The 71,573-nt window shown below is 49.4% G+C and overlaps 2 protein-coding genes across 6 annotated transcripts; one reads left to right on the top strand and one right to left on the bottom strand.

Annotated features, from left to right (window-relative positions):
* Window positions 1–33,465: 33,465 nt before the first annotated feature.
* On the bottom strand, window positions 33,466–36,202 carry LOC123062946 (amino acid permease 3). Of its 2 annotated transcripts, none has more exons than XM_044486648.1 (4): window positions 36,086–36,202; window positions 35,216–35,355; window positions 34,587–35,129; window positions 33,466–34,492 (listed from the first exon to the last, which is right to left on the bottom strand). In XM_044486648.1, exons 2-4 carry the CDS (start codon window positions 35,328–35,330, stop codon window positions 33,708–33,710), a joined length of 1,443 nt encoding a protein of 480 aa, XP_044342583.1. In that variant the 5' UTR covers window positions 35,331–35,355; window positions 36,086–36,202; the 3' UTR covers window positions 33,466–33,707. The 2 variants fall into 2 exon arrangements, with proteins under 2 accessions (XP_044342583.1, XP_044342584.1); XM_044486649.1 differs by having other exon boundaries at window positions 35,216–35,358; window positions 36,086–36,188.
* Window positions 36,203–39,753: 3,551 nt separating this feature from the next.
* On the top strand, window positions 39,754–43,776 carry LOC123062945 (26S proteasome non-ATPase regulatory subunit 8 homolog A). 4 transcript variants are annotated; one of them, XM_044486644.1, is made up of 6 exons: window positions 39,754–39,955; window positions 40,091–41,048; window positions 41,631–41,678; window positions 43,061–43,278; window positions 43,370–43,481; window positions 43,569–43,776. In XM_044486644.1, exons 3-6 carry the CDS (start codon window positions 41,667–41,669, stop codon window positions 43,707–43,709), a joined length of 483 nt encoding a protein of 160 aa, XP_044342579.1. In that variant the 5' UTR covers window positions 39,754–39,955; window positions 40,091–41,048; window positions 41,631–41,666; the 3' UTR covers window positions 43,710–43,776. The 4 variants fall into 4 exon arrangements, with proteins under 4 accessions (XP_044342579.1, XP_044342580.1, XP_044342582.1 ...); XM_044486645.1 differs by having other exon boundaries at window positions 40,056–41,048; XM_044486647.1 differs by lacking the exon at window positions 40,091–41,048.
* Window positions 43,777–71,573: the final 27,797 nt, after the last annotated feature.

Raw genomic sequence — 71,573 nt, 5'->3', positions numbered from 1 at the left:
CTCCACCGGCAAGTGTAAGAAGGCAATGGCAGCTCCACCTGAGACCAAGAAGGTGTTCGCCAAGGAGGACGGCACTGGTGGTACCTTCACCATCAGCGCCACTCTTGACCCCAAATAGGAAAGCGCGCTCGTTGCTTTCCTGCAGTGAATGTCGACGTGTTTGCGTGGCAACCGTCTGATATCCCCGATGTTCCCAGGAAAGTAATTGAGCACCACCTAGCCGTCTGTCCTCATGCGCAGCCCGTCAAGCAAAAAGTCAGGAAACAGGCAGTGGAGCGCCAAGAATTCATCGCAGAAGAAATCAAGAAGTTGGAAGCAGCAGGCCTTGTCAGAGGAGTGCTCCATCCCACATGGTTGGCCAATCCTGTTGTCGTGCGCAAGGCTAACGGGAAATGGAGGCTTTGTATTGACTTCACTAATGTTAATAAAGCTTGTCCCAAAGACCCATTTCCCTTGCCGCGCATTGACCAGATTGTTGACTCCACAGCCGGATGTGATTTGCTTTCATTTCTTGATGCATATTTAGGATACCATCAGATCTTCATGGCAGAAGAGGATGAAGAGAAAACCGCATTTATCACCCCGTGTGGCACGTACTACTTCGTACGGATGTCTTTCGGTTTGAAGAATGCTGGTTCAACATTCGCAAGGGTAGTCCACCATGCTTTTGAGCCGCAGATGCACAAAAATGTGGAAGCCTACATGGATGACATAGTGGTCAAGAGCAAGAACAGGGCGACCCTGATTCAAGATTTAGACGAGACATTTGCAAATCTGCGCAAGATCAACCTCAAGCTTAACCCCGAGAAGTGCCTGTTTGGAGTCCCTTCCGGCAAGCTTCTCGGGTTCTTCGTGTCTCAGCGGGGAATTGAAGCCAATCCCGACAAGATCAAGGCCATTGAGTAGATCGAAGCACCAAAGCGCGTCAAGGATGTACGAAGGCATGCCGGTTGCGTGGCTGCTCTCAGCAGGTTTATCTCTAGATCTGCTGAGCGCGCCCTGCCATTTTTCAAAATTTTGAAAAAGGCAGGTCCAATAAAATGGACTCCGGAGGCGGAGGCTGCGCTGCAGGACTTGAAGAGATACCTGTCCTCCACTCCAACACTTGTCGCACCTAAGCCGCAAGAGAAGTTGCTGTTGTATATAGCGGCAACCAATCAAGTGGTTAGTGCTGCGTTAGTGCTGGAGAGGGAGGCAGATGATGAGCCAGCAACCACGGCAGATGCATCCAGCGACAAGCAGGGGGCTTCGCCGACAAACTCTGGTCCTGATAGAGATGGATCTGCGCAGGAGCATGATAAGATGCAGAAGAGAATGGTGCAGCGTCCAGTTTACTTTGTCAGTTCCCTTCTACAAGGGGCTAGATCAAGGTACTCTGGTGTGCAGAAGTTGCTTTTCGGCCTCCTCATGGCCTCGAGAAAGCTGCGCCATTACTTCCAAGCACATGAGATCACAGTCGTCACTCGCTTTCCGCTGAAGAGGATACTGCAAAATCCAGAAGCGACAGGCAGGATTGTCGAGTGGGCGCTGGAACTGTCAAGCTTTGGCCTCAAGTTTGAGAGCACTTCAACTATCCAAAGCAGAGCATTGGCAGAGTTCATAGCAGAATGGACGCCAACACCAGATGAAGAAATTCCAGAGACGAGCATCCCCGTCAAAGAGGCAAGCAAAGAGTGGCTGATGTACTTTGATGGTGCTTTCTCGCTGCAAGGCGCCGGTGCAGGCGTGCTGCTTGTCGCGCCCACCGGAGAGCACCTCAAGTACGTAGTCCAGATGCACTTTCCCAAGGAGCAAGCAACCAACAATACTGCAGAGTATGAAGGATTGCTTGCCGGTCTCAGAATCGCAGCAGACCTTGGGATCAAGAAGCTCATTGTCAGGGGTGACTCACAGCTTGTCGTCTGCCAAGTGAACAAGAACTACCAAAGTCCATTGATGGAAGCATATGTTGATGAAGTGAGGAAGCTAGAAGAGCACTTTGACGGCCTACAGATGGAGCATATCCCAAGAGCTCAGAATGACATTGCTAATGGCCTGTCAAAGTGCGCCGCACTAAAGTTACCAGTGGAACCAGGGATCTTTGTGCTCAAGTTGACTCAACCATCCGTAACACCATCAACTGGACAAAGCAAGAAGAGGAAGTTGGTTTCTGGTGACTACTTTCCGGCAGAGCTCCCCGAAGCCGCCGCCAAGAAAGTCCCCAAGATCAACACCAACGATGCTGAGGGGCAGTCTGCTCCGGCAAGCCTTATGGTTTGTTCCGTTGAAGCAGACGCTCCCGACAAGTTTTGCTCCGGCAAGCTTGCCGGGGAACATCAAGCTCCGACAGGGCCGCAAGTCCTTGCCGTAGAAGTGGATGTTCCCGCAGCAGCAGATGTGCCTTTAGTCCTTGTTGTCGAGCCACAAGCTCCAGCATCGGCATAGCAGATTGTCCATTTCCTTCAGACATGAGAACTTCCCGAAGAGCAAGAAGAAGCGGAAAAAGTAGCCCGGCAGTCAAGTATGTACCAGTTTGTCGATAGCATATTGTACAGAAGAAGACTCAACGGTGTGAAATTGAAGTGTATTTGCCGGGAAGATGGACAAAAGCTGTTGGCAGAGATACATGGAGGCATATGTGGCCACCACATTGGCGCAAGAGCACTTGCCGGCAAAGCTTTCCGGCAAGGTTTCTTTTGGCCGACAGCCCTCCAGGATGCAACTGCACAAGTAACCAAGTGTGAAGCGTGCTAGTTCCACTCCAAACAGATACACCAGCCAGCTCAAGCTCTCCAGACGATCCCTTTATCCTGGCCATTTTCGGTCTGGGGGCTCGATATCCTCGGCCCTTTCCCCCGAGCTATCGGGGGCTTTGAGTAATTGTACGTCGCAATCGACAAGTTCACAAAGTGGCCGGAAGTGCAGCCAGTGAGGAAGGTGACAGCACAGTCAGCAGTCAAGTTCTTCAGGTCAATTGTTTGCCGTTTCGGGATCCCTAACAGGATCATCACCGACAACGGCACGCAATTCACGAGCCGCACCTTCATGCAGTACGTCCAAGACCTTGGCGCCTAGGTCTGCTTCGCTTCTGTTGCTCATCCGAGAAGCAACGGTCAAGCAGAGAGGGCAAATGCTAAAGTGTTGCGCGGGCTCAAGACCAGAACTTTCGACAGGCTGCGCAAGTGCGAAAGAAACTATATCGAGGAGCTGCCGGTGGTTCTTTGGTCAATCAGAATGACGCCAAATTGAGCCACTGGCCAGACACCTTTCGCTCTAGTCTATGGAGCAGAGGCAGTTCTCCCCACGGAACTCGTATACGGATCGCCTCGAGTGCTCGCTTATGATGAGCTTGAGCAAGAACAGCTGCGACAAGACGACGCGCTGCTCCTTGACGAAGATCGTCTTCAGGCTGCTGTACGAGCTGCTCGATACCAGCAAGCTTTGCGCCGCTACCATAGCTGCAAAGTTAAGGCCAGAAGCTTCGAGGAAGGCGACCTTGTTCTTCGGCGCGTTCAGTCCGCCAAGAATTCCAACAAGTTGACACCGAAGTGGGAAGGCCCTTATCGGGTGAAACGAGTCACAAGGCCCGGCGCTGTCCGCCTTGAGACCGAAGATGGCATTCTAGTGAGCAACTCCTGGAACATAGAACATCTTCGTAAGTTTTTCCCGTAGGGCGCGGTTGCCGGAACCCGTTCCGGCAACCACCTTTTGTACAAGTCTTGCCGCTGTTGCATGTAATCCTTTGTACAAAGACGGGCGCAGATCCCGTGCATAAGTAAAACCCCATGTGCTCCGCACAACTTGTCCATTTCATGCATTAGTTTCTTTCTTGCATGTGTTATCTGACACTTTGTGCAGCACCTACATCCGGTAAGCAATAACGAGCCGAAGGGCTCCATATCATTATTTTCTATTCTTTCTTCTTTTTCAACAAAGGAAAAGAAGGTTCCCTCGCACACAAGTTTGTCGGGGGGGAGGAGAAGATTGTGGTATGGACCAGGCGTCGTTCAAGCAAAGTTTGCCTTGCCGGGAAGCAAACAACAGAAAAGATAAGTTGCCAAAGTTTGAGCAATCAGTTTTTAAATTTTTGAGTTATCTTCCTCGAACGACCCTGCTTTGTATGGAAAACCTGTGCGCGGAGGAACCAACTCGTGGCTAGTTGCGCCCTTACTTTGTTTCGAGTCTGCTCAACAACTTAAGTGTGCTGCATCTAGTCACGACAAGGTTTCTTGTCGGAAGCAGCGCCGCCAGCAGGCTGCTGACGTTCCGCACTCAGCGCTCGTGGCTCGGGTGCCTGCGCCGACAAGTTCCCTAGAAGCGTAGGGTAAAAACATACAAAGGAAGGAATCTAGTAGAGGAAATAACATAGAAATTGATAATAGAAATAAAGTTATATTACAAGATAACTTGTTGCAGCTCTAACAGACTGTTTTCATAACATGAATAGCAGCGACAAGGGAAAAGAAGAAATGGGCGGCCTAGTCTACGCGGTCGCCCTCAACCCTCTTGATCTCGCTCACCTTGTCCACAATGGGTGCGACAAGGGCCTTGAGTGCGTCCCGATCGGCGTCTGGCGGCAAGGACTTGAGGACGTTGGTGAAGCTGAGGCCTGGATTGCGAAAGGCCACCTTCATCAGCACCTTCTGGAGAACCCCGGCACAGATTTTGCGCGACTCGTCGGCCAGCTGCTTTGGGATCCTCTCCCGGAGCCGCTGGAGTGCCGTCGCCACGCCCTTGAAGAACAGGCTGAGTTTGGCACTGGGTTGGAGATTCTCGTCAGAGGGATACCCAAAGTCCTCCATCCCCAGCTGCGCCAGCTCCTCGTCGATGACTGCGGCAATATTCACCAGACCCTCGGTCCAGTGCTCCACAGTATCTCTGAATGAGTTATGGGTAACTGCGATGCTCTCCAGCAGCGCCGTGTCAGCCTTGACCTTCTCCGACAAGGTCTTCTCCCGCTCATTGGCGGCCTCCAGCGTCTGCGTCAGCGTGGACAGCTTCAACTCCAGGTCAGCATTGGAATTCTTAGCGGCGCTGAGCTCCTTGCCCCTCTCAGCGACAAGACCTTGCAGCTCACCGTGGGCGGCAGCATCCTTCTCACGCTCACGCTTGAGCGCGGCAAGCTCCTCGCCGCTCTTCCCAATGTTGGCCTCCAGCTGCGCCACCTTCTCCTCCAGCTCTTTCTTGGCGGCCTCTGCGGTTGCGGCAGCGTCTTTTGCTTCCTTGAGCACCCCGCCAAGTGCTTGCTCGCGCTCGCCGAGCTCCTCCTCGTAGCTGTCGAGGTTGGCCTTCCGCTGTACCAATTCGCCTTCTCGCGCGGACTGCTTCTCGGCGGCCAGCCTTTGTTCCTCCTCAGCTTCGGCCTTCTCGGGAAGGAAGGCCGTGCGCTCCTCGGCGAGTCGCTCCCGCTCCTGTGCCAGGGACCGGAGAGCTTCTTGATTGTGGCCCCGGAGCTCCTCCGCGCGCTTCTCCATATCAACTCCCGCCTTCGCGACAAGCGCTTCCCGGGAAGCCAGCTTGGCTTGCCGTGCGCGGTAGAGTGACAGCAGCTTCCGCAGCAGCTGCTCCTCCTCAGGCTCGCCACTGCTGCTGCTGGGCGCGTCGACCAACGACAGTCCAGCGGAGGCGAGCACCTCATCATCGAAAGTTTCCCCCTCGACCGGCGCCCTGGAGCTCGACGCCCAGGGTAGCTTGATGAAGATATCGTCGCCGGCCTTCAAGTAGGCGCAAGGCTGGGGCTCCTCGGAGCCCGGCTCCGCAGCAGCGGCAGAGGGATCGGCGGTCGGCGCAGCGCCTGGCGCTCCTGCGGCCTCAGGGTCGTCAGTGCGATCGCCCGACCCCTCGCCGGCTTCTGCGGCGGCAGCCTTGGCGGCCTCCTCGCCGGCGGTCTCATCAGCACCGGCCCCTTCCTCGCCGGCGCCCTCTGTCTCCATTGGCTCAGCAGCAGATGGGTCTGAAGAACGAAGAAGGGAGAAAAATCAATCAAAAATCAGAAGAAGAAGACCCCAAGGGAAAGTTTTTGGACAAGTGAATTACCTGTGCCAAGATCTGCAGTTGCGGTCTCGGCCGCCGCAGGATCGACGGTGCTGCCCCTTGCCGGAGAGCGCTCCCTTACCGGGAACTCCTCCCTTGGCGGCATAGTCGAAGCAGATGGCACTTCGGGACCAGCTTCCGAGCACTCCTGATATGGCTGCTCTGCTCCTACACAAATCAACAAGCAAGATATCAACAAAGGAAAAAGCACTCATGCGTGCCTGACAGCAGAAAGCTAACTATGAACTTACGCTGGGGGCTGTGCTGGGGGCTGCTTTAAGGAGTGGTTGCCGGGTCCGTCAAGGTGGTCTTGGACCCACCCCCTGCTGACACGGTGGGGTCATCTTCGATGACAATCACCACGGCCTTGGCCCTCTTCACCGCTCTCTGGGCCAGTGTCCTGAAAAGAAAGGAGTCCAGATTGAAGCAAGTCAGATACAAGATAAAAACAACAAGATTGAAGAACTACAAAGAGAACCAAAGAAACTTACTCTTCTTCCTCCTCGTCGGAGCTGAGCGCGGAAAGATCGAAGTCCGGCTCCCCTCTGGTGCGGCGAGGTGGAGGAGTAGGATCCCTTGCCCGCTTGGCGGGGGCGATGGCGGTGGCCCGGGAAGATCCCGCTCCAGTTGCCGCTGCTTCGTGAGGCGCTCCCGCGGCAGCATTGCTTGCCGCGGTAGAGCGTGTCGCACGGCTCGGCGGCTGTTGACGCAGCTGCCGCCCCGCTACGTCCTCGGCCCTGCGAAGACGCCTTCTTGGCGGGGCCGGGGGCTCCGCCTGCGGCAAGCTTTCTGAAGGCTCGGGCTCTTCCTCGCCGGCCTCACTCGGCTCAGCTTCAGAACCGGCAGGCTCTTCCTCGCCAATGAACTCCGCGCGCTCGGCGAGGTTTGCCGCCTCTACCGCTTCCGCCTCCTCCACAGTGAACCCGAACACGCCCGCGGCAGCTGCGGCCGCAACCTCTTCCGCCCTAGTGGCGATGCGCTGCAGCTCCTCGTCGGTGGTGTCACGGGTGAGGCTCTTCTGCTCGTCAGCATGGACCGGCACTTCTTCCAAGTTGTCGAAAAACGCTTGCACGACGTCATCCGCAGGCTCTTGCCAAGTTGGAACGATTCCGTGTGAATCGCACAACGGCATCATGGCGCGGATCCGGTCAAGCGAAGAATTATTGCACAATGGAACGACGCCCCTCGGCAGCGTGAATGGGTGCTGGGGATCGCGTTTGAACAACTCCAGGAGCATTGCATCCAGCTCCAAGACGGTGAAGTTGTAGTTGAGGCCCGGCCGCAGCCTCATGATGTCCGCCGAGTTCTTGAATTCCCAGGCGGGCCTCCCCCTCTCCTGCAGGGGGGCGATGCGGCGGCGGAGGAAATCTGTGCCTACAGCACCTATAGTGAGCCCGGCAAGCCTGAGGCGAAGGATCCTAGTAATGGCGATCTTCAGCCTCTCGTCTTCCAGGGCCACGTTGCTCCAGTCATTGCCGCGCACTATTGGAGCTTAGCGCACGGCGGTGAAGGGCTGCGGATTCTCCTCGACGATCCAACACCACTCCGCTCTCCACTCCTCCCACTTGCTGCGGAGCTCACCCTCCAAGTACGCCTCCTTCTTGCCGACTCTCGAGATCCAGGCGATCCCTCTGGCAAGCGGCTCTCCTCTCTCTACCCGAGGCATGAAGAAATGGCGGAAAAGGGCAACATTGGGGTGGATTCCGACAAAGTTTTCACACAAATGTGCGAAAACTGCCATGGTCAGAACGGCGTTGGGGGTGAAATCAAGGAGGCGGAGGCCGTAGGTGTTCATGATATCGCAGAAGAACTCCGAGAAGGGCGGGAAGAGCCCGCAATAGAAGAATAGCGCGAAGAATGGGTACATGTTTGGAGCCAGTCCCGAAGCAGCGGCCGGGAGTACCCTTGTGCGCGGATGCGCCCGCGTCTCCGTCGCCCAAAAGAGGTAGAAGTACTCCCTCAGCTCCTTCGCGCCGAGCTGGGGGGAGAAGATCGCCCGCTCCTTCCGCAACACCGCGAGCCGCTGCGCCTCGACCGACTTCACGCCCTTTCCCTTGTCGGCTTTTGGAGCCATGGCGGAGGTGGTGGGGGAGGTCGACGGCGTTGGTGATGCTGGTGGCAATGGGGGGCGGAGCGCTGCTCTCTCGGCTTCGAGAAGAAGGGGGGGCGGCGGAGGTTCGTGAAGATGGAGTAGTAGCAACCAATAAGGGGGAACGAACTGCCCCTGTTTCCTCTGCTTATAAAGAGGGACGGGGCGGACGTTTCGCCCTTCCGAATAAAGAACCACCCATGATCTCTCCCACGATGCCGCATTCAACGCGTGCCGTTAGGGGAGAGCGCGGTGGATACGGAGCGAGATTTGGCGTGGCCCAGTCCGCGTGTGCCCGTGCCCTGTCTTGGGCCTAGCCCAATAGTGCTCGGCACCGTGTCTGACCCAGGCCCGAGGGCTCCTGTCGGTGTACTAGAATAGGGGTACCCTAGTACCCCGAACTTGTGCACGGGCAGTTGCAGCACTCCGCGGCAAGGCTTGCCGGGAGAACGCCAAGATCCTCCGTGGTTCCCTTGGAGCCATTCAAGAACAAAGTATTTAAGCTCAGGAGACAAGGCCCCGGCAAGAGGAGCTTGCCAGGAAGGCCAACCAAGGCACTCCAAGGAACTTGCCGCGACGCGCCACGCGCTCCGGCAAGGCAACAAGGCCCCGGCAAGAGGAGCTTGCCGGGAAGACCAACCAAGGTACCTCGAGGCCCGGTGAGCGACAAGCTTCCGGACCCGACAAGATAACAGCAGCGGCAAGGCGCTTGCCGCGGCAGGCGGCCACTCTGTGCCCACGCTCCAGCGCATCCACCAACGTGTCGCTCTGGGGGCCTCTCCAGGCACGCGTGGCGGGAGGCTATGCAGCCAGCGGTGCGCAGTGGCATGCAAAGCTGACAAGATCGCCATCGTGGCGAATGGTGGCGCCCCTAACGGTCCTTTTCTGCACTGTTTGGGCGACTCAAACGGGCATTTAATTCCCTTGTCCCCTGCCGTCAGGGTTAGGTAGGGTGCGTAGTACAAGTAACTGTACCAACCACCTCGCTTTTTACATTTGTACCCTTCTCTGCGTTGCCACCTGTCGGTGACCCCTTTAGCGTATAAAAGGAGGCCCATGCGCAACGTAGAGGGGGTTCGGAGGTTCGACGGGTTCGCGAGATTCGACTGGTTGAGAACCCAGAAAAACACTACGCTCTCTCTCTCTGGAGCAAGAACACTAGATAATCAAACAAGCAGCAGTAGGAGTGTTATCTCTCCGGAGAGCTCCGAAGCTGGGTAAACTGCTCGTGTGCTTCGCCTCGATCTGCTCTTCATGTGATCTCCGCCCCCCGCCAAGCCGAAAGGGGCTCGGTCTGCCGGCCCCATAGGTGTTCGTGGATCAGTTTCCCCGACACACAGAATTCAAGAACACTAGCCTTGACACTTATCTTGATACATTGGGCATCACTCATGAGTTCTCAGCTCCATACACGCCGCAGCAGAATGGCATCGTGGAGCACAAGAATAGAACACTCATTGAGATGGCTCGGACGATGCTTGATGAGTACAAGACTCCAAGAAAGTTCTAGCCTGAAGCTATTGATACTGCATGCCATGTAATCAACCGTGTTTATCTTCACAAGCTTCTAAAGAAGACATCATATGAGCTACTGACTGGTAAGAAGCCAAACGTAAGTTACTTCGGAGTATTTGGTGCCAGATGTTGGATCAAGGATCCACATCACACTTCAAAATTTGCACCGAAAGCACATGAAGGTTTTATGCTTGGTTACGGAAAGGATTCGCACTCCTACAGAGTCTTCAACCTCTTTCACTATAAAGTGGTTGAAACTGTGGATGTGCGGTTCGATGAGACTAACGGCTCGCAAAGAGAGCACCTGCCAAATGTGCTAGATGAAGTTCCACCTAGTGAATCCATCAAGCTTATGGGAACTGGAGAAATCATATCGTCTGAATCTCAGGCTGAAGAGGAACTTATCATTTCTGCACCAAATCAACCTGAAGACTCTGCTCAACCTGAAGCCAATGCTGAGGATGAAGACATTGATCAGCAAGAGCAAAGTCTTCGTCCAGTTCATCCTCGTGTTGCAAATGAAGTACAGATTGAGAAGATAATTGGTAGCATCAATGCACCTGGTCCACTCACTCGTTCAAGAGCAACACAGCTAGCAAATTCCTGTGGGCACTTTGCATTTGTCTCAATATCTGAACCCAAGAAAGTTGCTGAAGCCTTCATGGAACCTGAGTGGATTCAAGATATGCAAGAAGAGCTTCAATAGTTTGAGTTGAACAATGTGTGGGAACTGGTCAAGCATCCTGATCCTCGTAAACACAATATCATAGGCACTAAATGGATATATAACAACAAGAAAGACGAGCATGGTCAAGTTGTCAAAAACAAGGCTTGTCCCGTTGCTCAAGGATACACTCAAGTTGAAGGGATTGACTTCGATGAAACATTTGCTCCCGTGGCTAGGCTTGAAGCCATTCGCATACTGCTAGCCTATGCAAATCATCATAACATCCTTTTGTATCAAATGGATGTGAAGAGTGCCTTTCTCAATGGCAAGATTGAAGAAGAAGTGTATGTTGCACAACCACCTGGCTTTGAAGATCCAAAACATCTTGACATGGTTTACAAGCTCAACAAGGCACTGTATGGCCTCAAAAAAGCCCCTCGTGCTTGGTATGACACACTCAAAGACTTCCTGAAGAGCAAAGGCTTCAAACCTGGTTCCCTGGATCCCACACTCTTCACGAAGACATATGATGGTGAACTGTTTGTGTGCCAAATATATGTGGGTGACATTATCTTCGTCTGCACTAATCAAAAATACAGTGATGAGTTTGGACACATGATGCAAGAGCAATATCAAATGTCCATGATGGGTGAGCTAAAGTTCTTCCTTGGTCTTAAAATACGTCAACAAAGCAATGGCATCTTCATATCTCAAGAGAAATACCTCAAAGACTGCTTGAAGAAGTTTGGAATGCAAGACTGCAAAGGTTACACGATGCCAATGCCAACCAAGAGTCATCTGGGTCCTGACGCTAATGGTAAAGAGTTTGATCAAAAGGTATACCGCTCCATGATTGGTTCTTTACTTTATTTATGTGCATCTAGGCCAGATATAATGCTTAGTGTTTGCATGTGTGCCTGATTCCAAGCGGCACCAAAGGAATCGCATCACTTAGCTGTGAAGCGAATTCTTCGATATTTGGCTTACACCCAAACACTAGGATTATGGTATCCAAAGGGCTCAGAGTTTGATCTAGTTGGATTCTCGGATGCTGATTATGCTGGTGACAAGGTGGATCGCAAGTCTACATCAGGCACATGTCACTTTCTGGGACGATCACTTGTTTGTTGGTCTTCAAAGAAGCAGAACTGTGTATCTCTCTCCACTGCTGAATCTGAATACATTGCTGCTGGATCTTGCTGCACTTAGCTTCTATGGATGAAGCAAACACTCAAAGACTATGGCATCCATCTGAAGCAAGTACCACTCTGCTGCGACAATGAAAGCGCCATCAAGATTGCCAACAACCCAGTTCAGCACTCGAAGACAAAGCACATTGAAATTCGTCATCACTTTCTCAGAAATCATGTCATGAAGGAAGATATTGATATCATTCACGTCAACACTGAAGAGCAACTGGCAGATATCTTCACAAAGCCCTTGGATGAGAAAAGGTTTTGCAAGTTGCGGTGTGAGCTAAATATCTTGGAATCCTCAAATGTCCTATGATTAGGCACACATCCTAACACTTATACATGTTGATGACTTAGGTGTGCAACACACGAAGTAACGTATATCTTCAATTAATGAAGACTTACACTCTAAGTGTGAATACATTAATGTGGAATTTGACTTTGGAGCGTCGGATAATTGTGTGCCGTGTCTGGGTCTTATACTTCCTATACGGTGGGTAACGCCACCACCAAACTTTTGTTTGGAGTGTTTTCTGTTGGCGTTACATTTGCAAAGTATTCGCATTTGGTTTGTCTTAAATATTGACATGACTTCATGTTTATCTTCACAATATTAATTTGGTCTTATTCTGATATTAGCGTTCTGTCCTCTACTGCATTCACTTATAGCTATGTCTTCTCGTTTGAATCTTTTGAACTAAGTGAATGTGATCGGACCCTAACCTCTCTATGCTCCCTTCTCAAATCTATCTATCCAAATCATATGCATTCTATTGAAACCATCGAATGTCTTCTCTGCATCCTTGTCGGCAGAAGATACAGAGACAAACATTAAATTTGTCTTAAATGCTCAATCCTTTGTGCCTGAAACCCGGAGAAGCGGGAACGACCACCTGACAATCCAGGCGTGCGTGGGAACATGGAACAACTTCCAAGGTGTTGCATGCATGCCACGTGTACCTCAGATGTGAACCGCCAGGGGCACCTGCGTAGTAACGTTGTGTCGTCCCTGTCCTTATAAATACACACCACACCCTAGTTATTATCTCTTCTTCCACCTCTCCTTCTCGAACAAACCCTAGCGCCACCGCTAGCTCTCAACGACGCTGGCGACGAAGCGCTTAGCTGCCGCGACCTCACCAACGTCGTCCTCACGCCGGCCGCGGACATCGTCTTCTCCGTCGTCATCGTAGGTGTCCTCCATCGCCAAGTTAGGGCACGGAAGATCGAACTGCTCGGCCTCATCTTCTACTCCATCTAGCAGTTCTTCGTGTGGTAAATAAAACCTCCTTTTTACTGTACTTTTGATCCGATAGATTCATCATTTTCAACCACAAGTGGTTTCTGTCCCTACAAATTTGGATATATCCTGTTCTACATCTCATAACATGCCTAATATATTCACTTATGCTTCACACACAGTTAGATTCCTCACTTGTACTTATTCTTGGATTCGTACAAATCTGGAACCAACTCTCATCATATAAGTGAATGTCTTCGCGCTATGAGGTCAATGTCTTCTAAACTGATTTATCTTCAAAATCTTCTAAGAATGCATATGACCTCTTCCCCTTCCCTCGCATCTCTAATGCTGTCACAGGTACATGTCCGTGGGAGAATCCCTTGGTTCTCATGGTCTGCATTCATTTGCAGAATTCTTACAGCGTCACATCAATTCTCCCAAAGCCAGTTCCTATCTGACCAGCAGACATAAGCCTTTGCAAGTTCTGAAGTCATTCAGTCTGAACTTCATGGCAACAGAGAAATCAGTCAGGAAGGGCGGCAGACAGCGCCATGGGAACACATCTAAGGACCTGCCACTAGATCTCTATGAGTTGTACAAGTCAGATTCTGAAGAGACCTATGGGGAACGCAGGAACCGAATCCAATGGATTCAAAGACATTGGGGCAGAGGAATGGTTCGGGTACAAATTTGTCACTGACGAATATGCTGAAAAGAATGCCATCAAGGGCCCCTAGGGAGATATTATATACAAAGGTCTTCAGCCCAAGTCCAAGTCCGAAGCCATTGCTCAAGGCTTCTACCCTTGCATGGTCCGTGGACCTCAGCCTGCTAATGCCGACCCATCCTCTCTGCTATGATGTCGTGAAGACAATCTCTTTAACCGCAACTTCCAGTTTTCCAAAGAGTCTACAAAGAAGAACAAGAAGGACCTTGGTCTAGACTTCAACCCGGGTCCATCAGCTCCTCGTGCTGATGGCACCCGTGATGCCAAACCCAATATCATCAGGCCCTTCTACAACCTTGAAGGTCTCATCTCACACATTGTTGTTCAGGGGGCAGCCGTGGAGCACTCTGCAGATGACGCTGATTCTGATGAAGCGCCTGCTCCTCCCAAGCAACAGGAGCAGAAGAAACCAAAGGCTTCAAAGCCCTCCTCTGCACCAAAAGCTTCGCATGCAAAGCCTCTGGCCACTGCACCTCCTGAAGCCAGTGTGCAGTCTGAAGATCTCTCTCGCATCTCCAAGACTGAGAAGAAGAAGAAGCCCATTCAAATTTCTGGTCAAGCACTGACCCCAGCTACCATTCTGAGGAACGAGAATGAAGCCATTGATCAGTCAAGTGATGACAATCTTGGCGATGACACTCTTGAGCTGCTGATAAAGAGCAAGGAAGAGGCGGAGATCTTTAATGATCTACCCCTGTTTGATGTGGATATCCTGAATAACTTCATTGATGAATGGTTTGAAAACCCCAGCATCAACCTCGATGACCTTGAGCTTCCAATTGGCATCAGTGTCTCTTTCCACAGTGCCATTGCTACTGAGCTGGCTCTTGCTCAGAAGATTGTCAAACTGAAGAACAAAATTGATTATGAGAAGGCTCAGTTCAAGAAGAATATGGCCAACCTCAGCGTGGCCGATGTTCAAAGCTTCAAGCAAACGCTACATGAGCTCAAGGAGCAGTTCCACCAGAAACACCAGGAAGCAAAAGCTTCAAGAGAGAGAATGAAGTACTTTGCTGAGAAAAGTGTATAAGCTCACAATGAAGCAGAAAAGCGTAAGGCTCTGGGGTGTCCTGGCATCGACCCTAGAATGGCTTCCAAGAAGAAGAAGAAGAATGTTGTGGCCCAAGCTGAAGCATCAAGGCAGGAAGAACTTCGCATTCTCTTCCCTGCCAGTATGACAGGCTCAAAGCCTAAGATCCCAACAGCTGCTTCAGAACTCGAGAAAACAAGGGCAGCTGAAGCTGAAGCCCGAAAGCGCAAGACCAAGAACACCACTAACGACGCTGCACCGACCAAGAAAATAAAAACCAAGAAGAAAGATCGGGCTGCTCCCACAGAGCCCCTTGTCGTCGAGCCAATCTTAGTTGCTCGCCCTGTGTCTGAACACCGTGAGCATCAGTTGATAGTTCATGAGCCTGCTACCCACAGAGCTCCTGAAGCTGAAGAAGATCCAGCTGTTGACCCCACCGCAGCTGAAGATATTGGTCCCCAAGACAATGTAGAAGATGATGAAGTCCTTCCTCAGATCGAGCACAACATGGTATCATCGCCAGTTCTCACGAACAGCGAGCTCATCAACATTGGTCGTCCTTTGACGCCATTTGCTCAGGATGATTCATGGGTTGATCGCCCTCAAAACTCCCCCCGTTAGGAATCCCCAAGTACTCCCCCACCTCAAGCCACCACTCCGGTGCTTGAATATGATGACTTTGTGGTCCAGCCGACTCCCTCTCCAAAGGCGTCGCCCGCACTCCGCAGGCTTCGCACAGGACTAAGGCCACAAGTCACTCTGGCGAGCATTCCAGAAGGAGAAGAGCAACATAACTCAGTGGCATGACAAGTGTTCCATGACGCCACTCCAACTATGAACGTCTTTGAGTCCGAAGCAAAAGCTGCTGAAGACATTCCGGCTGCATCAGCCGATGAACAAGAAGAACCAAAAGAGGAAGAAGAACGTGTTGCTACACCCCCCGTCCAACCCTGAAGTTGTTCTCGAGGAGAACGAGTCTGTGCCCGACCCTCCAGCTACTCAAGTGGAGGTTGAAAACATTGAGGCGGCCGGCCACCCACAACACTACTGAAGCCAATGACATTGTCATGGCCGAAGCTAATGTGGTGCCTGAAGCTAATGTGGTGCCAGAAGTGAATGCACCTGAAGCCAATGCTGCACCTGAAGCAAATCCGCAGCTCAAAGACAATGCCTCTACTCCTGTACCACCTCTCAGGCTACACACCATTGAGCAAGCATTCTATCAAGGTCAGCTTGTGACCGTCCACTGGCCCATTCTGGTTCCTCTGCCTGCTCCCGGACCTCAATTTGACTATCACGTGGAGCACAGGCCTCGGGTCCAGAAGCCAAAGCCAAGGCTGCCAAAGTTTCCAGGTACTGCAACTTCACCAGGATCATTTAATGTGAATGGCTTCATAGCACACAACACCTTCTTTGATAGTGCCAAGAAGCCCTACTCCAAGCCAAGAATTCCATCTGATAGATTCTGGAGCTATCAGCAGCGCAGTTACTATCCCTGTGTTCTCTATGATCAAGGGCGCATCTTTCCCCATATGTGTCTCGATAGTGAAGCTATTGTTGGACTACCCTGCTTAGAAGAGGCACTTGACTATTTCCGTGATGCTGGTCTCCTGAACTTTGTGACTGCTAAAGAGCATTGGAATGAAGAGCTTCTGCTGTAATTCTATGCAACTCTCCACATTCGTGGCTACAACAGGGATCCGAAGACTTGGATCCTTGAGTGGATGACAGGCGATGTACACCATGAAGCCAAAGCCCAAGACATCATTGAGCTTACTGACCTGCCCACTCCTGGTGAACACTATGAACCAGGTTGTCAGCTTCACCGCAATGCCTTGGAGAGCATCTTCCAGAAGTCAGAGCCAAACATGAGCCAAATGCTGAGCATGATGAAGCCACTGCCACAAGATGCTGAATATCCTAAGGAGTTCTTTGTTGAAGACCTAGAGTATCTGCCCCGCATTATTTATCATATTATCAGGCGAACTCTCTGGCCTGTAAAAGGACATTCTTCTGCGGCGAAGCTTGAAGGAGCAATGAAGACATTGGTTTTCTATATCTTCAATGGCATCAGCTTCAATGCTCAAGACTTCTTCATCAGACAATTGGCTGCATCTGGCTCTGATCTCTTTGGTCTGAAGTTTTATGCTCCATGGGTAATGCGCCTCATCAAGATTCACTCTGCTATCAACTATCAGCCGTCTGCGCGCAATCATCTCATAGCCAGAGGTTGATCTGTCTGTCGAAGCCATATACCCAGAACCCGCCTAGGAGCCAATTCATCTTCACAATGTCGATCGTCAAAGCTTCACCCAGTCCATTGAAGGAGTCCAGGCCATCACTCGTGTTTATCCTTTGGCTGGCAATACTCGTGCACCTCACCGTGCCCGTACTGAAGCTAGTGAAAGCACTATTGCTCAAAGGCCTCGGAAGCGATCTCGTGTTCTCAATGTCCGAGAGCTTCTCGTCACCTTGCATCAAAAACAAGATAAGCATCACGACTGGCTCAAGCGTCAAATGCAAAGCCTCTTGGTGGATGTCAATCGCATTCTCAACCTTGCCACCAAGAATGCCTTTGTCACTCACGAAACCTGTCGGAGCTCGTGGAAGAGCTTGACATTGCTCAGTGCTGAAGCTGATCTTCAAGACAATGGCTTCACGCAGAGATTCAAGTTTGACTCAACTCCTCCAAGGAATGCTCACTTGCGTCGGACTCCCTCACTCGAAGACTCTGACTACTCATCCTCAGCGGCAACTGTCAATGCCAGAGTCATTGATGACCAAGATGATGCTACTTCACCACCTCCTACTTCGGCGCGTATCGACACTGCACCAAGTTCTTCTGCACCACCAAACCTCAACGACGACACTGCTGCTTCGCCTACTCCTCATGGGAACGACTAGAAAGCTCTCTGTCTTCAAACCTTTTTGGTCATTACTGACAAAAGGGGGAGAAGCATATGAGTTGATAGTCTTCAAGCAGGTCCATATGGGTGGTTCCTATACTTCTGCTACATTTTCCAAGTGCTTACAACTCTCGCTTTTGATACATTTGGTTCTTTGAGTTGTAACACTTAAACTTGATGGTCGTCTGCTACCTTTTCTGTCAACTATGTGATGCGATGATAAATTCCGCATGTGCGACGATAAATTCCGTACAAAGTCATTTTGCAGACGTCCATTTTTCATTATGCATGTCATTATCTTCGTTATATCTCTACATGCATGATGAATTGTCTTCATAAGTTGAAGAGGATCTCCACAAGTACAACCTCCATGTGCATTTGCATTCGAAAGCAAAATACTTATATGCACATCTTCAGGGGGAGCCTTTTGCTACTTACGAAGACAATACCTCAATCCTTTACAATTTCACATACTTTTATCCCCGTTGAAAACTTCATCCAGTTTGTCATCAATCACCAAAAAGGGGGATATTGTAAGTGCATCTAGTGCCACCCCTAGTTGGTTTTGGAGTATTGACGACAAGCCTGGTTGAGGGACTAATGTGTTTGTGAGAATTCTAGGATAACATAGGTAGTAGTCCCTCATTGATTCGGTTTACCTACCAGAGATGACCCCTAAAAATGTGTGAAGACATTGAAGATAATGGTGGTATGTGAAGATATTCACATTGAAGACTATGACATGAGAAGACATCGCATGAAGTCTTTGGAGAGCGAAGACATAGTTGTTTCGTAGTTTCATTTTCTTCTTTGTTGAGTCATAGGAAACACCGTATTGTTAAGTGGGGTACAAGTGAACAAAGTCAGAGTGAGTAAAGTGATGCTCAACCAAATCCTAAGTCTTCGAGTGAAGACAATGAGAGTAAATCTTATCCAGAGCTAGATGAGTCAGCTTTACTTGTAGCCCAAGTCAAGCTGTCGCATGTGTTTGAAATCTGACCGCTAGAACATGTGTCAGTTCCTTAGTGACCCAGGGTCATTTTGGACAAATCAGGTCGGGTTGCCTAGTGGCTATAAATAGCCCACACCCTACACCATAAATTGGTGGCTGCTCAGAGTTAGTGCATGGCTTTTCTCGTTTGAGAGCAACCCACCTCGAAGTCTTTGAGAGAGAAATCCTTGTGAGGACAAAGCCCTAAACACCCAGAGCCAAAGAGTGTTAGGCGTCACTGAAGTCTTTCTGTCTGTGTGATCTGAATACTTGTTACACTTGAGGACAGTGAATCCTCCAGCCGGTTAGGCGTCGCATTCTGAGCATCCAAGAGTCATTGTGGATCGCCGGTGAACGATGTCTGTGAAGGTTTGGAAGTCTACCTTGAAGACTTACCTGAGTGATTGGGCGAGGACTGGGTGTCCTTAGCTCAAGGGGAATAAGGTGAAGACACGGTCTTCTGAGTTGAATCTCAGCCTCCCTAACCAGACGTACAGTTGTCACAGCAACTGGAACTAGTCCAACAAATCCTTTGTCTTCACCAAGCAAATGGTTCTATCTCTTCCTTCTCTTTGCTTACAGTTTGTCTTCGTGAAGTCATTGCCTGCTTGCATCATCTGTTTGTCTTCACTGTGTGACTACTTGTTCCGATTGGCTTTATACTATCTTCCAACCTGATCCATACTGCCTAGTTGCTAATAGTCTTTGTGCTTTCACTTCATTAAATACTTGACTATGTCTGTCCTAGTGTAGTCTACCTTGTGTTGCATGTTAATAGGTTCATTTCTATCGTTTTTCTTCGAAACTTTCATATTTTGAAGACTTTCATAAAAATCGCCTATTCACCCCCCCTCTAGTCGATAACTAGCACTTTCAGTGTGTGTCAGAATTACCGATCCAAGGGATGACACTTATGCATAGAGATTTGACTGTTTGAGGTCAGATCGCTACAATGTATGATTATATTGGTGAATTGGAGCTAGTTCTGTGTCACCCTATGTTATAACTATTGCATGATGAATGCCATCCGACATAATTATCCATCATTGATCCATTGCATACGATCTCGTTTCATATTGATCTTTGCTAAGTTACTTTTTCGTTGCCACTATTACGATTGCTACAAAACTGCTACTATTACTTTTGCCACCATTACCGTCACTTCCATACTACTGCTACTAAATACTTCGCTGCACATATTAAGTCTTTCAGGTGTGGTTGAATTGACAACTCAGCTGCTAATACTTGAGAATATTCTTTGGCTCCCCTTGTGTCGAATCACTAAATTTTGGTTTAATACTCTACCCTCGAAAACTGTTGTGATCCCCTATACTTGTGGGTTATCAATAACTTTGTTTGGCCATGTTATTTTGAAAAGACAGGATTGCTTTATTAGTATGCTTGAAGTATTATCGTATTAATGTCAAATGATAGACTATTGCTATGAATCACTCGTGTCTTAATATTCATGCCATGATTAGATTATGTGATGAAGATTATGCTAGGTCGCATTCCACATCAAAAATAATCTTTTTATCATTTACCTATTCGAGGACGAGCAGGAATTAAGCTTGGGGAGGCATGATACGTCTCCGTCGTGTCTATAATTTTTGATTGTTCCTTGCCAATATTCTACAAATTTTACATACTTTTGGCAACTTTTTATATACTATTTTTGGAACTAACATATTGATCCAGTGCCTAGTGTCAGTTCCTGTTTGTTGCATGTTTTTTGTTTCACTAAAAATCCATATCAAACGGAGTCCAAACATGATAAAAACTTATGGAGATTTTTTTGGAATATATGTGAATTTTGGGAATTGGAATCAACACGAGATGATGCCCGAGGGGGCCACAAGGCAGGGGGCACGCCCTGGACCCTTGTGGCCACCCCGTAAGGCGGTTGGTGCCCTTCTTTCGCCATAAGAAAGCAAATATCCGGATAAAAATCATGTTGAAATTTTAGCCCAATCGGAATTACATGTTTCCGAGAGTTTAAGAAATGGTTGATAACCCATAAGTATAGGGGATCGCCACAGTTTTCGAGGGTAGAGTATTCAACCCAAATTTATTGATTTGGCATAAGGGGAGCCAAAGAATATTCTCAAGTATTAGCAGTTGAGTTGTCAATTCAACCACACCTGAAAGACTTAATATCTGCAGCAAAGTATTTAGTAGAAAAATAGTATGGAAGTAACGGTAACGGTGGCAAAAGTAACAGTAGTAGTTTTTGTAGCAATTGTAACAGTGGCAACGGAAAAGTAACTAAGCAAAGATCAATATGTGAAAAGCTCATAGGCAATGGATCAATGATGGATAATTATGTCGGATGTGATTCCTCATGCAACAGTTATAACATAGGGTGACATAGAACTAGCTCCGGTTCATCAATGTAATGTAGGCATGTATTCCGAATATAGTCATATGTGCTTATGGAAAGAACTTGCATGACATTTTTTGTCCTACCCTCCCGTGGCAGTGGGGTCCTATTGGAAACTAAGGGATATTAAGGCCTCCTTTTAATAGAGTACCAGACCAAAGCATTAACACTTAGTGAATGCATGAACTCCTCAAACTACGGTCATCATCGGGAGTGGTCCCGATTATTGTCACTTCGGGGTTACCGGATCATAACACATACTAGGTGACTATTGACTTGCAAAATAGGATCAAGAACTCACATATATTCATGAAAACATAATAGGTTCATATCTGAAATCATGGCACTCGGGCCCTAGTGACAAGAATTAAGCATAGCAAAGTCATAGCAACATCAATCTTAGAACATAATGGATACTAGGGATCAAACCCTAACAAAACTAACTTGATTACATGGTAAATCTCATCCAACCCATCACCATCCAGCAAGCCTATGATGAAATTACTCACGCACGGCGGTGAGCATCATGAAATTGGTGATGGAGGAAGGTTGATGATGACGATGGCAACGGATTCCTCTCTCCGGAGCCCCGAACGGACTCCAGATCATCCCTCCCAATGAAGATTAGGGCTTGGCGGCAGCTCCGTATCATAAAACACGATGAATCCTTCTCTCTTATTTTTCTCCCCAAACGTGAATATATAGAGTTAGAGTTGAGGTCGGTGGAGTCTCAGGGGGGCCACGAGGCAGGGGGTGCGCCCTACACCCTCATGGACAGGGTGTGGGACCCCTGATGCTGATTCTTTCACCAGTATTTTTTATAAATTCCAAAATGTGTCTCCGTGGATTTTCAGGTCATTCCAAGAACTTTTATTTCTGCACAAAAATAACACCATGGCAATTCTGCTGAAAACAACGTCAGTACGGGTTAGTTTCATTCAAATCATGCAAGTTAGAGTCCAAAACAAGGGCAAAGGTGTTTGGAAAAGTAGATACGTTGGAGATGTATCAACTCCCCCAAGCTTAAACCTTCGCTTGTCCTCAAGCAATTCAGTTGACAAACTAAAAGTGATAAAGAAAAACTTTTACAAACTTTGTTTGATCTTGTTGTTGCAAATATGTAAAGCCAGCATTCAATTTTTCAGCAAAGATTATGAACTATCCATATTCACAATAACATTTAGGTCTCATATTTACTAATATCAATGGCATAATCAACTAGTGAGCAATAATAATAAATCTCGGATGACAACACTTTCTCAAAACAATCATAATATGATATAACAAGATGGTATCTCGCTAGCCCTTTCTGAGACCGCAAAACAAAAATGCAGAGCAGCCCTAAAGATCAAGGACTGACTAAACATTGTAATTCATGGTAAAAGAGATCCAGTCATACTCAATGTAAATTAATAGCAATGCATGCAAATGACAGCGGTGCTCTCCAACTGGTGCTTTTTAATAAGAAGATGATGACTCAACATAAAAGTAAATAGATAGGCCCTTCACAGAGGGAAGTAGGGATTTGCGGAGGTGCCAGAGCTCGAGTTTTGAAGCAGAGAGAAATAATATTTTGAGTGGCATACTTTCATTGTCAACATAACAACCAAGAGATCTCGATATCTTCCATGCTACACACATTATAGGCGGTTCCTAAACAGAATGGTAAAGTTTATACTCCCCCACCACCAACAAACATCAATCCATGGCTTGTCCGAAACAACGGGTGCCTCCAACTAACAACAATCCCGGGGGAGTTTTGTTTGCAATTATTTTGATTTGAGCATGGGATTGGGCATCCCGGTTACCGGCCATTTTCTCGTGAGTGATGAGCGGAGTCCACTCATCATGAGAATAACCCACCTAGCATGGAAGATACAGACAGCCCTAGTTGATACATGAGCTATTTGAGCATACAAAACAGAATTTCATTTGAAGGTTTAGAGTTTGGCACATACAAATTTACTTGGAACGGCAGGTAGATACCGCATATAGGAAGGTATGGTGGACTCGTATGGATTAACTTTGGGGTTTATGGAAGTGGATGCACAAGCAGTATTCCTGCTTAGTACAAGTGAAGGCTAGAAAGAGACTGGGAAGCGACCAACTAGAGAGCGACAACAGTCATGCACATGCATTAAGATTAATCAACAATGAGTGCAAGCATGAGTAGGATATAAATCACCATGAACATAAATATCGTGGAGGCTATGTTGATTTTGTTTCAACTACAGGCATGAACATGTGCCAAGTCAAGCCACTCGAATCGTTCAAAGGAGGATACCACCCTATCATACCACATCACAACCATTTTAATAGCATGTTGGCATGCAAGATAAACCATTATAAACTCCTAGCTAATTAAGCATGGCATGAGCAACTATAATCTCTAATTGTCATTGCAAACATGTTTCATTCATAATAGGCTGAATCAGGAATGATGAACTAATCATATTTACAAAAACAAGATAGGTCGAGTTCATACCAACCTCTCTCATCTCAATTAGTCCATCATATATCGCCATTATTGCCTTTCACTTGCACGACCGAACGGTGTGGATAATAATAATAGTGCATGTGTATTGGACTAACCTAGAATCTGCAAGCATTTAATACAAGGGATAAGACAAGGTAATATGGGCTCTTGGTTAAATCAACAATCCATGCATATGAGAGCCACTCAACATTTTCATCGTGGTCTTCTCCTCTCGACCCCCAAAGGATAAGAAAAGAAATAAAACTATTTACACGGGAAATCTCCCAACAAGCAAAATAAGAACGAGAAATCTTTTTGGGTTTTCTTTTAATTACTACTACTACAAGCATGGAAAGTAAACTATCTAAAAGCTACAACTAATTTTTTGTTTTTCTTAAGGTTTTTCAAACACACAAGGAGAATGCTTAGAAAAGAAAATAAACTAGCATGGATAGTACAATGAAAAAGTATGAGCACCGACAACTAGAATGAGTGTGTGAACATGAATGTAATGTCGGTGAGAAATACGTACTCCCCCAAGCTTAGGCTTTTGTTCTAAGTTGGTCTATGGCCACTGCTGGCCTGGCGGATATCCAAAGTCGTAGCTGGGGTCGTACTGAGATGCAGCAGCTACTACCACTACTGCAAGATGCTGCTAACGCGACACTACGATCAGAGACCCTTTGAGAAACTGTGCGATGCAATAATCGCAAACAGTGGTGTATGAAAACTGTCAGAAATGATGCAAAACATTTGCGATGAATGATACATCAAACACGATTCAGATTATAGTTGTATATGCGGTGAGGAGCATACGGTTGATCTGTACTAACTGTTTGCGATGAGACAGAACAACATAAACAAGCAGCCAGATCAAGGTGTGTGCGATATATGGCATACAGTTCACTCCGATGAACCGTTTGCGATGAGTGAGGTGAACACAAATGATTCGGCGTAACAAGATGTGTGTGATACCCGATAAACAGGTCGTTAATCAGAATTGTGTGCGATCATTATAGACAGCCCATACGGTCTTTTTTGTGAATTGTGTGCTCGTCAGGGCACACAGTTCAACAAACCAACCTGTTGGCGATAATGTAGAGGATCTCTGTCGAATACATGTTACTAATCGTCTGCGATGAGATTGACAGGATAAACAGAGATATATACAGTCTGCTTAATTTAGTCCTTCTTCTTCTTGTTGTTCTTGTTGGATGGCCCCGCGACATCGTCTTGGCGAGGACGCTTCTTGTCGCTGACCATTGGCTTTTCATCGCCGCCGTCGTCATCGTCATCGTCGTTGCTGTCATCGCCCTCCTCCTCCTCGTTCGACCATTCCTCCTCATCATCATCGTCGTCCTCTTCTTCGTCCTTTGACAGCTCCTCGTCCGTCTGGTTGTTGTATGACAACTCCGGAGGCGGCGTCCCTTCCATGAACCGGATATAATAGAGGTCTGGGCTCGACACCGGACTCATGGAAGATGAGCGGGATGATTCCGATGTTGACCTATCATCGAGCGCCAGACTGCTGGCCGAACTGTCGTCCTCGCTATCGCTTGACATGGCTGCAGAGTGTGTGCTAGTGTGTAGCGCGGCCTGCCGGGGATGATGAAGATGGCGGACACTTAAGCGGGGTATGCAGAGAAGAGGAACTTTCAATTGAAGCGGGGATTGAAGCGGGGGTTGACGTATTATCTAACCGCTGATATAATCAACCATAATTATTTGTACCCAGTCACTCGAAATTCCCGGGGTTGCACAGGACTCCTATTGGCTATTTGGCCGGTTTCCTTTTTCAGGACAAGAACAAGGAATGAGTTTTGGGATTATGCACCGGTACCGGTACGAACAGAGTAGGACAGTTGGCAAGCAATACATTGAGCTTTCTTATTGATAAAGCCAGTAATAATCAAACTAGAAAGGAAGAGAAAAAAGACAAGGAAAAATATCTGCATGAATCCTCGCATAACATCAATGGCATATATAGGACCTAGATGTGCATTAGTTAGAGCACATCTAGATGTGCTTTAGCAATACTGTCAAACAAAACCCCTAATCATCATTGCAAACAGCGCATAGAACATGGCTAATGCGACAACCACAACTACACATGCTAGTTCCTTCTTGTCTCTTGCTTTCATCTGCTGCCTGTGATTGATTCTTTCTTGCTTCATCGTACTGATTGTACATTCCAGATCAGCCAGTTTCTTCTTCAGCTTTACGTTATCTTCTGCGAGCTTGGTGATAACACTCCGAGCCCTGCCATGCCATTCTTCATCCAGCCAGTTAACAAAGGCACAAGCTTCATATCCCTGCCAATGTTAAATAGTATTCTGGATGAGCGGGGGAATTAATTGAAGTAAAATGATGAACTTAATTAGCACTAACCTCTAAGGGGCAACCAAGAAACCGCCTGCCAATGTCGAATCCCTCAATGCATACACGTCGAGCGGGAGTGTGCCCGTGCACACAACTCAGCTTTTGGTACTTCTCGGTGGCGCAAAACTCGGAGTCGAACTCATGTTGCGGGAGTCTTGAGTCAAGCTCCGGATCCGGCGACAGATCGCTTTCCTAGGGGGGTCATTCAGGACGGATTCAGCAAGGAGCCATACTTTGGACATGGTAAAAATGATTGGGATAGATTGGAACCTAACAGGACGATTCGGATCCATAGTACACCTGCCTTCTGATGAGCTTAGGCAAGTGCTCGGCGGCGATCGCCATCATGGCGGCGATACGAGCAGGAGCATCCGCACCAAAACCATCAGCACCACTCGTCCGCATTCCCCCAATGTCAGCGCCACGCGAGGGAATTTGGAGGCTATGTAGGGACTTGGGTGAAATGGGGAAACTATGGAGATAAGCTAACAGTCGATAACTACTAATGGCACTATATATATATATATTGTATATGGCACACTGTTTGTACATGTCATTTGTGTTAGGTATTACAACGTCACACATGATTTCCGCACCAAACCATGTGAGAAGACAACGTAGGTTAGACACAGTTGTCGTTACATAACCGTATGTGATGTACTACCATGTCCATATAATTGAGTTACGGTGAGATACCGTGTAAACAGCCGCTCCACGGATATCCGTCAAAAAAACAGCCGCTCTGCATATAGAGATGGTGGCGGCGGCCTAGGCAGTGGCTACCGGAGAAGAGGTCAATCCTCGGTCGGTGGGCGGTGGCGGTGTCATAGGAGGTCAATCCTCGTTCTGCGGCGGGAGATAGGAGGAGCTCAACAATCGAGGTCGGCGGCGGCGTGATTCGAGCACATCCATCGCGGTCGATGGCGCACGGGATAGTGGAGGTCGAACTTCAGGCGGCAGCCGCACTAAGCTTTGCTCCTCGACCCTGTTGTCTCGGCGTGCCGCCACATCGCGCTTCTCTGTCTGCTGGGTGGAGGTCGCCGCGCAACTAATTAATTAAGGTATTGTCTTGTACCGTGCAACTTTTGCCAGTATCATAAATCCACCATATACCTTCCTCAAAACAGCCACCATACCTACCTATTATGGCATTTCCATAGCCATTCCGAGATATATTGCCATGCAACTTTCCACCGTTCCGTTTGTTATGACATGCTCCATCATTGTCATATTGCTTTCCATGATCATGTGGTTGACATTCTATTTGTGGCAAAGCCACCATTCATAATTCTTTCATACATGTCACTCTTGATTCATTGCACATCCCCGTACAACGCCAGAGGCATTCACATAGAGTAATATTTAGTTCTAAGTATCGAGTTGTAATTCTTGAGTTGTAAATAAATAAAAGTGTGATGATCTTTATTATTAGAGCATTGTCCCATGTGAGGAAAGTATGATGGAGACTATGATTCCCCCACAAGTCGGGATGAGACTTTGAACGAAAAAAGAGGCCAAAAAATGAGAGAAGGCCCAAATAAAAAATGAGACAAAAGAGAGAAAGGGCAATGCTACTATCCTTTTACCACACTTCTGCTTCAAAGTAGCACCATGATCTTCATGATAGAGAGTCTCCTATGATATCACTTTCATATACTAGTGGGGATTTTCATTATAGAACTTGGCTTGTATATTCCAATGATGGGCTTCCTCAAATTGCCCTAGGTCTTCGTGAGCAAGCAAGTTGGATGCACACCCACTTAGTTTTCTTTTTGAGCTTTCATAAACTTATAGCTCTAGTGCATCCATTGCATGGCAATCCCTACTCACTCACATTGATATCTATTAATGGGCATCTCCATAGCCCGTATATACATGATACGTCTCCAACGTATCTATAATTTTTTATTGTTCCATGCTGTTATATTATCAATCTTGGATGTTTTATAATCATTTTATATCATTTTTGGGTACTAACCTATTGACATAGTGCAAGTGCCACTTGATGTTTTCTACATATTTTTACATCGCAGGAAATCAATAACAAACGGAGTCCAAATGCAACGGAACTTTACGGAGATTTTTATGGACCAAAAGACACCTAATGGGTCAAGGCAGCGCCTGGGGGTGCTCCGAGGAGAGCACAACCCACCAGGGTGTGCCTGCCCAGGCGCGCCCTGGTGGGTTGTGCCCACCTCGGGTACCCCCTCCCCTGGGCCGCCTCTTTGCTCTATAAATACCCCCATATTCCAGAAACCCTAGGGGAGTCGACGAAAATCAATTCCAGCCACCGCAGAGTCCAGAACCACCAGATCCAATCTAGACACCATCACGGAGGGGTTCACCACTTCCATTGGAGCCTCTCTGATGATGCATGAGTAGTTATTTGTAGACCTTTGGGTCCGTAGTTAGTACCTAGATGGTTTCCTCTCTCTCTTTTGATTCCCAATACAATGGTCTCTTGGAGATCCATATGATCTAACTCTTTTTGCGGTGTGTGTGTTGGGATCAGATGAACTTTGAGTTTACGATCAGATCTATCTTTTTATATCCATGAAAGTTATTTGAGTTTCTTTGATCTCTTATATGCATGATTGCTTATAGCCTCGTATTTCGTCTCCGATATTTGGGTTTTGTTTGGCCAACTTGATCTATTTATCTTGCAATGGGAAGAGATGCTTTGTAGTGGGTTCTATCAATTGCTCAATACTAATTTGTTTACCCACCGTTTGCTATTTTTCTCGAGTTTGCCTTCGCGATCTACTTTTATTTTCAGATCTACTAAACCAAAAATACAAAAATTCCTTGCTGTAATTTATTTTATTTGGTATTCGATCTATCAATATTTACAACTCTCTCGCATCTGTTTGCCCATGTTGGGGCGCTGCTACCCGAAAGGGATTGACAACCCCTTTTACACGTTGGGTTGCGAGTATTTGTTATTTGTGTGCAGGTGTTGTTTACGTTGTGTTGCTTGGTTCTCCTACTGGTTCGATGACCTTGGTTTCATATCTGAGGGAAATACATACCGTCGTTGTGCTGCATCATCCCTTCCTCTTTGGGGAAATACCGATGTAGCTTCAAGCGACATCAATACAACTAGTTGGTGTGAGACTATCTCCTTCTTTTTGTCTTCTCCACAACCACCGTCTATTCCACCTATAGTGCTATGTCCATGGCTCACACTCATGTATTGCATGGAAGTTGAAAAAGTTTGAGAACATCAAAAGTACAAAACGATTGCTTGGCTTGTCGTCGGGGTTGTGCATGATTTGAATATTTTGTGTGATGAAGATGGAGCATAGCCAGACTATATGATTTTGTAGGGATAAGCTCTCTTTAGCCATGTTATTTTGAGAAGACATAATTATCTTGTTAGTATGCTTGAAGTATTATTGTTTTTATGTCAATATTAAACTTTTATTTTGAATCTTACGGGTCTGAACATTCATGCCACAATAAAGAGAATTACATGGATAAATATGTTAGGTAGCATTCCACATCAAAAATTCGGTTTTTTATCATTTACCTACTCGAGGACGAGCAGGAATTAAGCTTGGGGATGCCTGATACGTCTCCAACGTATCTATAATTTTTTATTGTTCCATGCTATTATATTATCTATTTTGGATGTTTTATATGCATTAATATGCTATTTTGTATGATTTTTGGGACTAACCTATTAACCTAGAGCCCAGTGCCAGTTCCAGTTTTTTCCTTGTTTTAGATTTTCGCAGAAAAGGAATACCAAACGGAGTCCAAACGGAATGAAACTTTCGCGATGATTTTCCTTGGACCAGAAGACACCCAAGAGACTTAGAGTGCAAGTCAGAAGAGCCACGAGGCGGCCAAAAGGGTGGGGCGCGCCCAGGGGTAGGGTGCGGCCCCCGACCTTGTGGGCCCCTCGGTGACCCCCTGGCCTAGATCGTCCTCCTATATATTCTCAAATACCCCAGAAACTTTCAGGGGAGCCATGAAACCACTTTTCCACCACCGCAACCTTCTGTACCCGTGAGATCCCATGTAGGGACCTATTCCGGCGTCCTGTCGAAGGGGGATTCGATCACGGAGGGCTTCTACATCAACACCATTGCCTCTCTGATGAAGTGTGAGTAGTTTATCAAATACCTACGTGTCCATAGCTATTAGCTAGATGGCTGCTTCTCTCTCTTTGATTCTCAATACCATGTTCTCCTCGATGTTCTTGGAGATCTATTCGGTGTAATACTCTTTTGCGGTGTGTTTGCCGAGATCCGATCAATTGTGGATTTATGATCAGCTTATCTATGAATATTATTTGAATCTCCTCTGAATTCTTATGTGCATGATTTGATATCTTTGCAAGTCTTTTCGAACTATCAATTTGGTTTGGCCAACTAGATTGATTTTTCTTGCAATGGGAGAAGTGCTTAGCTTTGGGTTCAATCTTGCGGTGCTCGATCCTGGTGATAGAAGGAGAACCGACACGTATTGTATTGTTGCCATCAAGGATAACAAGATGGGGTTTTCATCATATTGCTTGAGTTAATTCCACTACATCATGTCATCTTACTTAATGCGTTACTCTGTTCTTATGAACTTAATACTCTAGATGCAGGCAGGATTCGGTCGACGTGTGAAGTAATAGTAGTAGATGCAGAACCGTTTCGGTCTACTTGACATGGACGTGATGCATATATTCATGATCATTGCCTTAGATGGCGTCATAACTTTACGCTTTCTATCAATTGCTCGGCAGTAATTTCTTCACCCAGCGTAATATTTTCTATCTTGAGAGAAGCCTCTAGTGAAACCTATGGGCCCCGGGTCTATTTTCCATCATATAAGTTTCTGATCTACAATTTTAATTTCTGATTTACTTTCTTTGCAATCTTTTACTTTCCGTTCCGTAAACCAAAAATACCAAAAATATTACTTTGTTGTTTATCTATCTATATCAGTTCTCACTTTGCAAATAACCGTGAAGGGATTGACAACCCCTTTGTCGCGTTGGGTACAAGTTGGTGTTTGTTTGTGCAGGTATTCTGTGGCTTGTTATGTTGTCTCCTACTGGATTGATACCTTGGTTCTCAAAAGGTGGGGGAAATACTTACTCTACTTTGTTGCACCACCCTTTCCTCTCCAAGGGAAAAACCAACGCAAGCTCAAGAAGTAGCACTGTGCTACATCATCCCTTCCTCTTTGAATAAATACCAACGCGGTCTCAAGCCACGTCAAGGGCAGTTTGGACCGCCGTTTTCCCACAAACCAGAACCAAACCAGGGGGCTTTGGGAGAGTCCCGACACCAACCATGTAGGACTCTGACACCCCAGACCCACTCAAAACTAAGTCAGAGCCTGCGCTTTTATAGTTGGTTGCACTCTCTCCGCGGCACAATCCACCACTCTCCTCTTCCCTGTTGTCGCTCTGCACCCAATTCCTGCCCTTTTTGCTACCGTCGGTGCATGGACCCATACGAGAAGCTGCCAGAGACGGCGATGGAGGAGGATTCGGTGATCACGTTCGCCTTGAAGATAAGGCACATCAAAATTGCCACCTCAAAGTGAAGGGAAAGGCGACACCGGTCAAGTAGCAGAAGGCCGACGGAGGCGAAGGTGGTGCTTGTGGCAATCGACGTGCAGGAGACAGAAGCGGTGCAGGGCAAAGTCTGGGACGCGAGGTCCTGCTACGGTCACCGACCGTGTAGACACTTCCCTGGCCGGAGCATTACAAGGCTCCATACTTCTACACTACCACACAACTCAGTAGGCAGTCCCTGGCATCTGCCATGCTTCAAGTGCCTTACTACGTGGACGTCAACGTGGTGCCGCTGCTTTTGTCGGAGTGTGCATTGTCGCAGGTTGTCCGGACACAGATGTAGAGAGTGGAGCAGCTGGGTGCTCGCACACTGTTCGTTGGTATGCCTAACGCGAGCGAGCTAAGTTATGACGACGCGGATAGGGAGCTGTTTGACATGATCCACACTAGAGCTGGGGGAGGATGTTCCTATGAGGACGGTCAGGTCGATGACTCAGAGCCCATCCATGTCGGCTCATACACCCAGCCGGGCTACACCCAAACCGACACGTACACCCAGCCGGGCACGCAGCCGAGCTACATCCCCAGTCCGGCACGTACACCTAGCTAGGCACAAACATATAGCAGTAGGATTTGGCCACCATACAGCAGCAGCAGGAGGACGACGAGGAGGACAATGATTTGGATGAATTTGCTGCCGATCCAAAGAAGAAGGGTAGAGGAGAAAGCTTGAACATGTGGGAGGACGAGTTCTTGTGGATGCATGGTTGGCCACTAGCATCGATCTGATCCATGGCACAAAGCAAAAGGGTTCATCATTTTGGGCCAACATTCACTCTTGGTTCCATGAACACTAGCATTTCGAACCCTACTCCGACGGTCTCATCCGCAACCGTGGCGCAAAGTCTCTCAACCATTGATGGTACATCATCCAAGAGGTCATCTCGAAGTATTGTGGCCACTTGAGGAAACTCATCACATGTTGGCCAAGTGATGCGCAAATCTCTGAGCAAGTAAGTGTGTTCATCATTTGGCCAAATATGTATTCTTGTCTAGAACATTTGGCCGGATATGCACATTGTTGGCCAAATATGCATCATGGTGTTGGTCATTTATAGTCATTGACAACGTTTTATTTTGAATCCTTCCAGTGCATGCAATGTGTTTTCGAAGTTGGAGAAGAAGAGCTTCATCGTCATGCATTGTTGGTTGAAATTGAACGGACAACCCAAGTGGAATCCATTCATTGCCAAGACCATCACCCATGGAACCGATGAATAAACCGGTGATCCAACTGATCCAATGAAAGAACCGCCCAAGGAGGTTAGAACAAGATTCTGGGGATAGAAGTGGGAGGAGGAGAAGGCGAAGCGAGAAGGGTCGTCAGCCAAGTTGACGGAGAGGTTCGAGGACATCTTGGTGAAGCAGGATGCATACTTCAAGCGCTTCGACGTCAAGGAGGAAAAAAGGTCGAGTGGTTTAACATCCTGATGGCATCAACCGAGAATGATCAAGCTCGTAGAGAGGAAGGCCATGCTCGAAGAGAAGAACGTTGAGATTGCAACCGCTTCAGAGGACAGGAAGATGTTGACCATGACGATGGAGGATTTAGATGACGGCAGAAGGACGATCGTGCAAGCCGTCCATTTCAAGATGTTGAAGCACCAGAAGGAAGAGCTGGAGGCGGAGGAGGCAGCCGAGGCGGAGGTAATGACAGATTGAGCGTGGAGTCTCGGATTGTCGGTCCAGCAGGGCAGAAAATACAATTTTTCACACGGACTACCGTACTTATATTCTTTTGTGATCAGGCATGTAAACACTATGGATAGTGGCCCCTTTTTGGTTGTGACCGGGGCTGATGTGATCCGTCGCGCGTGTTGTGATCGGACGGATTTGAATTTCAAATTGCCCATACTAACGGACATTTAGGGGATAATTTTGGATGGTCGGCTCACGTACCAGTATCCTCGGACTGGTCCCCGCCGGTCCGTTGACGGATGCGGTGTCCGGTTAGGGGGGTCATCGTTGGAGATGCCCTGACCATTACAACTACTTTTCTAGAGGTTACAATCTCCATCACCAAGTTAATGTATCTATCAGGAAATCCTTTTCTCCCAAACCAACATGTGGTTGGATGGTCAGAAGGATAGTGGTATCCTCAGTCCATTAGGGTTCAAGTCCTAGGCATCTGTGGCGACTTCGTCAATCTCAAAATGATGTGCCGGCTCAGTCCCTCGGAGGTGCTCATAGGGGTAGAATGTGCATGTGTTCATAGGTGTGAATGTATGTGCATATGTATGACCATCTGCATATGCATTGTGTTAAAAGAAAGGAAATCATTTTCTCTCTAATAAGTATAATTTTTTTAAAGACCACTTAATATTATCATACATTTTAAAAATCACTACTATAAAGAAACATCATTTAGTTTTTTTTCAATGGATCTCATGCATGACTTCATGAAGTAGTACAACTCCATCCAGGATGTATCTTCTTTGAATTGTTTGAAGGCCAAGAACTTCTTTGTCTTGAATCCTACACCTTGATGTATTGTTTGTGCGTGCACGATCGTCAACGTCAATTATGTCTTGAATGGGTGGTACACCTTGAGGTCAGACTTGATGCCGGCGATGGACCCCGCGGCGGCGGCAAGGGAGATGACGAGGCATCCGAGGCTGAGCATCTGGAGGCACACCCACTGTGTGCTCCACTTGGGCACCTTCTTCTGCACCACGTACATCTCCACCGGAAAGTAGACGGTGAGCGGCCAGAACCCCAGCGCGCCCAGGAACCCCACCACGTCGTTGAAGAAGGGCAGCATCATGGACACCACCGTCGTCGCCACCACGAACGCCGTTCGCCACGTAGCCCGGAACATGTTCACCTTGTACGTCCTGAAGAGCGGGACCTCGACCTCGCCGGTGACGAACGTGGACTCCGGCCACCTCTTCGCCGCCCATTTCTCGACGAAGGCAAACAGGGGCTGGCAGTACACCTGGTACGCGCCGACGAGGTGGACGACGATGGCGGCATTGGCCACGTCGAGGAGCCAGAATGGCTCGTAGAACCCAAACCCCGTGAGGAGGTTCCCCGGCGCGGCGTCGCCGAAAGCCGCGTAGCCCATGCAGCCGCAGAGCATGTAGAAAACCGTGGTCACCGCGACACTGACCATGGTGGCGCGCTTCATGACCGTGGACTCCGACGGCGGCGGCGCACGGATGGTGTCCTGGATTTCGATGAGTATGAGGGAGTAGGAGTAGGCGAACGCAATGTCCCCGAACGCCTGCGTGCTGCGCCACACCTTCTGCATCGGCGTCACCGTGCCGATGCTGATGCCGGTCAGGCTACCCTTCACGCCTCCGTTTGCTGCATGCATGCAGACATCATTGGTTAACACATTGCTCAACAGGATCTAGGGAGTGCTTTCGTCGATCTATCAATATGTATAAGAGTCACCTACCTATGACTTGGACGATGCCGAGGCCGAGGCCGATGGAGGAGTAGGTGAAGGACATGGCGGCGGCGAGCATGGAGAGCCAGGAGATCTGGTCGAAGTCGGGGATCTGGGAGAAGAAGACCTGGGCCACGCCGAAGATGATCATGTAGGGCACGCTGGAGACCTTGCAGGGGTCTGCGTGGCCGTTGCCGTGGAAGCAGTTTGCCCTCTTGATGGCCAGCATACTGATGGAGGCGGCGATGGTGTAGCCGATAGACACCCCAACGATGTTAGCATACTGCAGCACCCCGCAAATCTGCACCTTGACGCCGCTGAGGTTGGCGTTGACGGCGTCCATGTAGGTGTAGTTGCGCTTGCCGGTGCTCTGATCGCCGGAGCGGTAGCAGTCGGCGAGCAGCGAGGAGGTGAAGTAGGTGACGAGCGAGAAGAGGAGCATGACGGCGGGGCCGGCCACCCAGCCGAGCTGCGCGATGGCCCAGCCCAGCGACAGCACCCCGGACCCGATCACCGCCGTGATGATGTGCGAGCTCGCCGTCCACATCGTGCCTGCGCACATCGGCATCGGTACTTCAGAGTGAGAAACCAACAATCAAGTATTGTATTCCATCAGATGAGACAGGGGTTTTACGTACCGGTGCGCTTGTTGCGGCCATCGTCGTCCACCTTGGACCCAGCGGTGTGGCCGAGCTCGGCGGCGGCCACCTCCATCGGCGGGTAGTAGTAGGTGGCCACGACCTTGTCCGCCATCTCGATCGACCTCTGCCTAGCTTAACTGCTGCCAACAGAGCGAGTAGGCGTGCAGGTGAGAACTAATTAAGAGGAGGCCAGACCACAGTAAGTGTAGTGCACTCTGCGCGCTAGAGATGCGATCTTGTGCAGCGTGATCTGCAGAGACCGAGTAGTAAATGTTTGCTGGCGAGCGAGAGAGCGCGAGGTGGTGGTGGGTGCCTGGCCTGCCTCTGGGTGCCCGGGTTACCGGTGCAATTTATAGGAGGAGCCTGCGCACTGCGCATGGTGGGTGCCGGCAGCCGGCCTGGACCTGTCGCCGAGGGGCCGCCGCTGCCCGGGATGGCTGGCGAGGACGCGGGAAGCTGCTGCTAGTGCTCGGACTGGAAATCCAGACCCTCTTTGGAAACAGAGTTGACGCATGTAGTAATCTCAGCATTTGCTAAGCATGGTGGAGGTGGACATGACAGGGTGGGTAGTCTTCCGAGAAGGGGCCAACCATCACCTTTTGCCCTACGTCGTCGGCACAGCAGTCGACACATCAGACACATGCTAATTGCTCACAGCCGGCTAACGATCATACCTAAGCCCACCACCCGTAGCTTTTTTAGCCAGTCAATGGTGAAACAGAGAATGCCTAACTTTCCACAGAGCTGCCCACCTCGTCTCGTGCATGAAAGCTAGATATGATAAGATCGCAGCAGTGCCAGAACTAACTTAGTAGCTACCTCGCTCCACCCTGGTGAGTGCATTTCGAGTTAAAACAGTTACAGTACCTTTCTCTGCAGGGAACTCCTGGACCAAGCAGGGCGGAGCACCGGAGGCAAGCACGGCCGGTCGAGAGGCCTCGGCGAGAGCTGATCGCTCGTTGCTGCTGCGGTGGTGGTGCTCCGTCTGCATCGACCGGCTAAGTGTTTTATAGGGGAGAGGCTGTACGTGCGGCGCCGGCATTTCGGGTCCATCCTTTTCCCCTTGGGCATCTCTTCCTTTCTCCGCCCACTCGCATCGCATGGATCCCAAAGTGCTCCGCCGATCATGCGAGCGTCGGATGGCTCTCCGTCGTCGTATCACGAATTCTTTACGACTGCAGTACCATGATTTTTCAGTGCTCGAAATTGATGCCCGGTTCGTGGAATCACTCATTGCGCCCGGTTTTTGACCGGCCCAGAACCTGTGGAGGACAGGCGACGAACATCTCCTTTGCGACGGAGGGCCGGAGAGCCGTCCCTTTAGTTCGCGTGTGTATGAATTAATTAGCTAATCCCCGTTTGAACGTGAACATGCCACACATTTTGTAGACTAATACTACTCTACTAGTTAACACGAGCGGTTGCTCGGTCTAGGAATCGCGTGATATGATGATGGCCTGACAAGCAGCGTTTAAATTAGCTCAGTATCATCTAATCGTGTGTGGGTCGACAATGACTTTTGGTTCAGAGAAAGAAAAGCAGCGGCTGGAACTGTCCCTGGCCGGGCCTCTTTTTGTCCTGACCAGCATTTGTGCCCGTATAGCTTTACTCGAGTGGCATGACTATGTTTCAGGATAACAAAACTGAGCATGATCTGTGAAGGCTAAATTAACTAGTCCAGGGAGCGGCTTGCTAGCTTGTACATTTTTGGTTATCCACGATCAGAGGGTTGGGCAAGCTAACAGCACAACAAAATAGAGAAGTATCCGGCCGAATAAAGCTCTAGTGAATTTTTTTTAGGGAAAATTTTGTTTTTGCCACTCTAGATTTTGCCAATTTTTCTTATGCCATTCTAGATTTTAACATTTCACTTTTGCCACTCTTAGATTTTGACAATTATCACAATTGCCATTCTGTGGCAAAAGCAAAATAATTTTATTTTATTTTTGCCACTCTTAGCTTTTGACAATTATCACAATTGCCACTCTCAACATTTTGCTTTTGCCACGGGAATGGCAATTGTGATAATTGTCAAAAACTAAGAATGGCAAAAGTAAAATGTCAAAATCTAGAGTGGCATAAGGAAAATTGGCAAAATCTAGAGTGGCAAAAACAAAAATTTTCCTTTTTTTAGGGAAGTAAATTTTGGCTGGATCTAACCGATCCTCTAAATTTAGTGGAGTAATTTTTTTGGTCAAATGCATTTCATTTTCGGGCACCGAAACAAATTTCATTGTTTTTTTTATTTCATTAAATGTTATTTTAATACATCGTAGTACATAATTCACCAATTCTTCGCTAAGAGAACCGAACCAAAAAAACAAGAACCACAATTAACTTTCATAACTACTCCCACTAGTTGGATTAATATTTTCTCTATGTCTTCATCTTGAACATTGATGATTCTCTCAATTGGCTTCTCAAGTTTGCACACTTCTTTCTTTTCCAGTTCCAACCAATTCGACATTGTGTTGCCTCTAGTCTTATCTCTAGTCGCTACTTTAGCAAGGAGTGGACGGATATCTATCAAATTTCTCATTATCAATAGATCGATGTAATCTTCTTCCTAAATACCAGAACTTGAATCCATTCTACACACAATTTTGAGCAAATAATGAGCCACAAATTGTGACTAATCTGATGAACGACTTGATAAACAAGCACTTATTCCATCTTTTTTGTACTTGAAGAACACCCATCAGGATGTTCTGGCGTGGTCAAAACTCGGTGCACCACCTGCCGCGGGCAGTCATCGCACTTGATGACCGGCAACTGGGAGCCGACGAGTTGGGCTAGTGCTGAGCCCGACCGACGGCTATGCGTGTCTTTGTCGGTGGTTCGCCATGAGTGAGATTTGAGCGGCTAGAGGAGGAGGCCATACCTACATGTGGTGTAGAGTCGTTGCCAGGTTTGTGCGGTTCGATACTGGCCAATCCATGACAAAACAACTGGATGCATTAAACCCAACGAAGGCGGCGATAGACGTAGGTCGATCGATTTATGCGTCGGTGACAGCGAGAAAGAGAGGCTCAAATCCGGGTGTGCGAGGACCTCGACGGGGCCTACGAAGCATCGACAGTGGCGGGTGGTGGTCAGCGGAGGCAGGAAGGATGATGCTGGCGCCTGGCGTAGATGCAGCGCAGAAGTGGGGTGAGTGAGATTATGAAAGGGAACAGAGTTTTTGCTCAAGCGCTGGGCGGCCAACTAAATATAAGAGCAACCAGGCGGCGGAGTAAAATTTTACTCCACTATTTGATTTTGGTAATCGACTATATGCGGGTTAAAGGAATAAAAACAAAAGTTTACTCCTGTATAGCCTTCTAAATCGGCGGTTAGAGTTGCTCTAAGCATTGTTCGTGAGCAGCATTCCAAATCTATGAAAACTAAATTAACTAGTCCATCGAGTGGCTGTACATTGTAGTCTTTGTATTTTTAAAACCCACTATCGAAGGCTAGGAAACCTAAGCTTCATTCTGATCCATTTGTAAATTTGTAGAGTTTTGTGAAACCTAAGCTCCTAAGGCCATACAAGCTTAGAACCTGAAACGACGAACTTACATGGTTTTGAGACTCAAAACTACAGTTTCAAAGTTATAGGACTAACACACCTGTAATAGTTTTAGGTCTATAATTACAGTTTCAAATTAAGTCATAGAGCTAAACTGACACATGTTTTAGGACTTGCTTCCTTCATCCGGGTTTATTAAACCTCCTTTCATTTTGAGCCAAAGTTTGGTCATTAATTTAACTAATAAGATCTAAAGCATACATCACAAAAATTATATAATGGAAAACCTCTTTCAAATACAAATCTAACATTATACTTTATGTAGCATATATGTTATATACTCCCTTTATTCCCTTATACAAGGCCACTATAAAAAATACAATTTACATCTATACAAGGCCATTAACTATAATCGAGGAAAAAATTAATGATGCTTTCTCTTAGTACCAACTGTTTTAATATTTGCATGCATGTAGCCATAATGACATTGTGCTACTTTCTTCTAATTCCTTCCTTGAGGACATGTTGGCACACTAATGATCTCAATTAACGAAGAGAAAAGTGGACTTCCAAAATAGTCATTAAATTTTGCCTTGGTACCTATATTTTGAGTTTGTGACCTTGTATAAGGGAATGGAGGAAGTATTTATAGTCAAATACTTGGTCTAACTTGAACCCAAAATGTAAGGAGGCCTAATAAATTCGGACCGAGGTAGTATAATGCATTTTACTCAATATTCAATGGCTAAAATACAAAGAATGAATGCTCACCTTCAATAAAAAAAACAGACCCAAATGATAAGTGACACACGTATGAAACGAAGCATTTCAGCCCTAATGTTTTTTTACAACTAAAGTTGTCATCAAAAAGAAAAACAAACCAAAGAAAAAACTGAATCTTATCATCCAGAGAAATGTTACCATACTTGACAACTAAAATTGTCATCCTTGCGTCACTAAATTTACCTAAAAACATTAGGAGTTGCCGTGTTTTCATGCCATTACACTTATGGAGGTAAAAAAAAAAGGACGAAGGCAGAGCAGACATAGCCGCCGCTGAGCTTCGCCTTTCCCAAATCGAAATTGAGAACGAGGATCTCCCAACTCGGAAGCAATGGCCGCCGGTCATGCCAAGCAGTGGACAAGCATAGCACGAGGCCGCCGATGCCGGTGAATCCCCTCGAACGTGCTCCACAGGCACTCACCATCTCAACTTCTCAAGTCCACAGGTACCGCGCCCCCTTCATCTGTGTAATTTATCCCCTATAATCTGGATATATAATCTGGGGATGACCGTCGACTATTTCATATTCCTCATCGTTTGTCCAGAGGTGAAATTCGTCATCTCTTAATTGGTGCATCAGATCTGCGAGTTGGAACTCAGGATGCCGCCGTCGAGATCTAGAAAGCGCACTTCGGCGCCGCCGGCCACGACTGCGCGCGCAAGGAGGTGCCGCCGGCCTGCGGCGGTGCCATTGGACGATGTCGCTGGCGCAGTGGCGCCCCCGTTTTCTTCCCCCCTCTGGGCGTCGCTCTCAGAGGATTTGGTTTGCGAGATAGCCTGGAGAGTGCTCTCGGGCGATATTCTGGACTACGTGCGCTTTCGCGCCGTTTGCACCAGCTGGCGGTCTGGCACCGTCTGCCCGCGGGGCCGCGGCGTCGCCGATCCGCGCTTCTACCCGCGCCGCTGGATGATGCTGCCGGAGGGCCATGGCCTCTACCCCGGCCACAGTGAACCTTTGTCCGTGTCAAGCTCCCGCTGTTCAACAGCCACTGCGCTCTTGACTCGGTCGACGGCCTCCTCCTCCTCCTGAGGGACGAGGACACCGGCATCCGCCTCGTCCACCCGTTCACCGGCGACATCGCCGAGCTCCCACCACTCGCCACCCTGCTCGCGCAGCTAAAGAACGACCCATCGGTCCCTCATGGTTCTGATCCTTACTGGCGGTGGTCCTTAATCAGATACTGCGTCTGTGCTACCGTGTCCTGCAGTGCCGGAGCCATCACCGTGATGCTCGTGTTCCGTCATCTGCGACGTGTTAGCCTTTGCTACCTCCGAGGACCAAGCAACCAAACGTATCAACTAGTATTACAGATCGATTACACATGGATTGCAGTGAACTGAACCAAGTTTCAGCCGAGCCAAGGTAGAGTTGCTGAACGAGTCATATCACGACACAATCTCAGACAGCATTACAGAGACCAGACAACCACAGCATATATCAACCAGAGACTGATCAACAAGACGCAAAGCAGAGACAACCACAGCATATATAAACCAATAACACTGTGTCTTTGCATTGTGTAGGCTGCCATTCTAATGTATGTATCGTTCTCTGTTCTCTTTCATCTTCCATTGGATTATCATTGGGAAGGTCAAAAGAAACAAAGTGTTATTGGTTTTCTTTGGGTATAAGTTGCTAAATGAGTGTTCATCTTCCATTGGATTATCATGGGAAGGTCAAAGAAATAAAGTGTTATTGGTTTTCTTTGGGTATAAGTTGCTAAATGAGTTAAACCAAAAGTGTTTTTTGGGTTAGTCCTGCATGAGTTATGTGGTGCTAATTTTGCTGGGTTCAGTTGGGTAGTCGAACTTGGAAATTAATATTTGTAAGCCAAGTTATACATGTAGATTGGGTTTGTATGGAATTTTTAGGTTCTCGCCTACTGGTGAGCCGCAATACCCTTGCCAAACTGGCAATTGTTTTGTGTCGACTATTTTAGCAGAGTTCATTTCACATCTTATTTGGCAATAGGATGTTTGCTTCGTCAGGTCCAGAACATGATGCAAAATGTCTGGACACGTCAATTGATATTTTATCTAAAAACATCTAGCACTTCCTCTTTTGCAACATGTCGATTGATATTATGCTATATCATACTAAATCATGCTGATACTAAAAGTGGATAATTCCTCCATCACCGGTTGACTACCCAATTATGGGGCTTAACGCGCCGCCGACCCCCGCGTCGCCTAGGAGGCGACTCGGGGGAACCCTAGCCCGCCGCGCCGCCACCCCCTCTCCCCGGCTCCCCCTGCCGCGCCGCCGCCGGAGGAAACTGCCGGGCGAAGCCCGCGCGGCGGACGGCGGCGGCGGGGCTTCCCGCTCGCGCGCACGGCGAGGGCTCCAGGTGGGGGAGGCTCGGCCTCCGGCGCTGCGGCCGCCGCGACGCTCCCGGGCGGCCCTCTGCTCCGTCTTGCGCTCCTCCTCCGTCAGCCCTTGCAGCGCCGCGCGGTGGCATCCGGCGGCGGCTGCGTTTGGCCAGGCGCGGGCAAGCCGGGGCGGCGGCCCCGGGATCGGCGGCGGCGCTGGTTCTTCCTCTCCCTCGTCGGGAGAGTGGGGGGAGGCGCTAAGGCTGGCCATCTTCGATCTGGTGCGGCGCATCTGGTGGCGTGCGGCGTGCCTGTGGGTTCGGCCGTGAGGACGGCGAGCCGTAGGCGTGCCAGATCTGGAGGTATTGCCCCTCTCCCTTCCATGCATCCCTTCCCAGTCCCCGGGTCGGTTTGGATCCTGCCGGATCCACCTCCGGTGTGTTTTGGTGGAGCAGATCGGTGTCCGGGGGAAACCTTGGCTGCCTTAGGCTGACCGGCAGCGGCGACGCCGATTTTTGGCGCCGCTTTCCTCCTTGGGGGCGTTGCTGAGGGCACCATCTCTCCTCTCCAACCCATGTCCGGGTGAAAGCCCAAGATCCGCTGCGGATCGGGCGTCGGCGGCGCCCTAGGCACCGTAACCTTCTTGGAGGCGATGCCAAGGACATTGGGATCGGATGGAAGGGTCTGCAGGTGAGGGGTGGGGGTGTGCTGCCTCCCTTCGGTGGAGCGGTGTTTCGTTCTACATATTCTTGGCGGCGGCTCTTGGCGGCATGGAGCAGCGGAGGCTTGGCGTCAGATGTGTGGTGACGGACACGCGCAGGAGGTCGACGTTGTCTGGCGTCGTGGTGGCGTCGGCGGCAGCGAGACCGAGCAAGGCAGTTACAACAGTACAGCTCTGAAGATGGATATGTGGTAGGTGGTTGTGGCGGCCTCATACCCGGCGGGCGGCCTGGTTGAGGAGCACGCCGGACTGGTGGGTGCCCATACCCGGCAGGCGTCCAGGTTGGGACCTCAGGTCTTAGATGTTAGGTTTGGCTGCGAGGTCTGTTTGGTATTAGGCCCAGACCATCAGCGCCCCTTCATCAGTTAGATAGGAGTAGCGACAGAGGTTGCGAAGATGGTGGCTTTGGTCTTACTGTTGTACGACTTTGTAAGGTTTTGTGCTAATAATTAATAAAGTGGCCGTATGCATCGACTAGATGCAGAGGCCGGGGGTATTCCTCCTTTTCGAAAAAAAAAACTTCTGAGGATGTTGGTCCAGAATAGAATTGCGGAGTTCCACACTGAGCTGGAGCCTCTGCCCACCAAAGCGCTGGAGAATCCTTGCATCAAGCACGCAGTTGAGCTCGAGCAGTCCCTTATGGAGGGCGCCTACAACCACGTGCTGAGTGCTCGACAAGCTGTGCCGCATGAAAGTTACGTATACTTCATGGACCTTCTAGCCAAAAGAGTAGTTAGGTAAGTGGGTTTGTGTCGCTACCTCTTCATGTGTGATCTGCCGATTTACTCCTTATGCAGTCCATCACTGTGACATTTGCTGCACGCGCAGAGACAAAATAGCTGGGTGCAGCGAGAAGGGATATGATTACTTGTCGATAAGTAACGCGAAACAAATGCTTATGTTCAGCTCTGACGAAGAACCACAACAGTACATCTCAGAGGTAAATTCTGTTTCCATCAACCTTTTGTGTTCTGGTGTGAATTACCTGAGATACCACCATGAGTTCTCAGTATGATATCGTTGGCAGGAACACCCCGAGAGGGATGTTAGGAATGGCCGGGTCTTCTTCCAGAAGGCGATGGAGTCTCAGCCCTGTAAGGAGACACCGGCGATGCCCGCCATGAACAAGACCCTTGGCTATGCGAAGGAATTCGAAAGGACAGTGTGATTTGCTTTTTTATTTCATCTAGACTGTAAATTGCCATGAAGAGGTGGATTATTGGATCGTCCTGTAACTCAGTTGTACTACTTTGTTAAATCATTTGTTTCACCATTCAGTTTCCAAATTGCTCTACAGTCTACACACAACCGCAAAATGTCCCTTAAAATGGCAATGAAACCATATCACACAGACATCCGGAGTCCCAGAAGGCCAGAACCAGAAGGATCTACGACCGATCTTCAGATAAATGGATCGCATCTAACATGTCCAAACTCCCAAAGCAAACCTTCAGAAACCCCCATCTTCTAATGAATGGGTGTAAGTTTCAGTAGTAAGGTCCAGGGTCTAACTATGTGAAAGCACCCGTGAACTACATGCTGGCAGGAAACATGGCATGCTGGCAGGAAACATGGCATGGATAAAAACATCCAGTTTGATCCCCCCCCCCTCCCCCCCTCTGATGGTGCAAAGAAAATCCATCCACTGGCTTCTGGGTATGTAAGGGCCCACTCACGACTAGCAAAAAAAGAGTAGAAAAGGATGTAAGATCAGGGATTATGCCAATTACACCAATATGATCAAATGTAAAAGCAGAAACACACATGTACAAAGACCATTGAGCACATGTACAAAAAAGAAATTAAAAGCCAGCTGATGCGTCTGCAATAACTTAACAGGTCACTTGGTACCCATCATTTGAGGTGGATTTGGTAGATTTCATTTGCGATTTCCGGGTTCAACTTGTTTGGCTGCCACGGAATTAACAAATGGAATTGAATTGTCATTTCCACCCAAATCCCCCCCCCCCCCTCAGTGATACCTGGTCAGATGGGCCGGCCTTACCGTGTCTGGGCCGGCCTCACGGTATGGCTTTTTTTTGAACATCAATACAGACACAAGCGTTCATATACACACGCATACACTAACCCCTATGAACGCACACACGCACATCCTACCCCTATGAGCACATTCGAAAGACTGAGCCGACATATCATCTTGAAATTTACGGAATCACCCTAGGCACCCCGTCGTCGACAGGAACGTCTCCTCCCACCGAATGCGCATCGCCGGAAATCCAGAAATAAATGCGAGCATCAGGATTTGAACTCTGGTCAGCTAGGGATATTACAGTCCCTCTAACCATCCAACCACAGATTGATTCGCCCCGGCACAGTACGGCTGCTAGCACATCTCAGAAAGCCAGGAGGTGTACATGTATACTTGTATAGTATACGTACATGCATGTGCAATGGCACGAGCCGACGAACACACTAAGCCAGAAGGCATGCATGCATGCATGCAGTTGAGGGAACCGCCTCCTCTACCGTGCCTGCTGGGCACGGCAGAGTGCCGTGCCTTCTTACCCCGCACCTTACACATTGATATGGGCCAGAAAGGCCAGACTCTTTGATGAAAGTTTATCTAATCAGCCCAACTGTTCACCGGATGCATCACGTTCAACTAAAAAAAATCTGATGTATCACACGCCTGCACGTGTCACCTAATTAACTATTTCCCAAACCCAAAAAGAAACTATTTCCCCCTAGAAAAACTAACTCACTATTTCTACTTTTATTTTTTTAGATAACACTTTGATCTATTCATATTCAATCATGACAGTACAATAAACACCATAAATAATAAAAAAATACACCCAGATGCGTAGACCACCTAGCGACGACTACAAGTACTAAAGCGAGCCGAAGGCACGCCGCCGTCATCGCCCCTCCCTCGCCGGAGCCGGGCAAAACTTGTTGTATACACAGTTCAGAAGTCATCGTGCTAAGACCCCATAGGACGGACACGGCAGAATAACAACCGCCGCCGAGAAAGGGTAGCGTAGATTGGAAGAATCCAACCTGAAGACACACGAACGTAGATGAACTACGGCCAGATCCAAGCAAATCCAAATCCACCAAAGATAGATTCGCCGGAAACACATCTCCATATGCCCATCGACGATGCTAGACACACCATTGGGACGGGGGCTAGGCAGGGAGGAATTTATTTAATATTCAAGGAGCCGCCGCCATCTCGTCTTCCTGAGCAGGACATAAGTCCTAACAAAACTCGAAGAAACATCTGAAAACGGGGCCCTTCCACTATCATTGTCTCAATAAACTAATTACCTATTATGAATATACATGAGCAACATTCTAAAATGAAAATGAACTCATATTTGAAAAATGGTTTTGCTTAATCTCAGCCATATTTTACGGAGAGCATTTTTTTGTTAAAATATATTTGTATTTTGCTTCGAGCGGGCAACAATACCATTTCCTACATTTGCATATTTTGAAAAGTTAGCAAATATATTCAAGTATTAGAAACTATAAATCCAGAAAAGACAAAAAAGTTGAGAAACAACATGCAGACAACAGTCGACTTATATACTTAACCAAATTTAAATCGACCGAAATTTTGACAAACAAAAAAACGCCATGAGAACATGCAGCCATGAACTAATGCTGTTAATTTTTTTATAGAAGACTAATATTATTAATCAATAAAAAATTTGAGAACCATGTTGTTAATCAGCAGGCATCAGGTGAGCTGCTGGGCTGCTGATATGGGCTTTTAGTAGTTTCCTGGGCTAGACCATTGCTTCGCTGGGGTAAAGAAGGCACGGCACCCTGCCGTGCCAAGCGGGCATGGTAGAGGAGCCGGTTCTGCAGTTGAGATGCAAATAAAAAAAAGTGGCGTGCATGCAGGTGCAACGGCATGAGCCGACGAACGCGGCCGCCACGACACTCGGTTTCTTTTTTGAGGGGTGATAAATAACTTTATTCATCAAAATCCACATGAAGTGAGATACGAATTTGGTTGTACGGAACGCCTAACCAGACGTGACGACCGGGACCTCTAGAAAGGGAAAATTTAGCTAAACCGTGTGCTTCATAGTTCGCAGCACGACCCTCGAAAATAAATTTACATTGGACATTAATAGCTCTAAGGCGAATCTCCCTGATAATTGCTCCATATCTTCCTCCAGTGTTGTTGTCAATATCCGCCACAACCTGTTTGCAATCAGATGCGATGATAAAATGGTGGATGTTGAGGTCCTCCGCCAGGCACAACGCCTCTCGACATGCTATCGCCTTCAAAGATGCCGGATCAGTGACACCCTCCAGGACCAAGGCCGAAGCCCCAATATAATTCCCCGCTTCATCTCTACAAACTGCAGCTGCCGCTCCTCCTCTTCTCGCGCGAACGGATGCATCAACACACTCCTTCATCACAAGTTTCATGGCAGAGCTCGGTGTGATTAATTCAAACCGATGCCCCCGGCAAGGAGTGAGCCAACCGCGGCCACAAAGATAGAACCCCAAGAAACCACCCCCCGGAGCATACAAGTTACATGTACCTGCCACGACGCTCGGCTGCTCGCTCCTTCCCGTGCCACTCAGGCCGCCGTGCTAATCGGGCCAGCGTGCCGGCCCGTGAGACTGCTGTGCTGTGCCTGGGCCGGAACGGCCCGTGTATATACGTGCCTGGCCGGGCCGTGCCGTGCCTGGCCCGTGTAAGCCTGGACGGGCCGTGCCGGCCCATTTGGCTCAATCGTACTGTACCCAAATCCCGGCCCCCACCCCGTCATTCCTCTGGATTTGCCGCAGCTCTCGTCCTCCCCAATCCCGCACATCCATGGCGCTCCGATTCGCCGCCACCGGCGAGCCTTCCCTCCTCCGCTGATCCCTCTTCCTTCGTTCTTCTCCTCTCCCATGTCCTATTCCTCACCTTCCCCTTCCCTCCACCCGACCCAGTTGCTCCGCCCCGTGCTCCGTCCTGCCGCCGGGAGCAGCTTCCGGTGACCCCTAGTTGCTCCGTCCTGCTGCCGGGAGCAGCGGTCGGTGACCCCCAGTTGAGCACCACAGTCCCTGGTAGGTCTCCTCCTCCACCTCTTCTCTCTCCCCCCTTCCACATAGGCACTTATCTTTTTCTTGAACCCTAACCTCACCAAATTAGCAGGTTCAGTACCGGATCGACCTCAAGCACACCGGATCTGGACACCTCGAGAGGAGATTGACATCTTGACCATCCCTGCACCTCATCCCTGATCTTAAAGCGCAACGTTTTTGCAAGGTTCGTCTGACTAATCTTTTAATTTGTACCAATGGAAACCTCTGTTCCAAGTTAATTAGCTGCTGATGCATACCCTGTTGTCATGTACTCCCTCCGTTCCAAAATAGATGACTCAACTTTATACTAACTTTAGTATAAAGTTGAATCATCTATTTTGGAACGGAGGGAGTACTTCCTGTTAAGACATCTATTAACTCACCGTTGCTAAGTGCTGAAGAGTTAGGAGCCTTTTGTAAGTTTTTCTATGTATGGGACGAAGCATATTGGGTGGCCGAGAACTTTTCTTATAAAGATGGGTTTGCAGAAATTGGATCTTCGATAGGAACTTTAAAAGATGCAAATAGATTAGGTTCTGCTGCTCTTTGTAGTGCAACTATGTTTTAGGACAAATATTGCCAAAGATGAGAAAGGTTGCTCTGTTTTTGTTTTTTATTTTAGACTCTAATAAGTGGGCAAGGCCTCTGGAGACGTTGTGTTATGTTATCAGTTCTTAGAAAAGTCAGATTCACCACTAGCAGACTGTTATGTTTGTCTGAAGTAACATAAATGTTTGAGCTTGGGAAAGGTTTCACTATCCAATATGCAAGGTCCTATCTAAGTATTTAACAAGAGAAGTAGGGAAAACATGCAGGCGGTTATAATGACATTTAGTTTTTCAAAATGAAAAAATTACAGTACGGCTTAACAAATCAAGGTACTCTACTAACAGAATTGATTTAATTTGATGGCAGAGCTGTACACATTCAGCATATGTTGTTTAGCAAATAAACTGTTGAGCTCATGATTTCGTTTTCTATGTAACATTTAGTAACATTGGACCCTTAATGGAGATTAAAAAGATGGGGAGTAGAGTGGCTAGCCACCCAGTTCATCAAGATGCACAAGTACAAAATCAAAATAATCTCCTTCAAGCCCAACAGGTTGGCAACTACTGCTGGTTACCATACTTTATGTTGTGTATACATTGCTTACCTTCTTTTTCTACCATTTCTGTACGCTACTGTCATAAATTTTTCCTTCCTCAGAAGGATTAGTTGTTTATACTACTATATTTAAAAAGCATGTACCCACAATTGTCCAAAGTTGATGGATTCAGCCAACTAACACTACAACACGTATAGTATTACAACGGCATTCTAAAACACCTCTAGAAGACGTAAAAATGCCTCCAATTGTTTTGTGCGGCATTTCTATAAAATGCTAGAGAAGCTCATGAAGGGGAAAGTCAACTGAGACGTTTTCCAGTAACGCCTTGAAAGATCTGGCATTCAGCGGCGTTTTTACAGACGCCACAAACGAGGTTTTGGAGCAATTTCCTAGAGCGCTGTAAACTTCTCGATCAAAATCGAAAAACAGAACTAACAAACACCATGGGGTCTTCTCTTTGTCTCTTTTTGTCTTTTCTGTGCCAAATGGCTATCTATCTTTCTTTCCAGGCTGAGAATTTAAATTAAATCTAACTAGACAAGCCCATTAGCGAGAGAAATGACATCAGTACTTGTCATTTCTGAAACACCGCTTATGTTTGCACCTTTTAACTACCTCCAACTCTTTCTCGCCAAGCAGTATGGGACTAAAACAACCTCGCGCGAGAACAAAAAAACTGTATAAATAGAGAGGCATGCATGATTCGAACGCTGCATCGGCTGGAAAACATTGTGGCGCACTTACCACCAGACCAAGAAAGGTAACGTTATTGGCAAGAAATCCATGTGCCCTTTTTACTGATACATAAACCGGCATGTCCCCTCCATTGATGCCGACGCCCATGAGTATCCATTAGGAGGTGTTTCTTACAAATGCCTCAAAATCTCTTTTGAGGCTTCTGGAAAACGCCTCCACAGCTGTCTGTTTTGTGGTGATTTGCAAAAAATGCCATGACAGCTTCATCCAGTCCGAGGTGTTTTCCAGAAATGCCTTAAGCTAGAGATGATTTGGGGTGAACCTGATAGAACACCTTCTTAGATGCTTGTCAAGGACCTCGGTGCCCAAGACAGCAGGACCTCGACTACGTAGTTCGTAGTCTCGGTTGATAGGAGTGCTAGGGTTTTTGCCTAACTGCTCAGTGGTGCAGGAGAAGAGATTAGGAGTAGAGGAGGAGGTAGGAGATAATGATTTATTGCCTGCGTCCAAGGGTGCAGATTACAGGATATATAAAGGCCTTATGGACTTCTAACAAACTAGGAAACTAACTACTCCTGGACTCCTAACAAACTAGGAAACTAACTACTCCTGGACTCTAGGAACCAACGTAGGATTAGGACTCCTTGTCCCGATCATGCCTCGCCAGCTGTGGCCGTCGGCTGCTGCCCCTGGGCGCGCGACCCGCGCTTGTACGTAGCGCCCCACATGACATCTCTCCCCCCCTCGACGAGCAGCTCGTCCTCGAGCTGAAAAGCGGGGTAGCGCTCGACGAAACTGTCAAGATCCTCCCATGTAGCTGATGATGCTGCTTCACCCTTCCAGTGGACGAGCAGCTGGCGAACGCCGCGTGCTAGTCGTGCACGAGTCACGCGCTCCGGTTCTGGAACAGCCGCCCCGTTGTGGATCGGAGGCAATCCCGGTGGTGCAGTTGGAGGCGTGCCGAAGAACTTCTTGAGGAGGCCCACGTGGAACACGTCATGGAGGCGCGAGCGTGCCGGAAGCTCAAGGCGGTAGGCCACGTCGTTGACGACCTCTGAAATGCGGTACGGCCTATAGAAGCGTGGCTTGAGCTTGCCCCTGGTTGGCAGGTTGAGAGAGGACGCGGCGCGCTGGCGAAGACGAAGCCAGACCCAATCGCCCACGTCATGCCGAATGTCCCGATGGCGTCTGTCGTAGTAGGACTTGTAGACCGCTTGTGCTTGCTGTAGACGATAGCGGACGTCTGCGAGTAACTCGTCGCGCTCCGCCATGCTCCTGGCCACTGCGGCCACCCGTGTATCGCCCGGCTCGTAAGAGCGAATAGTGGGAGGGTCACGGCCATACACAAGCTTGAACGGAGTTTCTTGGGTTGCTGTCTGGTAGGCGGTGTTGTATATGTACTCGGCCCAGGGAAGCCATCGGAGCCACTGCCTGGGACGATCCCCGGTGAGACAACGGAGGTACATCACAATGATCTTGTTAGCAGCCTCCGTTTGGCCATCCGACTGTGGATGAAACGCCGTCGTCATGTGCAGCTTGGTCCCGGTGAGGCGCATGAGCTCCTGCCAAAAAGCCGAGGTGAAGACGGGGTCGCGGTTAGAGACCATGGACTGCGGGACGCCATGGAGACGCACAATCTCAGCGAAGAACACCTGCGCCACTGATTCCGCCGTGTACGGGTGGGCCAGCGCCACAAAGTGGCAGTACTTGCTGAAACGATCCACCACGGTGAGGATAACAGACTTCCCGCCCACACGAGGGAGCGCTTCTACGAAATCGATGCCGACGTCAGTCCACACGGCCGTGGGCACCGGCAGTGGCAGCAGCAGACCGGCGGGGTGCAAGTGCTCGGACTTGTAACGCTGGCAAGTACCACAGGCGCGGACATACTCCTGCACCGTCTTGCGAAGGTTAGGTGCGTGGAAGTCGCGGCGGAGACGATGCAGCGTGCGCAGGACGCCTTCGTGTCCGTCATCGTGCACTGCGGTGAGAAGCTCCTGGAGTAGTGGAGACGTTGGCGGAATGTAGAGGCGGCCGTTAAAAGTGACGAGGCCGTCGGAGAGCGCCCACGGCAGCTGCCGAGCGCCTGCCGTGATATCCTCGCGCAACGCGACGAGTGCTGGGTCGGTGGACGAAGCGTGCCGTAGGCGGTCGATGAAGTCGAAGTGAGGACCAGATATAGCCATGACCCCCGTCTCTTCCGTGTCGCGGCGGGAAAGGGCATCCGCCACCGTGTTTGTACTACCGGCCTTGTACTCCACAGTGAAATCGAACCCCAGTAGTTTGCCGACCCAGTGGTGCTGCGGAATGGTTGCCAAGCGCTGGTCAAGGAGGAATTTGAGACTGTAGTGGTCAGTTTTTACCACAAATTGGCGCCCCCAGAGGTACGGTCGCCAATGGCGAATAGCGAGCACCAGGCCAATGAGTTCCCGTTCATATGCCGCCAGAGAACGGTGACGAGGCGCGGCCGGCCGGCTGAAGAAAGCCACCGGGTGCTGATCCTGGAGAAGGACGGCCCCGAAACCGTATGTAGACGCGTCACACTCGACGATGAACGGCCGTGTGAAATCGGGCAATGCGAGCACGGGAGCCGTGGTGACCGCCGTCTTGAGGGCGGTAAAAGCTGCTACCGCCTCCGGCGACCATGAGAAGCCGTCCTTGCGAAGCAGGGCCGTCAGGGGCGCGGCGACCACGCCAAACTCCTTGACAAACTTGCGGTAGTACCCTGCAAGACCGAGAAACCCCCGGACCGCGCGCGCCGAGCGAGGCTGCGGCCAGTCGGCCACGGCCTGCACCTTTTCCGGATCCATGGCCACTCCGGCCGCGGAGATGGTGTGACCCAGGTAGGAGATCGACTCGACGGCGAACGAGCATTTGGACCTCTTGACGAAGAGCCGGTGCTGGTGTAGTACGGTAAAGATGGTGCGCACATGGCGAAGATGATCGGCCCACGACTCGCTGAATATGAGGATGTCGTCGAAGAAGACGAGAACGAAACGGCGCAGGTACGGCCGCAGCAGATCGTTCATGAGTGCCTGGAACGTCGCCGGCGCGTTGCAGAGGCCGAACGGCATCACCAGGAACTCGTAGAGGCCGTCGTGGGTACGGAAGGCAGTCTTTGGGATGTCCTCCGCACGCATCCGCACCTGGTGGTAGCCGGAGCGTAAGTCGAGCTTGGTGAAGAAACGAGCGCGCTGGAGCTCGTCGAGGAGTTCGTCCACCACCGGAATTGGAAACGCATCCTTGATGGTGATGGCGTTCAGGGCGCGGTAGTCGATGCAGAAGCGCCAGGACCCGTCGGGCTTGCGGACCAGCAGTACCGGCGATGAGAATGCGGAACGACTTGCTCGGATGATGCCCTGGGCGAGCATGGCGGCGCACTGACGCTCCAGCTCGTCCTTGTGCGCGGCCGGGTAGCGATATGGACGGACGGCCACCGGGGCGGAGCCGGGCAGCAGGGTGATGCCGTGGTCGCGGCTGCGGAGTGGTGGTACGCCGGAGGGTTCGGCGAAGATGCCGTCAAACTCGGTGAGGATGGCGTCGAGGAAATCGCGGCCATTGCATGATTGCAGGGCTGGCCCGTCCGGTCCGGCAAGGCCGCGCCAGCAGACCCGATGGCCCCTCCGCCAGAACGTCATGGAGAGGGCGTGGAAATCCCACAGGATCGGTCCAAGCGTCGCCAGCCATTGCGTGCCCAAGACGACGTCGTAGCCTGCGAGCGGCAAGGCGAGGAAATCCTCCGAGAACGCCTCCTGGTCGATGCGGAAGGAGACGGCGCGGTATGCGCCCTGGCACGGAACACGCTCGCCGTTGGCCACCGTGACACGCATCTTCTCGGTGGTGGGGGATGGCAGTGTAGCACGAGCGGCCGCCTCCTCGGCGATGAAGTTGTGGGTGGAGCCGGAGTCGATCAGGGCGAGGAGGGAGACACCCCCAAGGGTGACATGCATCTGCATGGTCTCGCTCGTGCGCACGCCGGAGATCGCGTGGAGCGAGATCCGAGGGTCGGCCGGCGAGGCATCAGCGGTGGCGGAGGCCGTGTCGTCGTCGTCGTCGTCTGGCGCCAGGTCGAGGAGGAAGATGCGCTGGCAGACGCGGTTGTGGCCCCTGCCAAACTTCTCATTACAATTGAAGCATAGGCCCAAGCGACGGCGTTCCTCCATCTCTGTCTGTGACAGGCGTTTGATTGGGCGCCCTTCCGGCAGACTAGGAGCAGGGGGTGCGGCTGGTAGAGCCGGTGCGGGGGGCGCGAGGCGTGGTACGGGCGCCGGCAGGATGCCCTTCTGCTGAAAACGCACCGGTGGCGCGGAGGTGAGCGCGCACTGGTCGCGCAGCTCCAACTTGCGGGCGAGGCTCATGGCGACGGCGAGGGACTGCGGGTTGTGGATTTCCACGTCGAGGCTGAGGGGTGGCTGGAGTCCCGCGGTGAAGATCTGAACCTTCTGTGTCTCTGATAAGATGCCTGCCCGGGGGAGGAGCGCCTCAAACCGCTCCTGGAAGTCGACTACGGACGTTGTGCGCTTGCACGCCATTAGTTCGCCCAGCGGGTTAGCGCGTAGAGGTGGCCGGAAGCGGAGGTTTAGCAGCTCGGAGAAGCGGCGCCACGGCGGAGTGCCCTCGTCACACTGGACCTGCATGTACCACAGCTGGGCAGAACCCTCAAGGTTGTAGGACGCCATCCAGACTTTTTCCTCCTCGGCGATCCGTTGTTGATGGAAGAAGGATTCGCATCTGTTGAGGAAAGCGAGCGGATCTGACTTGCCGTCGAACTTGGGGAAGTCCATCTTCTGGAACCGGGGCGGGCGATCATTGTGGTGCTGCCCATCGTGGGCGCCGGCAGCGCTCGACGAGGAGGTGGACTTGTCCTTCTGGAGCGCGGCGACGGACGTCTGCAGGGACGCCACCGTTGCAGTCAAGGCCTCGATCATCGTGGCCAGATCGGCGGTGGTTGGTTCTGCCATGCCGGAAGTGACCGAGGCGGCGGCGGATGGTGGCGATGGAGGTGTGCTTGGCGCGGACGCAGGGGTGGCGGCGGGCTGCGGATGGAGCGCGGACGAGGAAGAGGATCGCCTGGAACCTGATACCAAGTTGTCAAGGACCTCGGTGCCCAAGACAGCAGGACCTCGACTACGTAGTTCGTAGTCTCGGTTGATAGGAGCGCTAGGGTTTTTGCCTAACTGCTCAATGGTGCAGGAGAAGAGATTAGGAGTAGAGGAGGAGGTAGGAGATAATGATTTATTGCCTGCGTCCAAGGGTGCAGATTACAGGATATATAAAGGCCTTATGGACTTCTAACAAACTAGGAAACTAACTACTCCTGGACTCCTAACAAACTAGGAAACTAACTACTCCTGGACTCTAGGAACCAACGTAGGATCAGGACTCCTTGTCCCGATCATGCCTCGCCAGCTGTGGCCGTCGGCTGCTGCCCCTGGGCGCGCGACCCGCGCTTGTACGCAGCGCCCCACATGACAATGCTATTCTGAGGTGTTTATAAAAATGCCCTGAACAGAACGTTTTCTGATATTAACGTGTTGTAGTGTAAACAAGCTCTTTGGCTAAGCTGCCCACAAGTAAATTCACTTGATGGGAATGGATATTGGTTTCTGCCTGGTCATCGCGACAGCTGTATAATCTTGCTGTTACTTCTATTTTTAGAGGCACTCACAAATTATAATTAGTGCAAGTATCTTTGAGATTTGGGTAGAACGGGTTGCAAACCAATGTTCTTGCCTCAGAATAGGCCTCCTTATTCTTCTAATTGTTCAGTCATATAAAGAAAAATTCTGCTAACTCTTGCAACTTGAAACCAACTCCCAGAACTCATGTATGACCATTCACTGTGATTGGCTACCCATTGAACTGGGAGTGGTTCTAGAATTCAGTCTCTACATTCGCCCACTGAACCAGCTGGTTTTGTGACACCCGGCTGGTTTTGAATGGTCACTAATCACAGTGATGGGAACTATTTTGCTTCTACTACATTTGTTTGTTTGATTAGCCACTGTTTGAGCAAAAAAAAATTTGAGTCAAATGGTTGCTATTCTTTTTATTGTGATCCAATGGGGAGGATCCCATGGACAATATATTACTAAGAGAGAGCCCACCCGGGTGAGATACCACAAATTCGCTCCCGATGGGATTCAAACCTTGGTCAGCCAGGATGCGCCGCTGCGACCTAGCGAGTTCTATGCTATTCATCTATGCACACGCTTGAAACTATTATTGTTTTTGGAAATGTCTTCTCTGTGAAACCATAACATCATTTTCTCATGCTGCCCCTAACATTAACACATACTCCCTCCGTTCCAAATTACTCGTCGCAGAAATGAATGTATCTAGAACTAAAATACATCTAGATACATCCATTTCTGCGACGAGTAATTCGGAACGGAGGGAGTAGTTAATATGTTTAATTGGCGGCGCTCTTACGATGTTGGACAAAACCCAGGCCCTGGTAAACGTGAAGCTCGAGAACACCATGGATTCACAAATCAATAGCCCGTACGGATCTCTCACCAGACAACAACAACAACAGATGCAGCAGCTGAGGCACCAGCAGCTACTGCAGCAGCAGCAACAGAAGCAGCTCCAGCAACAGCACGTATTGCAGCTTCAACAACACCACCAGCAACAGCAGCAGCAGCAGCAACAACTCCAGCAGCACCACCACCACCAGCAGCAACAGCTCCAGCAGCACCACCACCACCAGCAACAGCAGCTTCAGCAGCATCTGGGCATGTCTGGAAACCAGAGCGCCCAAGCCCAGCTAGCGCAGCAGTTCAAACAAGCGTCGCAGTCGATGTAAGTATCCCTAGTTCTTTGCCTGTTTTATGCCGCCATCAACTGCTTCAATCCCTTGATCCACGATGTGTTGTAGGAACTCGTACGGCATGCGGGTGCCGCCTGTGAAGGTGGAGGTGTTCCACGAACTGGTGAGCGGGGACTCGTCCAGCGACACCAGCAAACTCACATCTCCCAAGTAGACCATCCATCATTGTGCTGATAAAAATGTACGGTCGCTGTACTTGCAAATCTGAAAACACCTACTCCATGAACAATGTGTGCCCAACAAATAAGGGCAGCCCGGTGCATGTAGCTCCCGCTTGCGTAGGGTCTCGGGAAGGGTCCGACCACTTTGGGTCTATTGTACAGTCTTTCCTTAACCCGTGACCTCTTGGTCACAAGGCAGCAGCTTTACCACTGCGTCAAGGCTCCCCTTCGTGTGCCCAACAAATAGAACAACAAAATAAGCTACCAAAGGCACAAAATAAACTTCCACGTGATTACAAGTTCTATAATGAGATATCATTTGCAGTTTCTAAATTGCTAGCTGAAAATATCCAAGTCAAAATGCATAAAGTAAGTACCAGTGGGCAGTGGACAATTGATTTATTGTGCAGAAAATATTTTAAAAGAGGTGTGCAAATATCAATGGTGTATAGCATCTGTACAGAAAACAATGGGATTGTAAGTAGCACAAACACCTCTTCAGAGCTGCTTGTGAACTGGGAGTATTCTGAGTTTCTGACTGTCGAGGTTTTTTACAGTTTGGGTTTGATCGAGGGCATAAACTATTGTGGCTGGCTGGCTGGCTGGTTATTTATTACTATAAGAGAAAAAAAAGCAGAGGTGTAACTAAAACTATCATGCTGTTAGTATCAAAAGACCGAGGATTAATTGTGAGTAAGATTTACCCAAATGCGAAGCTTTCTCTTCACCTTCCAACAAAGCCATCCAGGCTTTTTGGTTTCCTTCAGAATATACCAGCCCTTTGTTCCTAAAAGGACGACAAGAAGAATGGCCGGCACAATAGATAAATAAGATGATCCAAGGAATAATTGTGCTGACACACAAAATAGGGCCAGTTGCATACCAAACATTGCGAATGCAGCAGCTAATGACATGTTGCATGAGGCTATAAGGACCTGGGTTAAACCCATCACTATATCCATCGAATGGCTGAGACGAGTGTTTGACAAAAAACTACCACAGTTGACTTTCCCGCCACGTCGGCCCTGACAAACAGGCCCCACATGTCATAAACGCGTTTAAATCGTCTGAACTAGTCATTTTCTGAAATTGGTAGTTTTTAGTCACGAGATTCCAATTTTTTTATAGTTATCAGTCACTTTTTTAAAAGTGGTAGTTTTGTGGGACGCGAACCCCAGTTGTGATAGTTTTTTTGTCAAACACTCGGCTAAGATCAAGCACCGGTACTGAGACAGTATTGTGCAAAACGGCCATTCAGTGGATATGTATACACTACACAACTGTCTCAGCAATGATGGTTGGCAGTGCCTTGGAGCAGACATTCAGGCTCCTATCCTCAAGGAAGAGGGATCGGTCTCCGATGCTTGTTACCGGCACAAACCTCTCCAAGATGAGGTCCTCGAGTTTGTAGATCAAAATGTGTGTCATGGAGCTGTCGGTATACTCGGCAAGCAGGATCTGCGAGTCGCATTCTACAAGGTGGTAGCCGCCGTAGAGCTTATCTGCTGGGCATGTGGCAATCATCTTTGGCGGCAGCGACGGCGAACCAACCTCCATCTGGAAGACCAGCGAGCCATTATCGCAAGGAAATTGCACCAAGTATAGCTTGCCTTGGAGCGACAAGGGTGCGATGTTTACTGGGATTTCCCAGCTTGGCATTGCCCATTGCTGGTCCTCGGAGGTAGCAAAGGCTAACACGTCGCAGATGACGGAACACGAGCATCACGGTGATGGCTCCGGCACTGCAGGACACGGTAGCACAGACGCAGTATCTGATGAAGGACCACCACCAGTAAGGATCAGAACCACGAGGGACCGATGGGTCGTTCTTTAGCTGCGCGAGCAGGGTGGCGAGTGGTGGGAGCTCAGCGATGTCGCCGGTGAACGGGTGGACGAGGCGGATGCCGGTGTCCTCGTCCCTCTGGAGGAGGAGGGGGCCGTCGACCGAGTCGAGAGCGCAGTGGCTGTTGAACAGCGGTAGCTTGACGCGGACGAAGGTTCCCGTGTCTAGGTTGAAGAGAAGCGGACGTAGCCGCGCAACTTGCGGTGGCCGGGGTGTTAGAATATGTATAGGATAGTTTCATTCAAATTGTAATCTATTTCTATCTTCTTTCTTCTTCTCCCTCCTGTACCGAACCAAACCAACCTGAGATTGATCTCTTGATCTCTTCTTGTACTCCAAGACATTGCCATTATATATAAACATGCGGCCCGAGACAAAGGGTTCAATGCTTCCAACTCAATTACACTTCCAACCCAATTTACATGGTAATCAGAGCATCTTCCTCTTAGATCGAAGATCGCATCTAGCTACCTTCCCGCGGCCGAGATCATGTCTTCCTCCGCAGCCTTATCTTCCACCACGAGCGCGCTTTCCTCCTCCACGGCCTCCACCTTCGCATCATCATCTAGCAGCAGCTCTATTCCTCTGAGACCGCCCCCACAGGAGAAGCTAACAAGGGGAAACTTCCTCTTATGGAAGGTCGTCGTTCTCCCGCAAATCCGAGGCGCACAGATGGAGCGCCACCTTGATGGGACGAGCCAGGAACCACCGGCCACCCTCACCATCACCAAAGATGGAAAAGACGAACAGGTCGTCAACTTCGCCCGAACCCTCTGGTACACGCAGCAGCAGCAACTCCAGGGGTATCTGATGGGATCTTTGTCCCGTGAGATTCTCGCTCAAGTTGCCACCCTTCAGACGCCAGCAGAGGTCTGGAGCACCATCAATGCTATGTTCGCCGCCCAGAGCCAGAGTCAGGCCATCAACACCCGCATTGAGCTCACGAACTTGAAGAAAGGTAACATGTCCATGGCAGAATATCTTGGCAAAATTAAAACCCTTACAGATGAAGTTGCATGATGCACCAGAGTTCATCTTCCCGATCCAGAGATAGTCTCCAAGATCATGGCTGGCCTCGATCTGGACTACAATCTAGTCGTGTCCGCTCTGTCTGCTAGGGTTGAGCCGGTCTCGGTTCAGGAGTTGTACGGCCAGCTCTTGAGCTTTGATGCTCGCCTCGCCCTCCTCCACGGCACCAACATCAGGCAGTCCTCCGTCAACTCGGCGGCTCGCGGGCGCGGCCGTGGGCGCGGTCATCAGGGACAGAACCGCAGCTCCAACGGCGGCGGACGCGGCCGCGGCAACTACCAGGGCGAGGGTGCTCGTTCTGGTGGTGGCAACAACTCCAGAGGTGGCGGCTTCAACAACAACAACAGCCGCCGCTCCTCCTCAAGTCACCGCCCTCGTTGTCAGCTGTGCAAAAAGTCAGGCCATGAGGTCATGGACTGTTGGCATAGGTATGATGAAGACTTCGTCCCCGACGCTCGTCATGTTGCTACTGCCATCCGTGAAGGAGGAGGAGATGGCGTCTGGTACGTGGACTCAGGTGCAACAGATCATGTCACCAGCGAGTTAGAGCAACTTGCACTTCATGAGAGATACCATGGTGGCGACCAGATTCACACTGCGGCAAGTGGTGGAGGTATGGATATTTGTCACATTGGACAAGCTTACATTAATTCCCCCAACCTTAAACGTGATCTAGTTCTTAAAGACGTTCTTCATGTCCCACAAGCTGATAAAAATCTTGCATCCATGTCTCGTCTAGCCACTGACAATAACGTCTTCTTTGAAACTCACCCTCGTTACTTTTTTATAAAGGACCGGGCAACGAGGGAACTTCATCACGGTAGATGCGTTGGGGGGCTCTACCCCATCACATCCGGAGCACTCAGTCGCAATCGGCGTCAAGTTTATTCTGCCACTAAACCCTCCTTAGAAAGGTGGCATCAAAGATTAGGACACCCATCATCAATCATAGTTAAGCAAGTAGTCAATAAAGACAAACTTTCTTTGTCACATAGTCAAAATAGTGAGTCAGTTTGTGAAGCTTGCCAGTGTGCCAAGAGCCACCAACTTCCTTATCCCAAGTCAAATAGTGTATCTCATGCTCCTTTAGAGCTTATTTTCAGTGATGTATGGGGTCATGCAAGAGATTCCTTTGGAAGAAATAAATACTATGTTAGTTTTATTGATGATTATAGCAAGTTCACTTGGATTTATTTACTCAAATATAAATCTGAGGTTTTCTCTGTCTTCCAAGAATTTTAGAAACTGGTTGAAAGATACTTTAACAGAAAAATTCTAACAGTCCAAAGTGACTGGGGAGGGGAGTACGAAAAACTCAACTCTTTCTTCCGTAGCATAGGGATTCAGCACCATGTGTCTTGTCCTCATGCTCATCAACAGAACGGTTCTGCCGAGCACAAACACCGCCACATTGTTGAAGTTGGACTCGCCCTACTTGCTCATGCGTCTATGCCTCTAAAATATTGGGATGAAGCTTTTATTGCAGCAACATATCTCGTTAATCATCTTTCAAGTAAAGTTATTGGCAACTCCACTCCTTTGGAACATCTCTACCATCAAAAACCAGACTACAACTCTCTCAGAACTTTTGGGTGTGCTTGCTACCCCAACTTACATCCGTACAATCATCACAAACTTGAATTCCGTTCCACTCAATGTGTTTTTCTAGGCTATAGTAATCTACACAAGGGATACAAGTGCCTAGAAATTTCCACCGGACGTATATATATTTCTCGAGATGTAATTTTTGATGAAACTCTCTTTCCGTTTGCCAAGCTCCATCCCAACGCAGGCACTCTTCTCCGTGCCGAAATAGCACTTCTTCCGGATCTTGACACACTATCTGATCACGGGGGTGAATTATCTGAAGCTGACCATGTGAACAAATCCGCAGAAAATTGCAGCTCTAATGATGTTTGTACAAATGCAGCTCATGATTTTATGTGTCCAGAAACAGACAATACAGGTGTTGCTGATCACGAGGAGGATTCTGGCGGCAGCAGGCAATCTGGCGCGCAATCCCAGGTGAATCCTGGCGCCAGCGCCAGCGCCAGCGCAATCATTGGCGCATGATCCGAGGAGGATCCTGCCCACCTGCATGCGGAGACGGCGTGCGACCCGGTGGCCGATAGCGACCGCGCGGAGCCCACTAGCGCAGGCGGGGCCGGGGGCGAATCCCCGCTTTCCACGAGCCCACGGGCCATGGGCTCGCGCACGTCCACCCGTGTGGAGTCCTCAGGCGACACGCGGCCCGTTTCTACTGGTGGAACAATCCCGAGGCCGATCTTGTCTGTAGAAGATCTGGCGCGCGATCCCGCGACTGCTGGGCGTGTGCAGGACGCTGGATCTTCTGTGGATGCCTCTTCTGCTGCACAAATTATTCCTCGACGTCACACATGGTCACAATCGGGTATTACTAAGGAAAAGGAATACAAAGATGGCACCATTAGGTATGATAAAAACGTGCTTTTCTCACTACTACTGGTGAACCAGTTAATCTTGTTGATGCTCTTGCTCACAAAGATTGGAAAGAGGCCATGGATAGTGAGTATGATGCACTTATGAAAATAAAACATGGCACCTAGTACCATCAAAAAGTGGAATGAATGTTATTGATTGCAAATGGGTGTACAAGATAAAAAGGAAGTCAGATGGAAGTATAGACAGGTACAAGGCTAGATTAGTTGCTAAAGGCTTTAAGCAAAGGTTTGGGATTGACTATGAGGATACTTTTAGTCCAGTTGTTAAATTAGCCACCATTCGACTTGTCTTGTCTATTGCTGTTTCCAGAGGTTGGAGCTTAAGACAACTAGATGTTCAGAACGCGTTTCTTCATGGTGTTCTTGAGGAAGAGGTGTTCATGCGGCAGCCACCAGGTTATGAAAACAAAGGTACACCACATTTGTTTGTAAGTTGGATAAAGCTCTATATGGTTTAAAACAGGCGCCAAGAGCTTGGTATTCATGATTGAGCATGCAACTACAACATCTTGGATTTGTACCATCCAAAGCAGACACATCCTTGTTCTTTTACAATAAAGGAAATGTCACTATTTTTGTGCTGGTTTATGTTGATGATATTATTGTTGCTAGCTCGAGTTCAAGTGCCACCACTTGTTTGCTTAAGGATCTTAAGTTAGAATTTTCCCTCAAGGACTTGGGAGATCTTCATTATTTTCTTGGTATTGAGGTCAAACAGATAAGAGATGGTATACTTCTAACACAGGGAAAGTACACAGCTGACATACTCAGGAGAGTAGGTTTGGAAAAATGTAAACTTGTGAGTACACCTATCTCAACTTCTGAAAAACTCTCTGTTGAAAGTGGAGAGCCACTTGGGTCAGAGGATGCAACAAATTACAGGAGTGTTGTGGGTGCATTGCAATATTTGACACTTACACGCCCTTCCATTTCTTATGCTGTCAACAAGGTATGTCAGTATTTACATGCTCCTAGCACTACTCATTGGACTGCAGTTAAGAGGATTTTGAGGTACCTTAAGTTTTCAGAGGGACTTGGACTTCAAATTACCAAGTCTTCTTCTATGCTTGTTACTGCCTACTCTGATGCAGACTGGGCAGGATGTATTGATGATAGAAGGTCAACTGGTGGATTTGTTGTATTTCTGGGATCCAATCTTGTGTCATGGAGTGCAAGAAAGCAGGCTACAGTCTCTAGATCAAGTACTGAGGCTGAATACAAAGCTTTGGCAAATGCCACAGCTGAAGTAATGTGGATACATACATTGCTTCATGAACTTGGAATTAAGACTCCAAAAGCAGCCAGATTGTGGTGTCATAATATTGGTGCAACCTATTTGTCAGCTAATCCTATTTTTCATGCACGCACAAAGCATATTGAAGTTGATTTCCACTTTGTCAGAGAAAGAGTAGCTAGAAAGCTCCTTGAAATTCAGTTCATTCCTACTGGAGATCAACTTGCTGATGGATTCACAAAGCCTCTCACTATGAGGAGGTTAGATGGGTTCAAGTACAATCTCAACCTTGGTCGAAGTTCATGAAGTTTAGATTGAGGGGGAGTGTTAGAATATGTATAGGATAGTTTCATTCAAATTGTAATCTATCTCTATCTCTATCTCCTTCCTTCTTCTCCCTCCTGTACCGAACCAAACCAACCTGAGATCGATCTCTTGATCTCTTCTTTTACTCCAAGGCATTGCCATTATATATAAACATGCGGCCCGAGACAAAGGGCTCAACGCTTCCAACCCAATTTACACGGGGTAGAGGCCGTGGCCCTCTGGCAGCATCATCCAGCGGCGCAAATGAAAGCGCGGATCGGTGATGCCGTGGCCGCGCGGACACACGGTGCCATACCTCCAACTAGTGCAGACGGCGCGGAAGTGCACGTAGTCCAGAAAATCGCCCGAGAGCACTCTCTGAGCTATCTCGCAAACCAAATCCTCTGGAAGTGACGCCCAGTGGGGGGAAGAGAACGGGGGTGCCAACGGGCCAGCGAAATCTGTAGAATATATGAATTGCACAATGTATTGCTCTCGTGCATAGACATGTATATATGATGTACAAAGATGGGCCAGGGACCTCAACTATACAAGGAACTAGGAGGCGGACCCAATACACAATATGCGCATAACACATATACTCAACACCCCCTGCAGTCGAAGGGGCACCGCCGCTAACGCAAAGACTGGACCGGAACTCCTTAAATGACGCCGTAGGCAAGCCCTTGGTCATGATATCTGCAAATTGTTGGGAAGTAGGGACGTGTAAAACACGAATATGGCCAAGGGCCACTTGTTCCCGAACAAAATGAATATCCAACTCAATATGCTTGGTCCGTCGATGATGCACCGGGTTAGCGGAGAGGTAGACCGTCGAGACGTTGTCGCAGTAGACCACTGTGGCACGGTCAACAGGGCAAGAAAGCTCCTAAAGCAGCTGGCGAAGCCACGAACACTCGGCGACGACGTTGGCCACCGCGCGATACTCAGCCTCAGCACTGGAACGAGAGACCATAGGCTGCCGCTTGGACGACCACGAGATGAGTGAGGGTCCAAGGTAGACACAATAGCCCGAAGTGGAGCGACGAGTGTCAGGGCAGCCCGCCCAGTCTGCACCGGAGTAGGCAGTGAGGGCGGTGTCGACAGAGGCGTGAAGTGTGATGCCAAGATCCATAGTGCCACAGATATAGCGGAGAATCCACTTGACGGCAGCCCAGTGAACGTCTCGAGGAGCATGCATACGAAGACACACCTGCTGCACGGCATACTGGATCTCCGGTCGAGTCAGAGTGAGGTACTGGAGAGCACCAATGATAGACCGATAGAAAGCAGCATCCGAAGCAGGAGAACCATCCGTGGCAGAAAGCTTGGCCTTCGTATCAACATGTGTAGCGGCGGGCTTGTAGTTAAGCATTCTAGTGCGCTCCAGGAGCTCGTGAGCGTACTTCCGCTGATGAAGGAAGAAGCCACCCGGACGGCGCAACACCTCGACTCCGAGGAAGTAGTGCAAAGGACCCAAGTCCTTGATGGCGAACTCAGCGCGAAGATGAGCCGTGGGCTGACTGAGGAGACCAGCTGTACATGCCGTCAGGATGATGTCGTCGACATAGAGCAGCAAGTAGGCCGTGTCAGAGCCCTGATGATAGACGAAGAGCGAGGCATCCGAGTGGGTAGAGCGAAACCCAAGCTGGTGAAGAAACGCCGCGATGCGGTGCGCTGGTACCAAGCGCGCGGAGCCTGCTTGAGTCCGTACAAGGACCGCGAAAGCAGGCACACGTGGTCGGGAAGCGTCGGGTCAACAAATCCGGTGGGCTGCTAGCAGAAGACCTGCTCCTCGAGGTGACCATGGACGAAGGCATTGGAGATGTCCATCTGGTGCACCGGCCAAGCACGGGAGACCGCAAGGTGGAGAACCGTGCGTATCGTGCCGGGCTTGACGACCTGAGCGAAGGTGTCGGTGAAGTCGACGCCAGCACGCTGTCGGAAGCCACGAATGACCCAGGGCGCTTTGTAGCGATCAAGGGTACCATCAGGACGGAGCTTGTGTTTAAAGACCCACTTCCCGGTAATCACGTTGGCGTGCCGGGGACGGGGAACAAGCTGCCACGTCCGGTTGCGCAACAGGGCGTCAAACTCCTCTTGCATTGCAGCCATCCAGAGCGGGTCACGAAGAGCAGCTCGAGCGGAGGATGGTAACGGTGACGGCTCAGAGGTGGACGCCGCATGGACGTAGTCATCTGAGGCGTAGCGCGAGCTCAGGTGGAAAACGCCTGTACGGGCGCGGGTGATCGGACCGGCCACAGGCGCCGAGGGGGACGGGGGCGCAGGGGGCGCCGAGAGGGCCGTGGGCCCCGAGGGTGCCGGGGGGCCGCGGGCGCCAACGTCGGGGGCGCCGAGGGGGCCACGGGCGCCAACATCGGGGGCGTCGGGGCGCCAGCGCCGCGGCTGTAGGAGGCGCCGCATGCGGGGGGCGCGCCTCAAAGCCAGGGGCGGGCCAAGAGAGGCGCGCGAGCGCCCTGGGAGAGGCGTTGAGGAGCCCGTGTCACCGGTGGCGGGAGGAACAGCCAGGGTTACCTGGTGAAACGGAAACACATGCTCATCAAAGTAAACGTGCCAGGAAGTGCACACACGGTGGGAGACGGGATCGTAGCACCGATATCCCTTGGAGTTGGAGGGGTAGCCGATGAAGATGCAAGCGACAGAACGAGCTGCGAGTTTGTGAGGAGCGGAGTCGGCAATGCTAGGATAGCAAGGCACCCAAAAATACGCAAGCCATCATAAGATTGGGGTGTACTAAAGAGAAGATGGTGAGGTGCATAGTTCCACCGTGGGCGGCAAGGGCGAAGGTTAAGGAGAAGAGAAGCAGTGGCGAGTGCGTCCGGCCAGAAACAAGGTGGCACATTAGCATGGAACAGGAGCGTGCGAACGCAGTCGTTCAGACTGCGAAGGACGCGTTCGGCTCGACCGTTCTGCTGTGAAGTATACGGGCATGTGAGACAAAAAAATGTGTCGTGGTGCGACAGAAAAGTTGTGACGCCCCCGATTTAATCGTACAATAATCATACACGCAAACGTGTACGATCAAGATCAGGGACTCACGGGAAGATATCACAACACAACTCTACAAATAAAATAAGTCATACAAGCATCATATTACAAGCCAGGGGCCTCGAAGGCTCGAATACAAGAGCTCGATCATAGACGAGTCAGCAGAAGCAACAATATCTGAGTACAGACATAAGTTAAACAAGTTTGCCTTAAGAAGGCTAGCACAAACTGGGATACAGATCGAAAGAGGCGCATGCCTCCTGCGTGGGATCCTCCTAAACTACTCCTGGTCGTCGTCAGCGGGCTGCACATAGTAGTAGGCACCTCCCGAGTAGTAGTAGTCGTCATCGACAGTGGCGTCTGGCTCCTGGGCTCCATCGTCTGGTCGCAGCAATCGAGTATAGGAAGGGGAAAAAGGGGGAGCAAAGCAACCGTGAGTACTCATCCAAAGTACTCGCAAGCAAGGAGCTACACTACATATGTATGCATTGGTATCAAATGGAATAAGGGTATCATATGTGGACTGAACTACAGAAAGCCGGAATAAGAGGGGGATAGCTAATCCTGTCGAGGACTACGCTTCTGGCCACCTCCATCTTGTAGCATGGAGAAGAGAGTAGATGGTAAGCTCACCAAGTAGCATCGCATAGCATAAACCTAACCGATGATCCTCCCCTCGTCGCACTGTGAGAGAGCGACCACCGGTTGTATCTGGCACTTGGAAGGCGTGTTTTATTAAGTATCCGGTTCTAGTTGTCATAAGGTCAAGGTACAACTCCAAGTCGTCCTGTTACCGAAGATCACGGCTATTCGGATAGATTAACTTCCCTCCAGGGGTGCACCACATAACCCAACACGCTCGATCCCATTTGGCCAGACACACTTTCCTGGGTCATGCCCGGCCTCGGAAGATCAACACGTCGCAGCCCTACCTAGGCACAACAGAGAGGTCAGCACGCCGGTCTAAATCCTATGGCGCAGGGGTCTGGGCCCATCGCCCATTGCACACCTGCATGTTGCGAGGGCGGCCGGAAGCAGAACTAGCCCCCTTAATACAAGAGCAGGCTTACGGTCCAATCCGGCGCGCGCCGCTTAGTCGCTGATGTCATGAAGGCTTCGGCTGATACCACGACGTCGAGTGCCCATAACTGTCCCCGCGTAGATGGTTAGTGTGTATAGGCCAGTGGCCAGACTCAGATCAAATACCAAGATCTCGTTAAACGTGTTAAGTATCCGCGAACGCCGACCAGGGCCAGGCCCACCTCTCTCCTAGGTGGTCTCAACCTGCCCTGTTGCTCCGCACAAAGTAACAGTCGGAGGCCGTCAGGAACCCAGGCCCACCTCTACCGGGATGGAGCCACCTGCCCCTCCAGCCCCCAACTCCGAACAGTACCTCAGGTAATGTAACAGTGTAAAGTACATAGTATATGCCCGTGATCACCTCCCGAAGTGATCACGGCCCAGTAGTATAGCGTGGCAGACGGACAAGAGTGTAGGGCCACTGATGGAACACTAGCATCCTATACTAAGTAGTAGGATAGCAGGTAAAGGTAACAACAGTAGTAGCAAGGACAGGCTATGCAGCAGTATAGGATTAACTGAAAGCAGTAACATGCTACACTAATCTAATGCAAGCAGTATAGAGAAGAGTAGGTGATGTGTGGTGATCAAGGGGGGGGGGGCTTGCCTGGTTGCTCTGGCAAGAGAGAGGGGTCGTCAACACCGTAGTCGATCAGGGCAGCAGCGACGTCAGTCTCGGGGTCTACCGGAAAGAAGTGACGGAGGGGGAACATAATAAATAAAAGAGCATTCAAAGTCTCACAAAGCATAACATGGCAATACGCGGCGCTAGGGGTCACCTAACGCAGTACGAGGTGATACCGGCGAAGGGGGAAAACATCCGGGGAAGTATCCCCGGTGTTTCGCGTTTTCGGACCGGTGAACCGGAGGGGAAAAGTTGCGTGTTTGATATGCTAGGAGTGTGTGGCGGACGAACGGGCTGCGTATCCGGGCTTGCCTTGTCGTTCTGAGCAACTTTCATGTACAAAGTTTTCCCATCCGAGTTACGGTTTATTTTATATTAATTTTAAAAGAATTTATTAATTTTTGGAAATTAATTAATTATTTAATTTAATTCGAAATTGGATTTTTGACATCAGCATTATGTCATGCTGATGCCAGCAGTCAACGGGGGTTGACTGGTCAACCTGACCAATGGGTCCCACTGGTCAGTGACACATTTTAATTAACCCAAACAGAATTAATTAGGGGTGGGCCCCACTGTCATTGACTGATTAATTAATTAACTAACAGTTTAATTAGGTTAGTTAATTGATTAGTTTAATTAATTAAGTTAATTAATTAATTATTTTAATTAGTTAATTAATTAATATTTTTATTTATTTATTATTTATTTACTTTTAATTTCCTTTTTTAAAAATATTTTCATTCTGGGGCAGGGGCCCACTAGTCAGTGGCCCAGAGGGCCTTAACGGGGCGCGGGCGTCGGTTACGGGCGCACGGGCGCTAGCCCGCCTGGGCACTGGCCCAGGCCAGCCACGGCGAGGCTCGCCGGCCCGAGCAGCAGCAGGCAGCGGCTGCGGCGGAGCGGGAGCAAGGTGGCGAGGCCGCAGAGCGAGGGCGGCGAGCGTGACGCGCGGGGGAAGAGCAGTGGAGGCGGGACGGCACAGCGAGGCGCGGTCGGCGGCAGCAGCCAGAGGCGGGCGCGGGTGGAAGGTAGCGAGCGCAGGCGGGCGCGTGGGGCGCGCGTGCACAGGCGCGGCGAGTGAACGGCGTGGGCAGAGCGGGCTCAGCGGCGGGCGCGCACGCCGGAGCCCGGTGGGGCGGTGAGCGCAGCGAGAGGAGGAGGGGCGCTGGGTGGTGCGCGTGCGCGTGCGTGTGCACGCGGTGGCCAGGCGAGGCGTGCGGCGGACAGGGCCGCGGCGGAGGAGGTAGCAGCGGCAGAGGAGCGGGGGGCGGCCCAGGCATGGCGTGCGGCACGGGTGCGGGCGCCCGACAGGGGCGAGCACCGAGCGCGGCGTCGCCCGAGCGGGAGCGAGGCGACTGCGGGGTGCGGCCGGAGAACGGCGTCAGGGGCAGCGGTGGCGGACGCCGGTGGAGCCGCGAGCAGAGGCGTGTGGGGAGGCGGGTGCGCGTGCGCGTGGCCGCAACCAGGGACAAAGCAGGGCGGAGACTGCGTGGTGGCATGGGGAACGCCGCGCCGGAGCAGCAGCGAGCAGGGGGGAGAGGAGACGCTCGGGGCGTGCTCACGGGGCCGGTAGGGGAGTGGCAGCGGGGCGCGGGGTGGAGGTCGGGGACGACGGGTGTAGAGGAGGCAGGCCAGCAAGGGAGGTCCGGCGGGGAAGCTCTGGGCGGCGGCAATCGGCGTCGGGGTGGAGGGACGAGGGGATCAGGCTCCTCTCGATCCAGATCCAAACGAGGGGGAGTGGGGGAGCGAGTGGGGTGTCGGTGGCCTAGGTCATGGGGGAGTGGGGGGTTAAGGCGGCGGGATGGGCCGGCCTGTTAGGCCCCGAGGCCATCTGGGCCATGGCCCAGTGAGGAGGGGGTTCTCTTTTATATTTTTTTCTTTTGTTTTTATGTTTTAACAATTTTTTTATCTATTTTCTTTTATTGTTTTAATTCATATTATTTTAGTTTTATGAAATATAATTCTAGCACCTAAATTAGTGGTAGCAATTATATCACTGCCACAATTATCCTTTTATTTATTAAAAGTAGTTTTCAATAATTTAATCATTTAAGTGACCATTAAATAAATATTTCAGCTATTGTTTCTATCATTTAGTGCATCTAAGCATTTTATAAAAATTTGGATTCACCACCATAATCATATATGATTTATTTGCTACACTTTGAACATTTTTTTATTTGACTTTAGAAAACTTCTATCGTTTAACTTTATTTTAAATTAGAATTCGAAAGGGACGTGATTCACCGCCAGATTAACAACAGTAACCATGGTGACGTGGCATCATTATCGTGAGATTACTGTAGCCTAATTATTCGGGCGTCACAATTCTCCTCCACTACAAGAAATCTCGTCCCGAGATTTTAAGGGGTGGAGTAAGGGGAAAGATCTGGTTACGAAATTCTAACGAATCTTGTCGGTTTTGGTTGCTCTCCTCGAAGAGGTCAATCCATTACGTTGATGTCTTCATTCCACTGCTTCAGGTCACCATTATGAAGTCATCATCCTTTCTTGGGGGTTCCTTCGTACTTACGAATAGGTAACGGGGCAGATCGGCAACGACAGAATACTATAAGGGTAATAATCTGGGATTATCCCATGAATGAGCATATGAGTACCTCTCGAGTTGAACAATTAAAACACATTGAGTGTAAAGTTCAAAGGTACAATAAGAAGTTTCAAGCAGCCAGGCAATCGTTCAATGCCTAGTCAGAAGGTGAAAGGGTTTCAGAGCAACGTGAATAAGTATTGCGTCTGATACCAGAATAGATCAGTAGGCAGGTGGCCCGTGAATTACATACAAAGTCAAGCGCGAGGAATAACTTTGACAACATGGTGTACAGGAGAGTCAGGTTTCGATCCTGTGGAACTATGGGTTATGGGCCCACCATGTGTGTTAATAGCAGGAAGGACGAGGCCATCTTGTACGATCATGATAGCAAGGCATGTCAGAGAACAGCCTGTCAGTTATGTCGGCAACAACGTCGGTACCAAGCGTGAGGGACGAAGAGAACCATTTTCCTGCTCATTGAACGAGGCAGACCAATAGGCAATGTTCTCGTCCATCGGTGGCTACCGGAATGTCATCAACAATAGTAACAGGGTCTTACTGATAGAGTTGTACACCGAGGTGTTTACATAAGCAGGAGAATATTACTGCTTAGATCATATAGATCACAAGAAGGTTTAAACAAACCAATGGAAAGGAAAAATGATTATCAGGTTTAAACAGAACAATGGAAAGGAAAATGTGTATACACACATATTTCGGGGGTATATCCTTCCCAAGGTCAAGCAGAGCATGATATCCATGACAGGATATTATGTAGAAAACCATTTTGGGAAAGTTGCTCTTATTGAAAATCGGAGTACCACAGACATGCTTCGGGATAGCATTGACATGGTCTTCAAACAAAGTTCGGACTTTGGATACACAAAGGATCCATTAGGATAAACTTATTAAACAAGGCATTCAATTTCCTCATGGAAAATGATTAACCTTGTTAAAAAGGAAACTATAACACTAGGTCCTCTCGCCAGGTGTGCTAGGCATGACATCACCTTA

Source organism: Triticum aestivum, chromosome 3A (genome assembly GCF_018294505.1).
Source record: "Triticum aestivum cultivar Chinese Spring chromosome 3A, IWGSC CS RefSeq v2.1, whole genome shotgun sequence".
In the NCBI taxonomy this organism is placed as follows: domain Eukaryota; kingdom Viridiplantae; phylum Streptophyta; class Magnoliopsida; order Poales; family Poaceae; genus Triticum; species Triticum aestivum.
Note: the sequence above shows the minus strand (reverse complement) of the source record. Positions and strands in the feature narration are given on the sequence as shown.

Bases quoted from the DNA above. Each gene is read 5' to 3' on its own strand.
- LOC123062946 (XM_044486648.1), bottom strand. From the start codon at position 35,330: ATGGCGGACAAGGTCGTGGCCACCTACTACTACCCGCCGATGGAGGTG. The intron at 35,130-35,215 runs GTACGTAAAACC...CGATGTGCGCAG, and splicing joins TGGCCGCAACAAGCGCACCG to GCACGATGTGGACGGCGAGC. The intron at 34,493-34,586 runs GTAGGTGACTCT...GCATGCATGCAG, and splicing joins CGGCATCGTCCAAGTCATAG to CAAACGGAGGCGTGAAGGGT.
- LOC123062945 (XM_044486647.1), top strand. The intron at 43,279-43,369 runs GTAAGTGGGTTT...CTGCACGCGCAG, and splicing joins CTAGCCAAAAGAGTAGTTAG to AGACAAAATAGCTGGGTGCA. The intron at 43,482-43,568 runs GTAAATTCTGTT...TATCGTTGGCAG, and splicing joins CACAACAGTACATCTCAGAG to GAACACCCCGAGAGGGATGT.